Below are 72,089 nucleotides of genomic sequence, written 5' to 3' on the forward strand. Positions count from 1 at the left end.
ACTATTCTAAATCCAGCTGTATCTGAATACTCCCCCCATATCCTACAGTACCAAAACGCTCACTCCACTGCACCCGACAGTAGATAAACACTCACCCCACTGTACCCACCTGTACCTAAACACACACCCCACTGTACCTAACTGTACCTAAACACGCACCCCACTGTACCCAGCTGTACCTAAACACACACCTCAATGTACCCAGCTGTACCTAAACACACAGCCCACTGTACCCAGCTGTGCCTAAACACGCACCCCACTGTACCCACCTGTACATAAACGCGCACCCCACTGTACCCAACTGTACCTAAACACTCACTCCTCTGTACGCAGCTGTACCTCAACTCTCACCCCATTGTACCCTACAGTATGTAATCACTCACGTCACTGTACACAGCTGTACATAAACACTCACCCAACTGTACCCTACAGTAACTAAACACTAACCACACTGTACCCTACAGTACCTAAACCCTCACACTACTGTACGCAGCAGTATCTAAACTCTCAACGCACTCTCCCCTACAGTGACTAAACACTCACCCCACTGCACATTACTGCACCAAAACACTCACCCCGCTGTACCCTGCAGTGACTAAACATTCAACCCATTGTACCCTACAGTACTGAAACACTCACCCCAATGTACTCTATATTACCTAAACACTCACACCATTGTACCCGACAGTACTGAAATACTCACCCACTCTGCCTCACATTACCTAAACGCTCATCTACTGTAACCTACAGTACCTAAACATTCACCCAAATGTCTCCAGCTATACCTAAATACTTACCCCACTGTACCCAGCTGTAGCTAATCGCTCACTCCACTGTCCCCTACAGTACCTAAACACTCACCCCACTGTCCCCTACAGTTCCTCAACCCTCACCCCGTTGTACCCTACTGTACTAAACTCTCACCCCACTGTACCCAACTCTACCTAAACATTCACCACACTGTACCCTACAGTACCTAAACACTCAAACCATTGTCCCCAAGCGTACTGAACACTCACCCCACTGCACTCGACAGTAATTAAACTCTCATCCCACTGTACACTGCAGTACCTAAATAATCACCACACTGTACCCTACAGTACCTAAACACTCACCCAACTGTACCCTACAGCAACTAAACACTAACCGCACTATAACCTACAGTACCTAAAATTTCATGCCACTGTATGCGGCTGTACCTAAACTCTCAATGCACTGACCCCTACAGTACCTAAACACTCACACCACTGTCCCCTAGAGTACCAAAACACTCACCCCACTGTACCTAAGCATTCACCACACTGTACCAAACAGAACTTAAACACTCACACCATTGTACCCACCTGTACCTAAACACTCACCCCACTGTACCCAACTGTACCTAAACATGCAACCCACTGTACCCTACAGTACCTAACCTCTCACTCCTCTGTACGCATCTGTACCTCAACTCTCACCCCATTGTACCTACAGTATGTAATCACTCACGTCACTGTACATAACTGTACATAAACACTCACCCAACTGTACCCTACAGTAACTAAACACTAACCACACTGTACCCTACAGTACCTAAACCCTCACCCCACCGTACACAGCAGTACCTAAACTCTCAACGCACTGTACCCTACAGTGACTAAACTCTCACCCTACTGTACCCAATAGTACCTAAACACTCATCCCACTGCACCTGACAGTACCTAAACCCTCACCCCACTGCACATTACTGCACCAAAACACTCACCCCACTGTACCCTATAGTACCTAAACACTCACACCATTGTACCCAACAGTACTGAAATATTCACCCACTGTGGCCCACATTACCTAAACGCTCATCTACTGTAACCTACAGTATCTAAACATTCACCCAAATGTCCCCAGCTATACCTAAATACTTACCCCACTGTACCCAGCTGTAGCTAAACTCTCACCCCACTGTAGCCTACATTAACTAGACGCAGACACTGCTATACCTTATTGTACCGAAACACTTACCCCAATGTACCCAGTTGTACCTAAACACTCACCCCACTGTCCCCTACAGTGACTAAATACTCAACATACTGTCCTAACACGTCCAAAATACTCACTCCACAGTACCCTACTGTACCTAAACACTGACCCCATTGTTCACAGTCTTACCCCACTATACCCAGCTATATCTAAACATGTATTTGGAAAGGCAAAGACTGTTTAGGGATAGTCAACATGGCTTTGTGCATGGGACATCATGTCTCACAAACTGGATTGAGTTTTTTGAAGAAGTAATGAGGGCAGAGCAGTAGATGTGATCTATATGGACTTCAGTAAAGCATTTGACAAGGTTCCCCATGGGAGACTGATTAGCAAGGTTAGATCTCATGGAATACAGGGAGAACTAGCCATTTGGATACAGAACTGGCTCAAAGGTAGAAGACAGAGGATGGTGGGTGGAGGGTTGTTTTTCAGACTGGAGGCCTGTGACCAGTGGAGTGCCACAAGGATCGGTGCTGGGCCCTCTACTTTTTGTCATTTATATAAATGATTTGGATGCGAGCATAAGAGGTACAGTTAGTAAGTTTGCAGATGACACCAAAATTGGAGGTGTAGTGGACAGCGAAGAGGGTTACCTCAGATTACAACAGAATCTAGACCAGATGGGCCAATGGGCTGAGAAGTGGCAGATGGAGTTTAATTCAGATAAATGCGAGGTGCTGCATTTTGGGAAAACAGGTCTTTGCAGGACTTATATACTTAATGGTAAGGTCCGAGGGAGTGTTGCTGAACAAAGAGACCTTGGAGTGCAGGTTCATAACTCCTTGAAGGTAGATAGGATAGTGAAGAAAGCATTTGGTATATTTTCCTTTATTGGTCAGAGTATTGAGTACAGGAGTTGGGAGGTCATGTTGCGGCCATACAGGACATTGATTAGGCCACTGTTGGAATATTGCATGCAATTCTGGTCTCCTTCCTATTGGAAAGATGTTGTGAAACTTGAAAGGGTTCAGAAAAGATTTACAAGGATGTTGCCAGGGTTGGAGGATTTGAGCTTTAGGGAGGGGCTGAACAGGCTGGGGCTGTTTTCCCTGGAGCATCAGAGGCTGAGGGGTGACCTTATAGAGGTTTACAAAATTATGAGGGTCATGGATAGGATAAATAGACAAAGTCTTTTCCTTGGAGTGGGGGAGTTGAGAACTAGAGGGCATAGGTTTAGGGTGAGAGGGGAAAGATATAAAAGAGAATTCAGGGGCAACTTTTTCACACAGAGGGTGGTACGTGTATGGAATGAGCTGCCAGAGGAAGTGGTGGAGGCTGGTACAATTGCAGCATTTAAAAGGCATTTGGATGGGTATATGAATGGGAAGGGTTTTGAAGGGATATGGGCCGGGTGCTGGCAGGTGGGACTAGATTGGGTTGGAATATCTGGTCTGTATGGACAGGTTGGACCGTAGGGTCTGTTTCCATGCTGAACATCTCTATGACTCTATGACTCTATTCACCCCACTGTACCAAGAAAGGCCTACACACATACCCAACTGTACCCTACAGTACCTCAACACTCACCCCATTGTACCCTACTGTACTAAACTCTCACCTCACTGTACCCAGCTCTACCTAAACATTCACCACACTGTACCCTACAGTACCTAAACACTCAACCACTGTCCCCAAGCTGAGCCTAAATACACACCCCGCTGTACCCAACTGTACCTAAACTCTCACCCCACTGCACCCAGCTCCACCTAAACTCGCACCATTCTGGACCGAGCTGTACCTGAACACTCATCCCAATGTACCCGAGAGTACCGAAACACTCACCCAATTGTATCCTGTATTACCTGAACACTTACCTCCACTGCACCCGACAATACTTAAACACTCACCCCATGATACTCTAGTGTACTTAAATACTTTCCTCACTGTACCCAGCTGTACCTAATTACACACCAAACTGTATGGCTGCACCAAAACATTAACCCCACCCTTCCCAGCTGTACCTAAACACTCACCCCACGGTACCCAAACTCTCACTCCACTGTCGATTAGATTACTTACAGTGTGGAAACAGGCCCTTCGGCCCAACAAGTCCACACCAACCTGCTGAAGCGCAACCCACCCAGACCCCTACATTTACCCCTTCACCTAACACGACGGGCAATTTAGCATGGCCAATTCACCTAACCTGCACATCTTTGGACTGTGGGAGGAAACCGGAGCACCCGGAGGAAACCCACGCAGACACGGGGAGAATGTGCAAACTCCACACAGTCAGTCGCCTGAGGCGGGAAATGAACCCGGGTCTCTGGTGCTGTGAGGCAGCAGTGCTAACCACTGTGCCACCGTGCCACAGTGTACCTGAACATTTACTGCATTGTACCCTATAGTATCTAAACACACATGCCACTGTAGCGTACAGTTTCTAAACTGTCAACCCACTTTACCCTACAGTACCTAAACACTCACCCCACTCTACTCTACAGTACATAAACACTCATCCCACTGTACCCTTCAGTACCTAAACTCTCACTTCTCTGTACGCAGCTGTACCTCAACTCTCACCCCATTGTACCCTACAGTATGTAATTACTCACGTCACTGTACACAGCTGTACATAAACACTCACCCAACTGTACTCTACAGTAACTGAACACTAACCACACTGTACCCTACAGTACCTAAACCCTCACCCCACTGTATGCAGCAGTACCTAAACTCTCAACGCACTGTCCCCTACAGTGACTTAACACTCATCCCACTTTGCCCTACATTACCTAAACACTCACACCATTGTACCTGACAGTACTGAAATACTCACCCACTCTGCCCCACATTACCTAAACGCTCATCTACTGTAACCTACAGTACCTAAACACTTACTCCACTGTACCCAGCTGTACCTAATTGCTCACCCCACTATCCCCTACAGTGACTAAATACTCAACATACTGTCCCAACAGGTCCAAAACACTCATCCCACAGTACCCTACTGTACATAAACACTGAGCCCATTGTACCCAGCTGTACCTAAACTCTCACTATTCCAGATTGAGCTGTACCTGAACACTCATCCCACTGTCCCCTACAGAACCAAAATACTCACCCCACTGTACCCTACAGTAACTAAACACTCACTCCACTGTACCCTACAGTAATTAAACACTCGGCCCACTGTCCCCGATAGTACCAAAACACTCACCCCACTGCATCCTACAGTACCTAAACACACACCTCACTGTACCCAGCTGTACCTAAACTCTCACCCCACTGTACCCAGCTCCACCTAAACTGTCACCATTCTAGGCTGAGCTGTACCTAAACACTGAGCCCACTGTCCCCTACCGTACCTGAACTCTCACCGCACTATACCCTACCGTACCTAAACACTCACCCCACTGTCCCCTACAGTACCTAAACACTCACCCCACTATAACCCTACAGTACCTAAACACTCACCCCACTATAACCCTACAGTACCTAAACACTCACCCCACTATAACCCTACAGTACCTAAACACTCACACCATTGTGCCCTATAGTACCTAAACACTCACCTCACTATACCCTACAGTACCTAACCACTCACCCCACTGTACCCTACAGTACTGAAACACTCACCCCACTGTCCCCTACAGTACCTAACCACTCACCCCACTATAACCCTACAGTACCTAAACACTCACCCCACTGTCCCCTACAGTACCTAACCACTCACCCCACTATAACCCTACAGTACCTAAACACTCACACCATTGTGCCCTATAGTACCTAAACACTCACCTCACTATACCCTACAGTACCTAACCACTCACCTCACTGTACCCTACAGTACCTATATAATCACCCCACTGTACCCACCTGTACTAAAGCACTCACGCTATTGTCCCCTGCTGTTCTAAACTCTCACCCCACTGTGCCCATCTGTACCTAAACACTCTCCCCACTGTGCCCAGTTGTAACTAAACACTCACCCCATTGTACCCAGCTGTACCTAAATACACATACCATTGTACCCTACTGTACCTAAACACTAACCCTATTGTACCCATCGGCACTTAAACTCGCACCCCATTGTACAAAGCTGTCCCTAAACTCTCACCCCACTGTACCCATCTGTACCCAGCACTCACCCCATTATACCCTACAATACCAAAACACTCACCCCACTATATCCTACAGTACTTAAACACTGACCCCACTGCACCCTACAGTACCTAAACTCTCATCCTACTGTATCATACAGTACCTAAACACTGACCCCTCACCCTACAGTACCTAAACTCTCATCCTACTGTACCATACAGTACCTACACTCTCACCTCACTGTGCCCTACAGTACCTAAACACTCACGCCACTGTACACAGCTGTGTCTAAACTCTCAATGGCACTGACCCTTACAGTACCTAAAAACTCACACCACTGTCTCTTAGAGTACCAAAACACTCACACCACTGCACCCTACAGTAACTAAACATTCACCCCACTGCACCCTATAGTACCTAAACACTTATCCCAATGTACCCAGCTGTACCTAAATACTTATCCCACTGTACCCAGCTGTGGCTAAACTCTTACCCCAGCGCACCCTACAGTACCTAAACACTGACCCCGTTGTTACCCAACTGTACCTAAATACACACCCCACTGTACCTGGCCTGACGAAAACTCTCAGGCCACTGTACCCAGCTCCATTGAAACTCCATTGAAGCTCCATTGAAACTCTCAGCATTCTAGATCGAGCTGTACCTGAACAGTCACCCCACTGTACCCTACAGTACTAACTATTCACCCCACCGTACCCTACAGTACTAACTATTCACCACTGTACACTACAATACCTAAACATTCACTCCATTGTAACCTACAATACCTAAACATTCACTCCATTGTAACCTACAGTACCTAAACACCGACCCCACTGTACCTATCAGTTCCTAAACACTCTGTCCCCTAGAGTACCAAAATACTCATCCCACTGCACCCTACAGTACCTAAATACTCAAACCACTGTCCCCAAGAGTACCAAACACTCACCCTCCTGTACTCAACAGTAACTAAACTCTGACCCCACTGCACACTACTGCACGGAAACACTCACCCCACTCTACGCTACACTAACTAAGCCCTCACTCCACTGTACCCTACAGTACCTAAACACTCACCCCTCTGTATTCAGCTGTACCTGAACACTCATCCCACTCTACCCTACAGTACCTAAACATTCACCACAGTGTACTAACTTTTACCTCAACTCTCACACTACTGTAACCATCTGTACCTAAATACACACCCTACTGTATCCAGCTACACTGAAACACTCACCCCACTGTATCCAGCTGTACCTGAACACTCACTCCACTGTACCCTATAGTACCTAAGCTTTCACCCCACTGTACCCCACAGTACCGAAACACTAACCCCACTGTACGCAGCAGTACTAAACACACACCCCACTGTGCCCAGCTGTTGCTAAACTCTCGGCCCACTGTCACCAGCTGAACCTGAACACTCACCAATCTAGACTGAGCTGTACCAAAACACTCACACCACTGCATCCTACAGTACCTAAACACTGACCCCGCTGTATCCTAAAGTACCTAAACACACACCTCACAGATCCCTAAGGTACCTAAACTCTCACCCCACTGTACCCAGCTGTATCTAAACACTGACCCCACTGTACCCTACAGTACCTAAACACTCACCCCACTGATTCCTAAGGTACCTAAACTCTCACCCCACTGTACCTAGTTGTACCTAAATGCTTACCCCACTGTACCCTACAGTACCGAAACACTCACCCCACTGTACCCACCTGTACTTAAATACACACCTCACTGTATCCAGCTGTTGCTAAACTCTCAGCCCACTATCACCAGCTGAACCTGAACACTCACCATTTAAGACCGAGCTGTACCTGAACATTCACCCCACTGTATCCTACAGTACCTAAACTTTCACCCCAATGTACCCAGCTGTTCCTAAACTCTTTCCCCACTGGACCCAGTTGTTTCTAAACTCTCACCCCACTGTATCCAACTGTACCTAAAAACTCACACCGCTGTATCCAGTTGTGCCTAAACCCTCAACCCGCTGTACATAGCTGTACCTAAACTCTCATCCCAGTTTATGCAGCTGTACCTAAACACTCACCCCGCTATACCGAGCTATATCTAAACTCTCACCCCACCGTACCCTAGAGTACTGAAACACTCACCCCACTGTACCCAGCTATATCTAAACTCTCACTCCTCTGTACCCTAGAGTACTGAAACACTCACCCCACTGTACCCAGCTATATCTAAACTCGCACCCCACTGTACCCTAGAGTACTGAAACACTCACCCCACTGTACCCAGCTAAAGCTAAACTCTCACCCCACTGTACCCAGCTATATCTAAACTCGCACCCCACTGTACCCTAGAGTACTGAAACACTCACCCCACTGTACCCAGCTAAAGCTAAACTCTCACCCCACTGTACCCAGCTATATCTAAACTCGCACCCCACTGTACCCTAGAGTACTGAAACACTCACCCCACTGTACCCAGCTATATCTAAACTCTCACTCCACTGTACCCTAGAGTACTGAAACACTCACCCTGCTGTACCCGGCTATATCTAAACTCGCACCCCACTGTACCCTAGAGTACTGAAACACTCACCCCACTGTACCCAGCTATATCTAAACTCTCACCCCACCGTACCCTAGAGTACTGAAACACTCACCCCACTGTACCCTACAGTAACTAATCTCTCACCCCACTGTGCCCTATAATAACTAAACTCTCACCCCACTGTGCCCTATAATAACTAAACTCCCACCCTACTATGCCCACTTGGACCTAAACACACACAGCACTTTCCCTTTGCGAGGATGCACATCAATGTGAGCACCTCTGTTAGAGTGATGAGCCCCAGTTTCCATAGCCTCCCCTGACAACTAAATCTCCTCACCTCTCATTGTGAATCCTTCCTGCCCTCTCTCTCTCCTTGCCCTAAGGTAGGTTTGCTGTATCCTGATGCAAATTTCCAATCATGGTCCCACCAAGTATTTGGATAGGCTTGTTCCTCTACTTGGTTCTGTTTCTTCTGGACAGAAGTGAACTGTACAAGGACTGACCAGACCTGAGAGTTTATCGTTGTGCAACAGATATTAGGTCTGCCAATAATAATGGAAGATAAGTCATGGTTAACATAATTGACTTTTGTTTCTATTCATCAGAGACAATTCAAATTGTCAGTTTTATGGCACTGTGAGGTTCTGCTTAGGTTCCAGTGAGATGATGGGTACTTTAAAAGATTTTGCTGCATCATTTAACCTTCATTAAGTTGCAACTGATGTAGCCAGTCTGAGGGATGTGGCAAGCCACAGGCACCGATTGGTCAAAACTGTCCGCATAGGGACTGCAGTGATTTCAATAATAGCTTTCAATTGGCAACTCAAGACAGGATAAAAGCATTTCTGTCGGACAGCAAAAAACTTGCAGTCAACTGTACGCTGAAAGTTAGCTGGAATCACATCAAGGTAAGGAGAATAAAACTGCTTCTGTGGGAAACAGCATTGATATGATGTGTGTCAATTAAGGGCAATCATATTTCAGGCTGTTTGCAGAAAATTCTGACTGGAAGTTCTTTTTCTATAAGGTCATACTTTGGGAGAATTGGAATAAAGCGACTCCTCAAGTAGATTCAGGCTTGATTCAAAACTAGCCAGAGAGAAATATCAAAAGCTCTGTCTGAGAGGGTGGAGGAAGCAGGTTCAATCATCACCTTTGGAGGAGAATTGGGTGAATATTTGGAAAGGAAAAATTTCCAGGCCTATGGATAGACAGTAGGAGAGTGAGATTTGTTATACTGTTCTTCTATCCTCAGTGTTAGCACACGGTGGGGATGCTGTCTGAAATGGGATCAAGACTTTCTCAGCAGAGATGCTTGGACATCACTGACAAACAAGATCAAAAGAAAAACTGCAAATGCTGACAATCAAGATTACCAACAAACCAAAAAGGATTGGCTGGGATCCTCACCAGATCAGTCTGAATCTGCAGAAACACAAAATAGACCTTTAATTACCACCAGATCCATTTCTCATTTTACAATTTTTGTTTCTTAAACTGTATGTTGCTACCTGTGCTTTTCAAGCTGGGGACTCCAGTCCAACTTGTTGCAAAACGTACAGCTGCAAATCTGAGGGCAAGCCCGGAGAGGGGGTCACAGTATGCAGAACCAAAGTCCTTTCTCCAAACCCTTCAAGTGTTACTGGCTCATGAAAGAAAAGCATTGCTTCTAAGTGCTAAACCCATGAGTTGTTATGAACTGGAATGTGTTACCTGAAAGGGTCATGGAAGCAAATTCAATAATTATTTTGGAAAGGGAAATGAAAATATACTCAAAATGCAGATGGAAACCAAACTAGTGAGATTAGTTAGTTAGCCCTTTCAAAGAGCTAATTCCAACCTGCTGAATCAAACTACCTGCTTATGTTGAAAGATTCCATCTGATTGAGTACAATATATCATTTGTAACGTACATTGAAGACATTGAAGAATAGTAAATGTGTTGGATATAGTCAAGATTAGAGTGGTGCTGGAAAAGCACAGCAGGTCAGGCAGCATCCGAGGAGCAGGAAAATCGACGTTTTGGGCAAAAACTGATTTTGCCCAAAATTCCTGATGAGGGGCTTTTACCCGAAACATCGATTTTCCTGCTCCTCAGATGCTGCCTGACCTGCTGTGCTTTTCCAGCACTATTCTAATCTTGACTCTAATCTCCAGCATCTGCAGTACCCACTTCTGCCTAATGTGTTGGATACAGCAATCTTACCCATTTCTTTTTGCTGATGTGTTCAACTTCTTTGAAAGTATTGAAATGCTTCTCAGTGATGTTGAAATCAGTATTTTTCTTTTATTACTGCCTACCCGAGGTGCTCCCTGCATGCAAATTACCACCAACAAACTTCAGTTTACAGAAAACCATTCTTCATTCCCGAGACAGTCAAAGTAAGATGAACAAGGGCGTGGGTCACTTGGTGCAGTTGCTACTATCAGAGTCTGTACAGCCATCAGCCTTTTAGCGACCATATCACCACCATCTCCAACCTGAGCCTCTCTCTTTCTCCCCCCCAAACCCCCCACTGCCCCTCCCTCCCTGCCTAGCTTTACTGAAGGTTCAGTGAAGACACCAAGCTCACAGACAATTTTGCAAGTGCTGCTTTCAGTCAGGATAAAAGCTCTCACCGGCATGAGATTCTTCAGCACATCATTGCGGCTGGAACTCCAGTTCTACTGAGGGAACTCTGCTGAAGGTGCTGCTGTTCAGATGAGATGTTAACAGAGACTTCATATACCTTCTCAGCTAACTTCAAATAATGTGTGGCATTATTCTGATGTAGGCGGGAAATTGTGTGTGCGCGCGCATGTGTGTGTGCGCGTGTGGTGTGCATGTCCGTGTGTGTGTATGCATGTGCATGTATGTGTATTTGTGTGTGCGTGTATGTGTGTATGTGCATGTGTGTTTGTGCATGTATGTGTGTATGTGTGTGCATGCGCATGTGTGTGCACATTTGTATGTGCGCGTGCGCATATGTGTGAGTTCCTCAGAACAAGGTTGGCTGGTGCGCTGTTGGCAATTAAGAATGTTGGGTGGAGTCTTTTAACATGGGAATACTGGTGTCCTGCAGGCGATGACACAATTCCGGCTGACCAGGACGCTGTCCCACTCCTATTACCTGTTAGAAGCGTATCACAAGGATTTATTGGTTGACTACCAAATTTGACCACATTATTGCGCATCTTTCACAGTCATCATGTCCTCAGTGGAACCTGAACCCAGCAGATCTTCTGGACCCAGTGGTAGGGACATTACCATTGCAACACTCACCCTTCCTTCTTGATGGATATATTTATCCCTGTATCAATATCGTAATAAGTGTCACCAGTCTTTTATTAATTGCTGTTTGTGCGAACATGCTGTGTGAAAATTGGCTGCCACATTTGCTACATTGCAACAGTGCCCACACCTCAAACACTGCTACAGAGGCTGGGAAAGCAGTCGGAGATTGTAAAAGGTGTTATAAAAATGCAAGCTTTTCTTCCAGGGAAAGTGAGTTATGCAGTAGGCCTTGCTGATTAATTTCCTGCTTCTGCTTAACAAAATAAACTTGAATGATAGAGCTGCAGTAATGTCCCTGAGCAACGCACCAAAAACAGTTAACAACATAGCACAGCCATTTCAAGATATTCCCTTAATTCAGTAAATGTCGGTGTTGAAACATGAGTATCCATAGACAACCAGTTGGTTGCCAGTCTCTCACCAATGTGTTAGTTATCAGACTGTAGTGACCAGAAATGTGGATTGTCACTGCATTAAGGCTTTATTTAAAACTGAATAAACCTGCCTTGTTTCCTTCGCATTGGATATTGGATCCTCAGGAATCTTAAAGAAAGATTGACACAAAAACAATCCTGATACAATAGTGCTCTCTGTCATCACATTAGGTCACACTAACAAATGGTCCTACTGTCCAATTTAAATTATTCAATCAAGCAATCCCTGCTGTTGTAACCATGGCAACATTGAATGAACCAGTATTTCCTGCAGCGAACAATTCTGATTTAAATGTGCACAAAAGGTCAATCCACATTAAATCCACTTTGCTTCAGACTGACTGAAAGTTTAAACTGTTATATTTTGGACTTAGTTTTGAGACTGAATATTGCCTAGACTGGGTCATCTCACAAAATCAGATGATAATTATGGCAAAAGAATCCCATTTAATCCCCGCTGCTTCATCCATCCAAAGAAATGTTCATCTCACTTTACTGTAACTTTAGTTACTTTGATTTTCAAGTTTAATGTCTCTGTTCCTCTTTGTCTGAAGAAAAATGTTCTTTTAACCCTGGTTTCTCACAACACATGTGGAATCAGCCTTTTGACTCCACTGCCCTGCCTCCAGTTCACGAAATGTCTTCCTTATTCCTTGACGAGAAGAAACTGGAGGCAGGATTCAAAATGTTGCCCCGCGAAAGCCCGAAGCAGTTCTTGTCTCATTTGTTCTTGAAATGTGTGGGGAGTGCTGGTGTGCTTTGTCTATGTCAGCCCATGTAAAATATAAAATAATGAGTCAGTTTTTAATGAGCCAGATATCTTGAAGTTTATTAACAATGCTAACTATTTACACAGCTACAATATCATGCATAGTCCCTGTTCTGTGCTTACTGATGTTACTGTACATTACACACACATTGTTGATTGACTGAAGACACTACACTGACTCCATAACACTGAGAAAAAGTGACTGTATCTTAAGCGAATACCTTTATAATGAATGTCACATGTCTTAATGTCATGTAAATGTCTCAAAGGGAGAAGCCTGGCTGGTTTGGAGTCTGAAGATAAACGCAACATTTCTCTTTAATTGTCCTTGAGGAGAGATCCAAGATGGTGGCGGACTGAGTGGTCTGCTGTGCTGGGCTCTATGCCCAACCCCCGGGGAAGGTGAACCTTTACCACCCCCTCACTAACTACCCCCAGGAGAAAAAAGTATTAATTTAAAATTACTGACTATTTGGAGCTGCTGAACTCATCTGGGACAGCTTTAAGGCCAGTAAAGGAAAGGGGCATAAAGGAGCACAGCAGACAGGGTACTCCCCTACTGCTCAGTCTCCCGGGACTGCCCCTTTGGATCCAGCAGAACAGCAGCACTTACTCTCGGAGTTTGCTAAACTTCGAGAGTGGATTCAAACAGCAGTTGAGCTACTGTCTGCAATGCTAAAAAAGCATGAGCAGGAAATCCAGCTGCTGGAATGAAGACTGGAGGCAGTGGAGGAGAGGACTGCAGCATCGGAGACGGTAGCAGAGGTCTCGGGAGGAAGGACCTGAACGCTGGAAGACCAGGTTCAGGTCCTTCAGGATCAAGTCCATGACCTAGAGAGAAAATATAGAAGAAAAGACCTACGGTGCATGGGTCTTCCGGAATGCAAGGACCTCATCGGCTTTCTACAGGGATAGCTCCCGAAGTTCCGGGAGTTGGAGTTGGAATCGGGCCTGGTGAACATGGAGCAGGCCTACCGGATCGCAATGCACAGGCCCAGGCTGGACCCACACCCCTGCGTGGTCCTACTGCAGCTCCTGTATTATAGAGAAAAACAGTTCATAGTTGAAACAGCAAGAAGACTGGGAAGGAATTCACAGGCTTTAATGTACAAAGGCTCAAAGATAATGTTTTTTCAGGACTTTCCAGGATCCCTAATAAAAAAGAGAAAGGACATTTGATGGAGTCAAGAAAGAATTAAGGGACCTGAACATTCAATTTTCCTTGAGGTACCCAGCCATGTTGCATTTCGCCCATGGAGGGACGGTATATAAATTTGACTCTGCAGAAAAGGTGAAGGACTTTGTGAATTCTTTGAATTGAAGAACTTGAGTTGGGGTGGAAGGGGAGGGGGCATCATTGCCGACAATGGTACGGGTTTTTTTAAATTGCCCCTTTTTTCACATCTCTCTCCCCCTTTCGTTTCTGTGGTTATTGGCTTTATATGTACAACCTTGTTGTAAAACTAGAATTATTTTATATATCGGTGGATTGCATATTATCTAGGGCCCCTTTCTTTTTACTGCTGTCCTTTTGATTTTGTATTGGGGTGGCTCTAACTGTGGTTAAGATTAGTGGGAAGGGGTGATGGGCATTCGTTGTTAACTCAAAATGTAGATAACAAGTTTTCCTCATTTGTGAATTGCCTGAGGCTAGGACATGGCCTCAGCTAGAGGGAGTTAAGATGGTAGTAAGGAGTGGGAGGGGTGCCCCCTATGGGTAAGGGGGAAGATCTCTAGTGAATTGGGGGTTATTTGGGTGTTTGCATCAGTTAAATGTAGTGATGAGTTTTTTTAGTTGTAGTAGATTTTATAGGAGTAGTTTTTAAACTTTATAAAGTTAATGTCTTTGTAGCTGATCATACCTCAGATAAGTTCCCTCCTCTTGGGAAACCATGGGCTGCCCTGGATAACCACAGCCAGTGATTTGTTCAGGTGGTGCACCTGGAATATAAAAGGGAGCCATTCTCCTATTAAAATAAAGAAGGTGCTGTCAAGCCTTAGGAAGGAAAGGGTGGTCATTGCCCTGCTTCAGGAGAACATCTAACTGATAAGGAACATCTGAAACTGCAGCGGGGGTGGTGGTGGGGGGGTTATGACAGGGTATTTTTCACCTCCTTCAACTCTAAGAGTAGAGGAGTGACTATTCTGGTAAGAAGGAACCTCCCTTTCCAGGTAATGGAGTAGATAAAGGTTTATCATTCTTAAAGCCCTAATACATGGGGATGAGTGTAGCGTCTTGAATGTATAATGTCCCCCGGCGCACCCTTTTAAATTTCTAATTGATGCAGTGGCTAAATTAATGAATCTTGGGGCTTGCCATATGATTACAGGAGGGAATTTTAATCGCCTAATACATCCAGAGATTGGCAGGGTGGCCAAAAGGTCTGGCAGGTAGACCTGCGCAGTCTAAGTAGTTGGTGGGCATGTGTGATGAGTTGGGACTAGTGGATGTCTGGAGGTACCTCCACCCTAATGGAAGAGACTTCATGTTCAACTCCAATCCATGCTAGTGCCATACGCCAATTGACATGTCTTTTTCTGCCAACTAACAGACATTGGCGTGCAAAATTGGGAATATAGGTGTTTCAGATCATGCACCAGCGTATTTAGATGTTAAAATCAAGGGTAGTGGAATGGATGCACGTCACTGGCACATGAACCCATTCCTGTTAAGGATTAGCAAATTTATTGAATATATCAGAAGAGAGTTCAGGGCTTTCTGGGATATCAACTCAGGTACGGCCAGTAATCCAGCAATACTTTGGGAGGCCACAAAGGCATATTTATGAGGTCTGATCATTTCGTATTCTGCGACTAGAAAGAGGAGCAGCAACGGATGTTGGAGGCCCGGCTGAAGGTAGCTGAGGGAGTATATTATAATAGGCCTTCATTGGTCAAGGTGCAGCAGGTCACGGCCCTTTGGGCTGCTCTCAGCTCAATGCACACACAAGTGGCTAAAAAAAGAGGTCTCCTTTGCCAAAGAAAAGACTGTTTGAATTCAGAGATAAGCCTGGTAGATATCTGGCATATTTGGCTAGGAAGAAAAAAAGCTTTCCAATCTATTACATCTGTTAGGGAGAAGGCTGATACGATTACCCGCGAATTGAAAAAGATCAATATTAGGTTTAGGGAATACTTTGCAGAGTTATATCGGTAGGAGGGGGCTGAACACAGTACAATGGGAATACAGTGCTTTTTGAAAATCGGGACCTCCCTAATATACATACAGAACAGGCTTTCCTTTTGAATGTTTCTTTAATGGTACAGGAAGTGCAGGAAGCAATAAGGCATCTCCAGGGTGGCAAAGCACCGGGGCCAGATGGATTCCCAACTGAATTCTATAAGGAATTCATAAACATGTTAGTGGAGCCACTTCTGGGGATGTACAAATATTCTTATAGACAGGATTGTCTGCCGCCTACTCTTAGGGAGACTAATATCTCCCTCATTTTAAAGAAGGGAAGGACCCTGAAGAATGTACTTCATGTAGACCAATTTCACTGTTGAACATAGATTTTAAAATTCTATCCAAGACTCTGGCTCTGGGATTGAGAAGGTCCTGTCCCGTATTATAAAAGAAAACCAGACAGGTTTTGTTAAGGGCCGTAACTCCTCCAACAATATCAGGAGGGTACTGAATATAGTGCAGGTATGCCAGCAAAGATTGATACCAGATTTGGTGGTCTCCCTGGACTCAGAAAAGGCTGTGTCTGTTTGGGGTCCTAGAATGTTTTGGTATGGGGGGATCCTTTGCCAGATGGGTGTCAGTACTGTATAATGATCCTAAAGTGGTAGTCATTACAAATGGTGCTAAGTCAGATAACTTTAACATTGGGAGTGGTATTCGACAGGGGTGTCCTCTCTCACCGATGTTATTCACCTTGGCAATTGAGCCTTTAGCCGAGGCTATCAGGAGGGATCCTGATATAGTGGCGCCAAGGGTGGGAATGGGGGAGCATAAGACCACCCTATATGCTGATGACGTCCTCTTGTTCTTGACCAATCCAGAGAAGTCTGTTCCTCAACTGATTCAAACAATTAATTTATTTGGCGTTTTCTAGGGTTACAGGATCAACTTTACAAATCGGAAGCCATGCCGGTAGGGAGATTAGTGGAGGTGCCTAACCTGGAGTATGGAATGCAGTTCCTGTTTAGATGGTCGCCAAAAAGTTATTTTTTAATTGGGAATTTTTATTACCCCTTCATTCCACCAGCTGTATAAAGCTAACTATGTGCAACTATTGGAGAGGATAAAATAGGATTTGCAGTGGTGGGAGGGATTATCATTATTATGGTTGGCCGAATAACCCTGATTAAAGTGAATGTTCTTCCTTGCGTGTTGTACCCCATGAGAATGCTCCCGTTGTTGTTACCTAGATAAGTATTATGGAGACTAGGGTCCTTTATTTGGTGCCACAAGCATCCTCTAATTAAATACACTAAATTGCAGCTTTCGCAGTGTGAGAGAGGGGTGGATCTTCTGGACTTGAAGAAATGTCAGATATCAGGTCCCCAATGTAACATTAGTATAAGCACTCTTACTATCTGTTCGCATACGTTGGTGACTGGGTACTGGGAATTCTGGAATCGATTTGGCTTAACATTGAAGCCTTGCAGTTGAGATGCCTTCTGGTTCATTTATTATTAATGGATAAGATGAAATCCATGACCAAGCAGTGTAAGAATCCAATCATTTTAAATACGGTGAAAGCCTGGAGGATAACGAAGCAAGTCGAGGGCAATTGGTCTTAGACTTCGTCGTTTATCCCGTTGGTGGGAGCCCAAGGATGTAAACCTGCGACAATGGACTCCAGCTTTAAGGCATGGGAGAATAAGGGAATCTCCTGTCTGGGACTTCGAGGGGTAGGCCTGAAATATGGATTGTCCAATAGGGACCTTTTCCAGTACTTTCAGATAAGGGACTATATACAGAGGAAGACCACGCTCCTGGCTCAGTGTTACAAGCCAGATGTGGAGAAAAGAGTACTCCGGCGTACGGGTGCTCTTTCACTCAGTACTTTATATCGTTTACAGAAAGGTCACGCCCTGGGGGACATGGAAGGACTCCATAGGATGTGGAATCGAGAGCTAGGAGAGGATATTTCATCGGAGGTATGGGAAGATATATTGGGAAATGTGAGGAAAATTTCAGTATGTAATAGAGCGCAGGCCATGCAATTGAAGATCTTACACAGGGCTCATATGGCACCAGAGAGGCTAGCTAAGTTCAAGAGAGGAGTACCATCAGGGTATCCCCAATGTAACATTAGTATAGGCACTTTTACACACTGTTACTGGTCATGTTGTAAGAACCAGAAACACTGGAGTGCTATAGTACAGGAGCTAAAGGACATCCCAGGGATTGAAGTTAATGTGGATCCGATATTTCTTCTTCTGGGGTTGCCAAATTTGCCCTCTCTGAGGGAACACAGGAAGAGATTGTTTAACATTCTTACCCACTGTGCGAGGAAGAACATTCTAGTGGATTGGGCATCGGAAAAGCCACCAGGTCTTATGGGGTGGTGTAGACTGGTGATGGAGCATCTCCCCCAAGACTACCTCACAAATATGGTGCACCACAAAACGGAGCAGTTTTACAAGGTGTGGTGGTCCTTTTTAAATTATATTGACACAGACTTATCAGCAATATCAGCCGTGGGAATTAGTATGGGTGTCTGTAGAGCTCCGGGAGGAGAAGACTGGGAGAAAAAGAATACGGGGACTGTCGATGGTGCTCCCAGGGATCGGAGCCTCAGTGGAGGTGTGATGAGTGAAATAAAGTAGTGAGATATTATTTAAGTTACTTGAATTTAGGTTAAGTTAATATTTATTTAATTTGTTTGTAGTTTAAGTAGATATGTTTGTTCTGGTAGAATAGGTTGTTCATTGCTAATAGTATCGCGTTATGACTTTGTTGTATTGTCTCTACTTTTCTGTTTTTGGTGTTATTCTTATCTTTTTGTATATAGATGTTTTGTAAAAGATTTTAAAATGTCTTTAATAAAAATATTTATTTTTTAAAAATTGTCCTTGAGAAGGTGCTGTTGGTACACCCACAATGCTGTTAGGAAGGGAGTCTGACACAGCGACAGTGAAAGAATGATGATACATTTCCAAGTCAGCATGGTAGTGGCTAGAAAGAAAACTTGCAGTTGATCAGCTTCCCATGTATCTGCTGGCCTTGCCTTACTAGATGATAAGGGTCATGAATTCAGAAGGTTCTGTCAAAGGAGTCTTGGTGAGTTTCCACAGCACATTTTATAGATGATAAACACTGCAGCCACTGTGTATCAGTGACAGAGAGTGAATGTTTACTGGATGGTTGTGGATGGAATGCTAATGACGTGGGCTGCTTTGAATACATGGTGTTGAGCTTCTTGCACGTTGTTGGAGCTGCACTCAACCAGGCAAATGGGGAGTATTCCATCACACTCCTGTACCTTGTAGATGGTGGACAGGCATGGTGGGGGTCAGGAGATGAGACATGCACTACTGAATTCTGTTTGATCAAAGCTTTCTCTCATCCCACCTTTCTCAGTGTGCATTTACTCTGCGATCTACAGACTGGCTGACTGGGTTACTAACTCACTACTTACCAAAAATATGATAAGGTTTAATTGGAGAAATATTTTAGCAATATATTGTAGAGACAATGCAGTAGACAGGTGCAGAATACAATTTGGACAGGCACTATATTCAGTCTTCATTACTAAGTCCACACATTAGGTCATACGTTTCAAGCATGTCTCCTCCAGATGATTTATTTTTGTTGCTTCCCTAATCCTGTCCATCCCATTAGTTCTGACAGCACTAATGTGTGAGGAGGAAACGTTCAATTCTGTATTCTCAGCTGTCTTCCAAATGGCAAGCGATTGGGTTAGGAACAGCAGGACAATACTAAAAGATCAATTGATTACTCATGGTTCTAGGGGACAACTGAGGCAGGTTATGGAGCCAAGGGTTATGTGAAATGGAGGAATTTTAAATAAGGATGAGGGCGTTAATTTCAGTCCAATTAGCTGAGGGATGTGGGGGGAAGAGTGGGAGGTAAAAGACGGAAAGGTGGTGGGGGGGGTGGTGACGTGTGGGGCAATAAGGGGTGGGAATGAGGTGGGGCAAGGAGCAGTGGGAAATGAGGCAGTGAGGGGTAAGGAAGTGAGAGGTAGGGGGTTGGAGGAGTGAAAGGTGAATGTCTGAAAGGCTTTAAACAATCAATGGACTTAAAAGTTTTCACACTAATTATTTACCAGGATATGGAAGGACTGGATTGTTTCAGATTGCATTTCCTCAATATCACACCACACTGAAACAGGTTTCAACTGTAAATGGAATTAAAGTTTAATTATTTATTTTGTTACCTTGTCCTGTGGTCATCCATCAGATGTCCCCTCCGCGATTGAAATAATTAGCTGGAAATCTCACCCAAGACAACGGGGGCAACTACAGAGTAAACTTTGAATCGCACTTTACCATTTAAACTCTAATGTGAAATCTCACCCAATTCCTGAGCCAACTCACATCAATCTGACTGACTTCCAGACTGAACCTGCAAGGGACACCACATCACATATTTCCATGCACCACACATTCAGATCAGTTAACATTCCCCTCACAGACAAACACTGCACAAGATCTCACTAATAGCAATAAAAAAAGACTTGCATTTATATAGCACCTTTCACAACATCAGGCTGTCCTGAATAACAATATAGCAATTGAAGTACATTTTGAAATGCAGTCACTGCAAACAAATTGTACTCAGGAATTTACACAAACCGTAATGTGATAATGACCAGTACATCATCTGATTTTTGTGATGTCGTTGGATGATAAATATACTCTCCTTCTCTTGTTTGAAATAATGTTTGAGGGGCTCCTGCATCCACCTGACAGGACAGTCAGGACCTTACTTTTGCACCTTATCTGAAGGGCAGCCCTCCCACAGGACTGTCCGGAGTGTCCACCCCAACACTTAATGTACAGACATACACATTAGGAGGAGAAGTAAGCTAAGAAATTGTTTCCGTTAGGCGGGGAGACTAGGACCCGTGGGCACAGCCTTAAAATTAGAGGGGGTCAATTCAGAACAGAAATGTGGAGACATTTCTTCAGCCAGAGAGTGGTGGGCCTGTGGAATTCATTGCCGCAGAGTGCAGTGGAGGCCGGGACGCTAAATGTCATCCAGGCAGAGATTGGTAAATTCTTGATGTCACAGGAATTAAGGGCTACGGGGAGAATGAGGGTAAGTGGAGTTGAAATGCCCATCAGCCTTGATTGAAAGGCGGAGTGGACCCAATGGGCCGAATGGCCTTACTTTCACTCCTATGTCTTATGGTCTTACAGCTGTGAGGACCTGCTCGGACATTCGATGCGATTGTGGTTATGTTTTGACATGGCCCATCAATTCCAGATGACCTTGGATTGCAATGTCTAACAGGAATACATCTACCTCCATCTTAAAGATATTCAATGACCCCTCCCCCCACCTCCACTACCTTCTGAGGCAGAGAGTTTCAAAGTTGCACGATCCTCTGAGCTTCTGGATCAAGAAAAGAGACAATAAGAAACGCTTGTTCCGGTTTTATGCCTGGTAATGTGGTAACATCCTTGACAAAATACTCCTGATGAAGAGCTTATGCCGCAGAGTGCAGTGGAGGCCGGGACGCTAAATGTCTTCAAGGCAGAGATTGATAAATTCTTGTGGTGCTTTTCCAGCACCACACTCTCAACTCCAATCTCCAGCATCTGCAGTCCTCACTTTCTACAATCCTCAATACGCTACAACATTCCTCAGAGATTTTCACATGTCAGAATATGAGGATAAATGACACTTTTGCTCAATCTGGTGAATCATTTCTTTGTAACTGATCAGGGACATTGGTTTTGTTTGCTCCTCACTTGATTGGTAATGTTATGGTCTGTTTTCATTGAAAACACTGATGAAGTCAGACATCATTTACCTAAATTTAGATAGCCTTTTGAAAGGTTTCTTTTATTTCAGGGCGTTCTAAAGGAAATTGACTTTAGAAGTTTATGAATCAGGCTATTGTTTAAAGCAGTGTCGCACAGGAGGCTTCTTTTTAGGGTGTAAACAGAAGAGGTTCTGACAAGCCCCAAATCAGTTAATCTACTACATGAAACAGATTGGAATCGAAAACACTTGTTCATGAATTAACCTTTAAGCACATAAATAATTCTTTAAACTTTGAACTCTGTCATGTTCGTTAAAAATCACACAACACCAGGTTATAGTCCAACAGGTTTATTTGGAAGCACTAGCTTCTGGAGCACCACTCCTTCATCAGGTGGCTGTGGAACAGGATCATAAGACACAGAATTCATAGCAAACGATTACAGTGTCATGCAACTGAAATGACATATTGTGCAAACCTGGATTGCTGTTAAGTATTTCATCTTTTAGAATGGGTTGCAGGTTTCCGTTCATTAATATGTAAATTCCAGAACTTCTTTTAAGTCATATTCTCGAAATAACTGAAGGTTTTGTAAAAAAAAGGTGACATCTCAGCTTAGACAATGCATTAAAGGTGTGAGGCTAGGGAAGTGCCTATATCCCAATCTTGAGTCAGACTGCTTCTATTTCCAAAGCAGGTATTAATAAAATGTTATATGGATTGACTGCCTGTAGATTGTATGCTTTTTGTGCAAAATAGAAAGTGTGTGCGCTCATGAGAGAGAGAGAGTATAACTATGTGCATGTGACTGTGTGCATGTGAATGTGAGTGCGCATGAGAGAGTGTGTGTTTGTATGTGTGCATGCTTGATAGAGTGTGTGTGAGTGTGACAGAGTATAAGCCTGTGAGAGGTTGTATGCCTGGATGTGAGTGTAGCGGGTGTATGTGTGTGTGTATGATAGAGTGTGTGTGAGCATGTAAGAATTTGTGTGTATGTGTGCGTGTATGGGTCTATGTGTGTGAGAGAGTGTATAGTGTAGTGGGGTCACCTGCAGTGTGACATGAACCCAAGGTCCCCGTTGAGACCATCCTCATGGGTACCAAACTTGGCTATCAGCCTCTGCTTGGCCACTCTGCGTAGTTGTGTACCCCAAGGTCCGCCTTGCAGGATGGTCACCCGAAGATCCGAGGCCAGGTTTCCCTGCCCACTAAAATGTTCCCCAATTGGGAGGGAACATCACTGTCTGGCAATTGTTGCACAGCGTTGCACATCCATTGTCATAGCGTCGGCTTGGTCTTGCCAATGTACCATGCCTTGGGGCATCCTTGCCTGCAGCAAATGAGATAGACAATTCTGGCTGAGCCACATGAGTAGCTGCCTCGTACATGATGGGTGGTGTCCCCGTGTAATAGTGGTATCCATGTTGATATTCTGACATGTCTTGCAGTGGTTGCCATGACAGGGTTTTACAGTGTTGTAGTTGATGTTGTGACTTTGGAAATAGAATATGTCTGACTCAAGATTGGGATACAGACAGACTCTAACCTCACAACTTTTATGCATTGTCTGAGCTGAGATGTCACTTTTTTTTAACAAAACCTTAAGTTATCTCCAGAATGTGACTTAAAAGAAGTCTTTTAAAAAAAGTGAAAGCTGCTTTGCTCACATCTCCTCTAAACCTCCTGCCCATTACCTTAAATCTTTGCCCCTGGTTATTAAAGGGAAAAGTTTCTTCCTTTCTATACCTCTCATGATATTATGGGTAAAATTGCCAAAGTCCCAAAAGACTGCTCTCTCCTTTGAGAGAAAGAATTGACTGGTGGTGAATGTATTTGGAGCATCACCATACTTCAGGGAAGAGGTGAGATTGAGAAGGCAGGACCTTCATGGTAACTTCAGCCTGCGTCAGGAATTGAACATATGCTGCTAGTATAGCTTTGCATTGTAAAACCAGCTGGCCAGCCAACTGAGCTAACCAACTATGTCATAACTGTGTGCATCTTTAATCTTTATGTGATATCTTGTTGAATGTTTTCTGTATATCCAGATACACCATACTAATGGTTCCCCCTTATCCACACTGCTTGTTACATACCCAAACCTTTTTGAAATTTTGGCTAGGCCTATTTTTGTTATTTGCTGCATAGACATCTCTTTGACAATGTAAGTTATTATGTGAAAGATGAGCATAAGACCAAAATGCAAAGGAGCATAAGTAATCTATTCTACCCTTTAAGTCTATTCTGCCGTTCAATGAGATCTGGCTTGTCTGATAATCCTCAATTCCACTTTCCTGCATTATCCCTTTAACCCTTCATTCCCCTTATTGATTACAAATCAAGCTATCTCACCTTGAATACACTTTGTGACTCAGCGCTCTGCGATAGAGAATTACACAGATGCACTCCCCTCTCGAGAAGGAATACCTCCTCATCATTGTGATTAATACTCTTAGACTCTGCTTTCTGGTCTTAGACTCTCCCACGAGATGAAACAATCTCTCTGTAGCTATGTTGCTAAGCAACTTAAGAATCTTAAATGTTTCAATAAGGTCACCTCTCATTCTTCTAAACTCCAAAGAACACAATTCCAACCTACTCAACCTGTCCTCAGAAAATTATTCTTCCACACGCAGGATCAACCTCCTCTGAACTGTCTCCAATGCCAGTATATCTTTCCTTAGATAATCAGACCAAAATTAATCACAGTATTCCAAGCGTGGTCTGTCTATTGTTTGTATAATTTTAGCAAGACTTCCCTATTATATACCCCATTCCCTTTGGGGTCTTATCAAATAGCATTATGTGCAGTTGCTTAATGAATGCATTTTGCAAATCCAAATATATAATAAATACTGGTTCTTCTTTATCTATCTGGCATGTTACTTGGTCAGATAACTCTAATAATTTTGTCAGGCACAAAATCATGCTGACTCTGCTCTGTTATAATATGCATTTCAAAATGTTCTGTTACTCCATCCTTTATTATAGACTTTACCATTTTCCCAAGTTCAGATGTTAAGCTCACTGAACTGTCATTACCTCTACGTTTGTCTCCCTCCCTTTCTGACGAAGGGTGTTGCACTGGCAGTTATCCAATCCTCTGAAACATTTTTCAAAAAGTAACAATTCTTGGAGGATTACTACAAGTGCATCCATTATTTTGGTAGAAATTCCTTTAAATTTCAAGGATGTAATCCATCACGTCCCAGGGACTTATTAGCCTTTAGACTCATTAGTTTCCCGAGTATTTTCTCTCTAGCAATAGCTATAGTGTTTATTTCCTTCCCACGCCCTGCCTTTTAGCCCCTTCCTTATTTCATATTTTTGACATTCTGTTAGCATCCTACACTGTGAAAAGTCATGCAAAGTATTGGAACAATGTCTCTACCATTTTCTGGCTCCCCAGTTTTATTTCCCAAATCTCTTCTCCTAAGGGGCCAACGTTCACTCTTCCTTTTTATATACTTAAAGAAGCTCTTACTATCCATTTCTACATTGCTTACTAATTCATCGTTTATTTTCATTGTTTATTTTCTCCCTCTTTTTCTCAGTCACCTTATGTTGGCTTTTATAACTTTTCATACCCACTGGTTTACCATGAACGGTTGCCACATTGTATGTTTTTTGTCTTTCAATTTAATTCTATCGTTAACTTCCTGAGTTAACCATGGTCGGTTTATCCCCTTCCTAGAATTGGAGCTTGTGGAGCATTAACACCAGCATGGACCAGTTGGGCCAAATTGCCTGTTTCTGTGCTGTAAGTACTTTGTAACTGTTTCCCACAGATATGACATAGACATGCATTCCCTCAGGAAAGTTGTTAAGGACATTGAACCTCTTCCTCAAATTGCCACCTTATGCCATAGCACTGTTTGCACTCATTGGTCACTCACTTCTTGATCAAAAACTTAACTTCAAAGTGTAGTATTAGAAACATTAAACATGTTACTCCCTCCACAGTACTGCCAAACTTTCTGCAATACTTCGTGTTTATTTCAGTTCTCCAGACTCTGCAGGTCTATTTGAGAACTTACCTCCTTTGATCTTAAACTTATTCAATGATCCTATCTCCATCACCTTTTAAGGTAGAGAGTTACAAAGGCACTCTACCACCAGAGAGGAAAACATTTCTCCCGAGCTTTTTCCTAACAGGAAGATCCCTGATTTTAAAATCTTGCTGCCTAGTTCTAGGTTCACCCACAAGTGGACACGTCACGTTGATCTTGTCAAACCGATTCAGGATCCCATTTGCTTCTATCGAGTCACCAATCAGTTTTCTAAGCTCTAGGGGATTCAAGCTGAACCTGTCCAATTTATCCTCAAACTGCAATCCAAAACTGACTGGTGTCAGGTTCATAAATCTCCTCTGAAACATCCCTGAGGTACTTATATGCTTCCTTAAATAACAAGACCAAAACTGTACACAATATGGATGTTCTGATTTTAGGTTTGCTCACTGAGCTGGAAGGTTCATTTCCAGATGTTTCATCACCCAACTAGGTAACATCTTCAGTGGGGCTCTGGCCGAAACACGGATTATTCCGCATGTGGTCTCACCAACACCCTCTGTAACTGAAACATACATAACATCCTCACCTTCATGTTCAATTCCTCTTGCAATAAATGATAGTATCTCAGTGACCTTCCTGAACATGTATTGTTCCAACCTTTTGGACTTACAGCTCCTAAATCCCTGTGCATGTTGGAATTCTGCAGGTGTTAGATATTGTAAGTAATTCTTTGCTTTTTCATCCATCTCGCCAAAGTAAATAATTTCACTTTCTGGCATTCTACTATATCTGTCAGATTTTTGCCCATTCACTTATTTATATTCACTTGTAACTTCCTTATGTCTTCTTCACAACAAACGTTCCTACCTATCCTGGTGGCATCTGTGCATTTTGTTCCCATGCCTTCATTTCCCTTCTCTAACTCAATGATGTAAATTGTAAAAGGTTCCAGCACAGACCCCTTTCAGTAGTACACTCATCACATCCTGCCAATCAGAGAAGACACATTTATGCAAACTCTCTGTTTTCTGCTGGCCAGCTAGTCTGTCAGTTGCATTGTGTTCCCTTCGACATCGTGAGCTTTTGCTTTCCCATAATAACCTTTGCTATAATACCTTATCAAATGCCTTCTGGAAATCCAAGCAGGTTATGTCTACAAGTTCCCCTTTATCTACAGCTCATGTTACTCCTTCAAAGAACTCCAATGCATTGCTTAAGCATGATTGACCTTTTATGGAGTTATGTTGACTCTTCCCAATTACCTTGAGTTTTCCAAAGTGTGCAGTTATAATCCCTTTCACGACCAAACCCAACACCTTCCCCATGACTGACATCAAGCGAACCAACTTAACATTTCCTGTTTTCATCCTCACTCCCTTTTAGAATGGTAATATTTTCTACTTTTTGGTCTGATGGAATCTTTACTGAATCTAGGAACGTTTGGAACATTAAAACTTACAATGCTACTAGTTCATTAACCACCTCTCTTAAGACCTAGGATGAAGTCTATCTGGACCTGAGATATATCAGGCCACAGCTCCATCACTTTGATAAGTACACCTACCCTGTGACCATGGTTCCACTAAGTTCCAGTCCCTTCTAAGTTCTGATTTACAGCTACTACTGGAATTTTCTTTTTGTATTCTCTGAAGTTGAGACAGAAGCAAAAAATTTGTTCATTTCATCTATCATTTTCTTATTCTCTATAATTAACTTCCCATTCTCACTCTTAAGAGGGCTCTCACTGTACTAATTCTTTTCCCTTTTAAATGTCTGTCGAACAGTAATCCTGCTGTCTCACTGGGGTAGTGCAGTAGAAATTAAGCCTGCTTTGATCACAAGTCATCACAAAAGTTAAAGATTTAATCAAAGTATACAAAATGTCCCCAATTTACCTGTCTTTAACCAGGTTAACTTAAAGTAAATCCAAGGTGACTGTACTAAACAAGAAGTACTATTTGCACTAAAGTACAAATATAAGCACAGCACAGGAACAGGCCCTACAACAATCCAAGCCTGCATCGACTTATAGAACTTGCCCACACAAACAGATACAGACAAAAAAAAATTGGTGTTGAGGGTGGAGAGAAAAACTGGGAAGGCAGTTCAATAGTTGCTACCTGCAGCGTTCACTGAGATGATCCATAACTTACTGCTCCACACCCTCTCATATCCATGTATTCATTGGAAACAAAGAGTGGCTGGTTCACAACTGACCATGCCTCTGACTTATTGGATAAAAGGAACAACTTACAGCAGTGAGTGAGAAGGAAAAAACAGACCTTCTTCGGACTCTAGATATGTTTGACTGCAGCGTGAAAGAGAGCACTTCCCTTTCCAGCAAACATAAGGTTTCTGGCTGTACCGTTCACAATCACAATCTATTCTGCTAGCTAGCAACCAATCACAGATACCAATCATTGTTGGCAGGCAGAAGGCTTTTGTTGTCAACAACTGGTCACAATACCACAGACTGATTGGCTGCTCAATCTCCCTTTGTACACACCCACTTGGTGCCAGTGTAGCTGCAGGAACAAACAGCAGTTTGAACAGTACATAGTGTGGAGTCGCTGACTTTTAAAAGGCGTAGCAATGCCTTCCTCAATCCTTGGGTTAAAAACAGTCCTGTTCCTATTTTGGTCCACAATCAAAGACACAAAATGAAAAAGAAACTGGCTTTACACAGGAGAAATGTTGGGTGTTAAGTTGGCAGCGGATTGATGGCAGAATGTGCTTCCGGATAGTAAGCTTTGAGGGTACCTTTTTAATGTTAACATCTCAGGCACCCTCATTGAAATGCAATTTCACCTTATACTGCACCTTTAGAATTAAGTACACAGCGAACAAGAAACATGTGATTGGTCTGAGTAGGAACTACTTTTCTTGTCTGGGGACATCTCTTGGAACAGGGGAGAGGAGGCATTGATGCATTGAGTTTGGATAGTGGCTGTGAAAAGAGAAGGTGGCAGAACTGACAGAGTAAGGGAGGGAGGGAGCTGTCGGATATACGAAGGCTGGCAAGAGAAAATCAGAGCATAATCAGGGTGTGTGCGGACACAGGACACCGAAATCCATTTGTAAATGGATGACCACATAAAGTTCCAAACTCAGAAGTGCTGAATCCCAAATTCACAAGAGCTGAACTCTTCCATGCTACATATTAATTGTAGATATTGACAAGGACATGAAATTTCCGAGGTGTTAGCAAGTGATTGCTGATGATGAGATATTGGTCAGTTCAGTTAGGAAAGAGTCATAAGAAATCACTACGAGAGTCTACATTTTGGTCTACCCATCAGTCAGGATTTGCACCAACAGTATATGGACAGAATTACAGGAAGCATTCTTGGTATTCCCAATGATATTGCAGTGATGAACAAAATCAATGAAGAGCTTGATTGAAATCATCCTGTCATGTCTGAATCACAAAATCACAGAATTGTTACAGCGCATAAAGAGGCCATTTGGCCCATCGTACCCATTGCATCACATCTCAAAATCAAAGTTATTGGCTAGTGCCACTCTTGCTTTTTCCCCAAATCCTTGGACATCATTTCTATTCAAATAATCATCCTGGGGCCTCGTGAGTGCCTCAACTGAATTGCTTCCACCACACTTCCAGGAAGTGCTTTTCATACCTTAACCACTCACTGAGTGAAAATGGTTTTTAATCACACCAACCTTTGTCCATTTACATATGACTCACATAATGATAAGGCCTGCCACTCATTAATGACGATGGGTTGAAGCCTTTAAGTGGTCATTCATTGGTCGCTTAACAAGCCTTGACAGCTGGAGAGGCGGGAACTCTAATGACAGGGCTGCCCAGCAGACCAAGCTCCAGGGTTTCGAACAGAAATTGTCATGTTGACATTCCAGTGTCAGGGCTGGGGGAGCACTGCACTGTCAGAGTGGGCACTTTCTGGATCAGACTGATTGAACTGACGTCCCGACTGCCTGCACAAGTGGATGTGAAAGAGCTTGTGGCCATACTTCAAAGGGAACAGGGAAGTTATCCCTGGTGTCCTGACCTTTATCCCTCAATCAACAACACGAGACAGATCACTTGGTCATCACCACATTGCTGCTTGTGGGATCTTGCTGTGTGCACACATGACTGGTACATTTCCTGCATTGCAACAGTGACCGTGCTTCAGAAGTGCTTCATTGGCAACAAAACACTGTGAGGTATGGGAGAGGGCCTTTACAAATGCAAGTCTCTCTTTCGTTCGCCACCGCTCTCCGGGAACTTGTGCCCTCATTACCAGGAGCTGTCCTGGTGACTGCTTTGAATGGGAGAGTATCCACCAAGTCTTCTAGCGGTCTTTCCTGTCCTATTCGATAGAGGTGGACTTATCACTGCTATCCTTGTGAGAGCAACTGCACCCATGGCCTCTGCAAGCCGATGAAAATGTTTCTGTTGTCAGTTAGTGCTGACAAATTTAAAGTGATACTGTCACTGCTGACGGTGCAGATGTGAGTTTATCACCAGGCAGTGACTGAATCACGATGGAACCCAGGCTCATTCACTTTTCCCCTCTCAAGAGCATTAATTTTATCCTTTAGACTAGATTCCTTTAGATTACTTACAGTGTGGAAACAGGCCCTTCGGCCCAACAAGTCCACACCGACCCTCCGAAGAGCAACCCACCCAGACCCATTCCCCTAGTTTACCCCTTCACCTCACACTACAGGCAATCTAGCATGGCCAATTCACCTGACCTGCACATTTTGGACTGTGGGAGGAAACTGGAGCACCAGGAGGAAACCCACGCAGACACGGGGAGAATGTGCAAACTCCACACAGACAGTTGCCTGAGGCGGGTCTCTGGCGCTGTGAGGTACCAGTGCTAACCACTGTGCCACTGTGTCACCCACGGATGTTGGCACCCAACCACTGTGAGCCCCAGTTAAGAGTCCAGAACAAATAAAGTGGCACCCTTCACTGACAATAACTTTCCTGATGTACTTTTAGATATTTTCTAACCAATCTGTTCAGAGATTGTCTTCCTCACCTCTGGAGCAGCGAGGACTTAAACTTGGGTCTCCTGCCTTCAAGATAGGGATGTGCCATCAGAGTCTGCTTCTGATGTACTTTTACACTCAGGCATATTTGAGACCATTGAGTTCATCTTCATGCAAGGTATAATTTTAGAAAAAATATTTCATCCCTCAGGAGACAAAGAACTAGAGACTGAACTACATAAGGAGTTTTTCAAAAACTTGCTCAAGGAGGTAAAGTTTAATGAGTGTCTTAAAAGGAGGAGAGAGTGTGGGGGGGGGGGGGGGAGGGAGGGAGAGAGGGAGGTGGTAAGAGTTACGGAAGGATTTTCAAGGCCTAGTGTTCAGGCAGCTGGAAGCATGGCCGCTAATGGTGGAATGATTCAAGTCAGAGAGAGTAGCATTAGAGGAATATAGATATCTCGCAGGGGGTGTGGGGCTGGAGGAGGTTACAGAGGTCTGGGCTGGAGAAAGGGGTGTGGTAATGTGGCCGTGGAGGGATTTGAAAACATGGATGAGAATTTTTAAATCCAACTGCACCAAGAACTAACCTTTTGCTCTCTTTTTGCCCTAATGCAGGGTTATTCCAACAGAATGTCTGACCTGGAGAACGCAATGGTCACAATTATTGAAACTTTTCACAAATATAGCGGGAGAGAAGGGGATAAGCTGAAGTTGAAGAAGGTGGAACTGAAGGAGCTCATTAACAATGAGCTCTCCAACTTCATTGGTGTAAGTACAGTTCATTTTGAGCCACCTAGTGGAGAAAAGGCTCTTGGGTGGGTTCCAGTCTCCGTGCTTCTGATTTTAGCAGGCACCCTTCCAAAACTGGTGTCAGGTCTGAGACTGCAAAATGGTTTTTGTTCTCACAACAAACAGTCTCCATGTGGAGACACCATTTCACACAATCACAGAGATTAATGAGGCAGAAGGAGGACATTCAGCCCATCATGTCTACGCCAGCTCCCGTCAGAACAATTTATTTCATTTTGTCAGCTATATTCATCATAGTGCTGCAACCACCCCGACCCCACCACACAATTTGGTTGATTTGATTGATGGCATGTTTAGGTGTCACAAAATCTAAAGAATGGGCTGTTTCTTAGTTCTTGTTTGTGGTCCTGAGTCTTAGGTTCCTGAAACCAAGAGACCAACATTGCAATGTGATCATGAGGCAACTCTCAAGCAGATCAGAGAAGCAGCTCGGAAATGACTGTCCCTCCCATTCCTCTGCTCCCGACCCACCAAACCTTGTGTGAATACCTGGTCTAAATTACCAACATCCCTGCAAACAACATAGCTGAGTCAGTCATAGAATTTGGGTGGTACAGTTATTGCCCATCCCTAGATCACTTTGAAAAGGTTGTGGGGAATCACTTTCCTGAATACAGCTCAGTGGACTGCTTGGCCATTTCAGAGGACTGTTAAAAGTCAATCACATTGCTGCGGGCCTGGAGTCACATTTAGGCTGGATCAATCAGCAACTGCAGATTTTCTCACCTAAATGCCATTAATGGATCAGATGGTTTTTCACAACAGTCAAACAGTTACGTGGCCATCACTGGTGACCCTAGCCTTTTATTCCAATTCATTTAATCCATTACATTTAGATTTCAGAATTTCCCATGGTGGGATTTGAACTCTGCTCTCTGATTCACTTGCCCAGTAAGGTAACCTAATGAGAGTGAAGGCTAATTCCTAAATGGCAACCCTCCATGATCAGATGAATATAGCAAGGTGAAGTATTTAGCAAGACTTTCATTATTCTAGAGCATCAATTATTCTGTTGTCAGCCTGTTTTTAACTGTTTCAGTTCCTCGCTTGGCAAATAAAGATTGTTAAGAAAGATATAATTTCATAACGGCCGGTATCCCATCACCTAGTCACTCTTTATTTACGTGCTGATAGTCCTTGACACTGATCCAGCTTCCTCAGAGCCAGCTCTCAGAGTGAACAGAACCTCTGACACTCCTGTTTATTGTCTGTCAGCCAGGGCCCCCTGATTAGACCTAATTAACAGCCCCAATCAGGGAACTCACACTGTATGAAGTCCATTTGGTTGACCACATCACAATCACTCCAGTAAAATCCTAAAATGTTCCTTCAAACCAACTTATAATCACAAAAATTAGTGGTATCATCGAAATCATTAATGTGACTAAGTTTCTGAAGGATTTACTGTTCCTTGTTCATTGCTCCTGGTTGAACTTTCAGACATTATAAAACCAGATGTTGATGTTGATGTCAAACCTACAACCTTTTGACTCATATCACAGATTGTTCAGGTGTGCTGACTGATAATGGACACTTAAGGGACAAGACTGCAAGACAATATAAACAGAGAGTGTTGGAAGAAGTCTGCAGGTCTGACAGCATCCATGGAGAGAGAAACAGAGTTAATGTTTCAGGTTGATGCCCTTTCTTCAGAACAGATAATCCGGTTGGACAATTCTTTATCCCAAAATCCAAAACGCTCCAAAACGCTTTTTTCTCATTAACAAGGTTGTTTGGCATGGTAACAGTTAACCCAAGTCGACAACCACACGATGCGTGTCACTCAGATGTGATGTTGGGGGGGGGGGGGGGCATGGCCCAGCAAGGCAGGCCTTGATTCTGTCTCAATGCCCATTTTACTCAGTGAGTGTGTTCCTCTGGTAAGTTTTTTTTTATTCACCATCAAACTGTCACAGCAATACATGGAGAACTAACCATTTGGATGTAGAACTGTCTCAAAGGTAGAAGACAGAGGGTGGTGGTGGAGGGTTGTTTTTCAGACTGGAGGCCTGTGACCAGTGGAGTGCCACAAGGATCAGTGCTGGGTCCTCTACTTTTTGTCATTTATATAAATGATTTGGATGCGAGCATAAGAGGTGCAGTTAGTAAGTTTGCAGATGACACCAAAATTGGAGGTGTAGTGGACAGCGAAGAGGGTTACCTCAGATTACAACAGGATCTAGACCAGATGGGCCAATGGGCTGAGAGGTGGCAGATGGAGTTTAATTTAGATAAATGCAAGGTGCTGTATTTTGGGAAACCAAATCTTAGCAGGACTTATACACTTAATGGTAAGGTCCTAGGGAGTGTTGCTGAACAAAGTGACCTTGGAGTGCAGGTTCATACCTCCTTGAAAGTGGAGTCACAGGTAGATAGGATAGCGAAGAAGGCATTTGGTATGCTTTCTTTTATTGGTCAGAGTGTTGAGTACAGAAGTTGGAAAGTCATGTTGCGGCTATACAGGACATTGGTTAGGCCACTGTTGGAATATTGCATGCAATTCTGGTCTCCTTCCTATCGGAAAGATGTTGTGAAACTTGAAAGAGTTCAGAAAAGATTTACAAGGATGTTGTCAGGGTTGGAGGATTTGAGCTATAGGGAGAGGCTGAACAGGCTGGGGCTGTTTTCCCTGGAGTGTCAGAGGCTGAGGGGTGACCTTATAGAGGTTTAAAAAATTATGAGGTGCATGGATAGGATAAATAGACAAAGTCTCTTCTTTGGCATGGGGAAGTCCAGAACTAGAGGGCATAGGTTTAGAGTGAGAGGGGAAAGATATAAAAGAGACCTGAGGAGCAACTTTTTCACACAGAGGGTGGTGTGTGTATGGAATGAGCTGCCAGAGGAAGTGGTGGAGGTTGGTACAATTGCAACATTTAATAGGCATTTGGATGGGTATATGAGTAGGAAGGGTTTAGAGGGACATGGGCCGGGTGCTGGTAGGTGGGACTAGATTGGGTTGGGATATCTGGTTGGCGTGGATGGGTTGGACGGAAGGGTCTGTTTCCATGCTGTACATCTCTATGACTCTACGGCTTATTTTGAAATTCGAAGAATTCTGAATTCTGAAACCCAGCTGGTCCCGAGCATTTCGGATAAAGGATTGTGCGCCTGTATTGCTTTTTTTAAAATTTCCTCTCTTCCTTCACACTGACAGAGTTCTGTTGTAAGGGCAAAACAGTCCAACAGTCTGAGGTCTTGCGTCGGAAGCAAACCATTTGTGTGTTTGTAATGGTAATGAGTGCACCATCTACGTTTATCCACAAATCAGTACAGGTATAAGGTAGTAGGATCCAATATTCACTTTTATTGAGATCCAGCAGATAGTATTAAAATAATCAGGAATAGCAAAGCTAGTTGAATTTCACAGGCCTAACTCAAAAGTAGACTCTCTTAGAAAACTCAGTGGCTATCAGCCAAATCAGCATAGGTTGAGAATTAAATCTTCCTTGTCTAAGCTACTCAATAAAAAAACTTAGGGAGCAAATTGGGACAGCATGCCATTTCCATTTACTGGTTTATAAATCTATAAATAACACCAACAACAACTTTTGCTTATTTGGTAGCAATAACCTCATAAGACAGCCCAGTGTGTTTCACAACAGTGTCACCCAAATGGGAACTGAACCACATAAGGTGACATGAGGTCAAATAACCAACACCATGGTCAAAGGGGTAGGTCTTAAAGAGTGGCTTAAAGAGGGAAGGTGAGGTAAAGAGTCAGAGAGGATCAAAGAAGGAAATCCCAAGCATGGGCACCAGCAAGTGAAGGCAGGACAATTGAAACCCAAAAACCTAACATTTATCTGCAAAACCTTAGAAATCTTGGCATTTCCTATAATTGTCATAGCTACTTTCTGTACCATTTACCCTATTAGTGTATACATGATTTATTTTCTGATCTGTCATGGCCATTGACTTGTGGAACTTATATCTGAAAATGCAGGAGCCTTGCATACATTGAGGGCATTCCATCGATCAAGTATCCATGAATCTGTCCATGCAATATAAAAAAGAACTGCAGTTACTGGAAATCAGAAACAAAATCAGAAATTGCTGGAGAAACTCAGCAGGATTTTATTAATGCACGTTTTCATCCACTCTCCTCCCAGGTCCAACTCAAGTGGACATATAGTTCATAAGCGAGAGAACTCTTAAACCTTGCCCAGTTAACTGCTTTCTTTTGTGAAATTTAGCCCTGTGTGTTCGCCAGTGTGAATTCAGGGATTCAAATCCAACTTATGCAATATGCAACATCCACACTGCAGAAGTCATTAGACAGGGATCAAAGATGTTGATTTGCTTTCTCCCGTTCAGAACTTAGAAATAATAGAATGAAGAAAAGCACTTGTGAATATGGGCTTCCCAAATGCAGGTATTGTATGAAAAGGCAGAGAAGCCTTTTCTAGAGCTCTGATTAGAATCCCTACAGTGTGGGAAGAGGCCCTTCAGCCCAACAAGTCCACACCAACCCTCTGAAGCATAACCCACCCAGACTCATTCCCCCCATTTTATATTTACTCTTGCCTAATGTACCTAACCTACACATCCCTAAAAACTATGGGCAATTGAGCACAGTTAATTCACCTAACCTGCACAACTTTGGACTGTGGGAGGAAACCAGAGTACCCTGGGAAGCCCACGCAGACACAGGGAGAATGTGCAAACTCCACAGACAGTCACCCAAAGCTGGGATTGAACCCAGATCCTTAGTACTGCTGAAGCTACAGTGTTAACCACTGAGCCATCTAACCCACACGAAGAGTATTCCATTCCATTCTGGTTGCTATACAATAGGAATGATGTGAAGATCCTTGAGAGGGTGCAGGAAGCTTTAGCAGAATGGGGCCAGAGATGAATACATTTTGTTAAAAGGTTACACTGGAGAAGCAGGGACTGTTCTCCTGAGGCGAAACTTGATTGAATTACACAAAATTATGACAGGTTCAGACAAAATAGACAAAGAAAAGTTATTTCCATTAGCTGGGGGATGCAGATTTAAGGTTTTGGGCAAGACCTGCCAAGGGATGTGAGGAAGAACTATTTTTTGTAGTGAGTGGTGGTTATGTAGAACTTACAGTTCACAATGGTAGTGGATCTGGAGATGATCAACGAAATCAAAAGGAAATTGAACAGGCAATTGATGGAAATAAGCTTATCAGTTGCAGGAATAAAGTGGGGGAAATATAAGATTAACTGTAAATTTTAAATACTTTCACAGGATGTGAGCATCACTGGCTAGGCTAGCGTTTATTAACCATTCCAAAATGACTTGAGAAGATGGCGGTGAGGAGCCTTCTCACAGCACTGCTCCCCATGTGGACTAGGTGCATCCATAATGTTGTTCAGGGATTTGAAACAACTGGGATATAGCCCTGAATGAGGATGATGTGCCGCTTGAGCATCAGAATGGGCTTCATTGGCCAAATGTCCTCCTCTGTGCCATGACCTCTCTATCATGTGAACAATAGTCTTTAAACCATCCTCCAAATGTGAAAAGCTAACAGAGTAGGGATCAGAGATGGAGTGTGATCTCTATGTCTCAGCTTCTGGGTGTGCTGCATAATATGCTTGGGAAAGTATTAAGGACCTTAATAGATTAGGGTTTCAGATAGTGATCACAAGTATCTCATGTGATGAGATGCTATGTCAATTCAGATGATTGTTTTACAAGCCACTAGCATAGCCCAGCTCAGCCCAATGAAAATGCATTGATTACATTTTTTGGGGAATTTTTCCCTTCAGTAATTTATTTTATTAACAGTTCTGACCCATTCCAGAATTACTAAATAACAGTGGAGCTGCTCAGAGGTTAAATAAAAAGCACATTGCACTCTGTTCCGCTGAGTTTTAACACATGGCTTGATGTAATTGTCTTGAAGGCAGAAATCAGCAGAAAAAAACACTTCACTGAAACCTGGCGTAGGTTCAATTGTCAACCAAATTTATCAAACCAGAATTATTAAGCCATCGGGGTATTGTAGGGTTGTAAATCTTACACAGCATTTAAGACTATTTCACATAAGTGGGAAAGAACAAGTGATTGCACTGAATTTGACAGTAGTAAATATCCTAATGTTTCTTTTTTCTGAATATCTGTGAAAGTTGTTGATCTGGGCAATGCTTTCTAAGGCTTTAGACAACCTCTATGGATTGGACAGGGCAGGATTAGAAATAAGTTCAAAAGAACAGCTATGATGAAGGAAACTTGAATAAATGTCTGTTTAGAGGGAAGATTCTGGAGGGAGTGCAACAAAGGATTACCAGAGTAATTCCTGAGATGGAGAAAGTGACAACTGCAGATGCTGGAGATCAGAGTCAAAAGGTGTGGTCCTGGAAAAGGACAGCAGGTCAGGCAGCATCCGAGGAGCAAGAGTTAATGTTTCAAGCATGAACTCTTCATCATTCCTGAATAAGAGCTTATGCTCGAAATATCAACTCTCCTGCTCCTCAGGTGCTGCTTGGGTGGCTGTGCTTTTCCAGCACCACACTTTTTGACTAATTCCTGGAATGGTGGGACTAGTGTGAAGAGAGACTGGATTGATTAGGACTATATTCACTGGAGTTTAGAGGAATGAGGGGGGTAGTCTCATGAAAAACATAAACAGTTCTAACAGAACCAAATAGGATAAATGCAAGAAGGATATTCCCCTTGAACAGGGAGTCCAGAATCAAGGGGCCCAGTCTAAGGATTACAGGGATAGCCAATCAGGACTGAAATGAGGAGACAATATTTCACCCAGAGAGTGGTGAGCCAGTGGAAATCTCTGCCACAGATCATGAGTAAGACCAAAGCATGAAATATTTTGAAGATGCCATTAGATATAGTTATTAGCTCTAAAGGGATCAAAGACTATGTGGAGAAAGCAGGAACAATGTAGTGAATTGGTCTGAAGAAACAAACAGCCTACTCCTGTCTCTATTTGCTATATTTCTAAGCCTAGGAAATGTTAGTATTTGACTTAAAAACCTTGACTTTTCTTTCAATCAACTGGCTAAAAGGACATTAAAGGTACATTTTGCAAGTGAATTATTTTTTAACAGCTTATGTCTCATTAAAACAATTGGAAGAAGTGGATGCCAAATTCTGCAAGGGAATCAAATGTTGCAATCTGATACTTAGAGTTTGGACTGCTTCACTTTAAATGACCATGCACATATATTTTAAAGGGAAAAGTGTTAGATTAAGGTAAACATACACAGAACACTGTATCATAAATATCTGTTTTGCTGTTTGAAGTTTGAGTTCTGTTTTTATTTTGAAAAAATCTCTTAGGACATTAAAGACCAAGAGACCCTGGACAAGTTGATGGAAAGCCTGGATAGTGACGGTGATGCTGAGTGTGATTTCCAGGAGTTTGTTGCTTTCGTTGCTATGACCACCGCAGCTTGTCATGAGTTTTTTTTCCCAGAGGATGAGTAAATGGACTATACGGCTGCACAATGGACTATACGGCTGCACAATGTAAGATATTGCTTAATTGATCATATTCTATTTGTAATGGCCTGTGAGGAGCCAGTGATGGGGCTATCAAATTTAACTTGTAAAGTTGCAAATAAGAGTCATTAATGAGTATCATCTGCCAAAATTATTGACGCTCAGCCTGATCTACAGAAATCCAGGGATCCATGGTTAAGCCACGTTTGAGCTCAGACTGAAACGCAGTATTTTATCTATTAAAGTTTGCACTGCTGTAGTTAGAGATGGCTTTTCAAAGATAGATGTAGGGTAACATGTAATGGAACAACATTGAGAAATCTTCCTTTTGCTTCTAAAAGCAACTAGGCATGAGTAGAGAACATAAAAAATAACAGCTGGAATATCGTATACTCCCAACAAGCTTGATCCACCTAAGAACATGATGGTGGCTGATTTTGACCTTCAACTCCAATTTCCTGCCTATTCCATCAATTCCCTGGCAGACCAAAATCTGTCTATTTCAGCCTGAAATGTATTCAATAATGGTGCACAGCTATCTGTTGTGGAGAATTCCAAGGACTCACATCTTTGAGTTTAGGAATTTCTCCTAACCTCAGTCTGAAATGAGCAACCCCTTCTCCTGAAATGATGCTCTGTATTATAGATTCCCCAACAAGAAAACATTGCACCTTCATTATCTTGAATGTTTTAATGAGATCTTTTCTCATTCTTCTAAAAAGACCTACTTTACATAATGGGATGATCTCCCAAGATAGGGACAAGTTAACGAACCTTTGCTGTACTGCCTTCAATATAAGTTTATTCTTCCTTAAATATGGGGACCAAAACTGCACTTTGTAATCTTGTGATCTCACCAAAGTCCCATATATGTATAGCATGACTTCTTTATTCGTGTACTCCTAATATTTTTACAATAAAGGCCAATATGCCATTGCTATCCTGATTGCTTGCTTTACCAAACTTTTTGATCCTTATGTAACTGCACATGCATTTCTCTGAACATCAAGATCCACAAGTTTTACTCCTATTTTAAAAAGATTCTGCTTCTCTACTCCAGATGGGATACCTCAGACTTCATGTTATACTCCATCTGCCACCATGTTGCCCTCTTACTTCACCTGCAGAGTAACCCGTCATAATCTTGCCAAATGGTGGAGCTTGATCAAGTGTTGGAATGCCTACTCTGGTCCCATTTCCTTTTTGTTCTTCGAAGCCTCTTTTTATCATCCATCTCAGCCAAATGTTCCGCCTGGCTTTGTATCATCACCAGAATAAGATGCATTTCTCCCTGTTTCTTTGTCTACGTCACAAAGGTAGATTGTAAATCGTTGAGGATACAACACTGATTGTTGCAGCACTCTGCCAATCACAATCTGTCAGCTTGACAATGCCCTATTTATCCCGACACTCTACCTGTAAGAATTGACATATTATGCAAAGAAAGGTTAATTCTACATCACAGTTTTGCTACAAGTGAGGTTGGGCTTTTCGATGAGCAGCTTTTAATCTTGATTTGGGGTTTAACCTTATACCGTACCAGGTCTGGAAGCATTGGGTGTCAGTTAGCTCAGTTGGCTGGACAAGTGACTTATGATACAGGGTACCATCATAGTATGACTTCAATTCCCCACGCCAGTTGAAGCTGTTATGAAGGATTCTCTTTCTCAGCTTTTCACCTGAGGCATAGCTGCCCTCAGGTTAAGCCAGCACCAGTCATCTCTCCCTCTCAATAATGAGAGAGTTGCCCTGTGGTCTGGTAAGACTATGGTGACCTTAGCTTTATTTGCACCAAATTTGGGAGTTCATGTCATGGGGTGAAAAGAAAGAACTCTAACTTATAATTTTGCAAAACCACCTTAAAATGTTGCATGTCATTTGAATCATTAATGAGTGCAAATCCACAAGTTATCTTGTCACATGTAAACAATGATGAACTGAAGAACTAATTAACCTGCTCCTGTTAATGTGGACTAGAGATAAAACTTTAGCCAAGCCAACTTTTTTTCAAACAGTGTCAGAGATCCTCAATGTTCATCCAGCCATTCTACTTGAAGTGTGGTGTATTCAGCACTGAAACAGTCCTCTCACTCTGAACAGGATTGTCTGCCTAGATTAAGCTCTGAAGTCATTGATGGGGATTTGAATAGTGAGGGGAGAGTGCTACCACTGACCCAAACCAACATTATCGAATGCTGAACCAAGATTTAAATTCCCAACATTGGTATTCTTCATCCTTTTTAACAATATTAACCAAATGATTAATATTAATACTACTGTCAGCCTGCTTAGTGCCTCTACCTGCTTGCTTGGCTATATTTGTTAAAAGAAAGACCCGATTGGAGTGGCTTCAGTATTTTGTGAAAATCTGTAACTCCTTAGTAGTTGAAGCACTCTCTGAATGGTTGTGAGGTGACTGGAATTTATGATATCAAGTACACAGCCTTCTGCTTCCACAGTGATTCACAGATCCTATTGTTCCAATTCAGTCTTTACTGTTTGCCAGTCATCGCCTCTAATGCATTTTTATTTATTATGGTTAAGGAATTGGAAAGAATTGGAGAATGATTTGAAATGGTAGACAAAGGGACTAACCTTGGTATGAGATCATTCTGTCAACTCTTTTCTGCATCACTGAGCAGGCCAGATTGAAGCCTGAGTCACATTGCCAAGTTGGTGCCAATTTAGGCCTGGTTGTGGGCACTATTATTCTGTGGGTCTGCAGCTATAGCTCGATAATATGTAGTTTCTCACAACTGGCAAAGGCAGGAGACAGCTTAATCCCATCATTCTGCTTTAGATTCATCATTGGAATGCAGAGGTGAAAGCTTAAAGTAACAACCAACAGCACAAAATTAACTTGTTATAGCACCGACTCTCCTTATTCATAATGTCTCTCAAGGGCCTTGTACTAGAGTCACATATTTCTTTATTGTTGTAATCCAGACTTGAAGTGAATCCCTCGACTCTACCTGTATGAAATTGACATATTATGCAAAGAAAAGCTAATTCTGCATCACATCTTTGCTGTAAGTGAGGTTGGGCTATTCAATTAGCAGCTTTTGATCTTGATTTGGTGTTAAACCGTGTGCCGTACCAAGGCAGGGAGTCCATCGGCATTGGCGCATGGTGTAGCCAGCATGTACTTCTCTATACTACAAAACATGTATTCATTAACAAATGAGACAGACAGCTAGCAGAGGAAGTGGGCTTGTCTCGTGAGCAATCTACAGTGACTTTAGTCAAGTTTCTGGTAATTTGTTTGATCAAACTCCAAGACAAAATGTCTCATCATACCTGACAAAGCACAACCAACCAAATCAATACAAACTCCCTTCTAAGCCCTGAGCATCACATCAGATCACTGCTATTCAGTACATTAGATTTTGATGTTAACTTGTGATGGAGTTACATTCTGTACACATATCTATTGACATCTATTTCACCATTTCGACTGATACGAGACTAGACTGATGCAGTACAGAGGAACAGGTGCTGGCTATGCCAGTAGAACTTCCCTACTTGATTTCTAGTCTGGATTACCATGAATAAGAAATATCTGAAATAAGGACAAGTGCCTTGAAAGAAAATATGGATAGACAGAGTTGTCATCATAGCAAGTTAATTTTTCTTTGCTGTTCATCGTGCAACAGAACACTCAATGCTTATTGATTGTACGTGGTGAATAAAACACTGAACTAAACTGTCATGTCAAAAATATTTTACTTGTGATAAACCTTTATTTGGCAGAGCTACAGTGCACTATGGAAAAAGGAAGATGACTTTGCACAATGGCGCAGTAATACATCCTAGATTAGTAACTCTACCCCTTTACAATCATGGTCGGGACTGAATTTCTCAGTTGGATTCTTTATGTAAATTCTTTGGGGGTGAATTTATATGGCTTTGACTGGAATTAATGGGACAGTAACAGCTTTGAATGGAGGGGATGGCATGGCTGACCAGTTAAAGGTGGGGGTGTGGCAGGGCATGTTGTGAAAGGGGATGAGTAGCAGCTCTTATCTTGGGAATCGAGATCCTGATTAGCGGAGCTATCAAGTGCTTGACAGGACTAGAAGGAAAATCCAAAGCGGATCAGCCTGGAAGATAAAGACATGATAATGGGTAAAGGATATTCTTCAGACAGAAAGCTTTTTCTAAGGTTGATGTAGTGGAATTCCTCATGGGTCAATACTGAGACCCTTACGGATCTTGGTGTGGAAGGGACAATTTTAAAGTTTGCAGATAATACAAAACCCTAATAGAATTGTAAACTGTGAGGAAGGCAGCATGAAAAGAATATTCACAAGTTGGTGGAGAGCTAAGTAGTTGATGAAGTTCAATTCAGAGACATGTGAGGTGATACATTTTGGTACAAATAAGTTGAGAGACAATTCCAAAGTGTGTGCAGAAACAGATAGACCTAGCTGTTTATGTGCATAAGTCATAAAAGGGGCAGGACAGGTAACGAGAGCTGTTTAGGCTTCATTAATAGAGGCGTGGAGTACAAGAATAGCAAGGCTACGCAGGAGCTGTATAAGATACTGGTTAGATATCAGCTGAAGTACTGCGTTACAGTTCTGGGTGCCATACTTTCGGAAAGATGTGAAACCATTGGAGAGAATGTAGAAGAGACAAACAAGAATGGTTCCAGGAATGAAAAGCTTCAGTTGCGAAAATAGACTAGAGAAGTTCGAACTGTTTTCTCTTGGACAAGAGAAGGCTGAGGGGTCATTTGAATGAAGCTTTCAAAATTAAGAGGAATCTGGATATGATGGATAGGGGGCATCTAGTCTTCCATGAAAGAATAGTGGACCAAAGAGCACGGTTTTAAAGGGTATTGCAAAAGAAGCAAATGCAAAGTGAGGAAGAAACCTTTCACAGAGTGAGTTGCCTGGGTGTGGAGTGCAGTGCCTGTAAGAATGGTGATGGCAGGTTCAGTTGAAGCATTTGGGAGCACATTTGATGACTGTTGAAATAGAAACGTGCAGGGTGGGGTTAAGAGGCAGGAAGGAATTTGGCATGAATTTGGCACCAGAGAGCAGGGTGCAGACATAATCTGGGGAGTTAATAACTAACAAACCAAACTCGGGAAAAATATAAAAATGGACCAACCTGCAACAATAAAAGAAGCAAACAAAGAGAAAGAGAGCAATAGGAAGAAGGCCGAGGAGATAAGGACAGCAATAACATGCATCTCAAAGATTACTGATAATGTGGAGGAGGCTGGGGAGATGATGGAGGTGAAAGACAAAGGGGAGACACAAAACTTGTTTCTAAAAGCCCAAGCCACATCAACAGCAAGAGCAAATTACTGCAGAGGCTGGAATCTGTACTGAAAACAAAAAAAATGCTGGAGATCACAACAGGTCAGGCAGCATCCAGGGAGAGACAACAAGCTAATGTTTCAAATCTAGATGACTCTTCATCAGAGCTGACATGAAATGTGGAGGGGGCAGCATTTATGCAATCATTGGTAGGGGGTGGGGGGGGGGGGGGGGTGACATGGGGGCACGGTGCTGGAGAGAAAAGATATTGATAGTTCAGATTAAGTCATTGGAATGTGCGAACGGCAGAACAGTGATGTGTCTAACTGCCAGACTTGAAAGAACAGGCATCGCGTTGGAGTGGCAAGAAGAGAGAGAGGACATGGTGACAGAAAACGTAACAAGCTAAAAGAAAAGGAAGGAAGGGGGTTCACAATCTGAAGGTGCTTTAAGTCCAATTTATGTCCAGAAAGTTGTAAAGTGCCTAGTCTAAAGATGAGATGTTGTTCCTCCAGTTTGCAGTGTGATTCACTGGAGCATTGCAGCAACGCTGAGGACAGGCAATAACAGTCTAGGAGTCAGACTGAGAAGAACAAGCTATAAGACTTGAATATAAAGTAAGCAAGATTCAGAAAGGATACTCGCACACAATAAAACAGTGACTATGAGAAATGAGGATCCAGGTAGATCACTAAATCAAGTAAAATTATTTGATAAAGAACTGTGAATAGCTGGAATGGGAGTTACAAGGATAAAGGTGGTGGAATACTGTATAGTTATTGAATGCCTGAAGCTATGTAAACATCATGCTCAGAAAAGAACCAAGTCAAAGATGTAAAATGTATGAGAGAAGATCTGATTTAGTAAAATTCTTTTTCTGTGTACTTTAGAGTGCAGGGATCAGGGATATCTTACAAAATGTAGAAAACCTGACAAGAGTTCAGCTTGTCTCAGTTTATAGCACCCTTGTCTCTGAGTGAAAAGGTAGTAGATATAAAGCTCCCCTGATAGTTAGAGCAGCTCACCATGGCTCACACCACAGGTCCCATCAATAACCATCAAAAGTGGTGTTTCTAGAGAATCCTGCAACTATGGAAGTGGGTGGTCATGCCTGTTTTAAATTCCATTTTTGTAAATAAACAACGACCTCCAACAAGTCTTCTGTCACATAAGTGATTGCCTGTATATGTTAGGAAATGCTTTTGTTTCAACTGCAGAGCAGTGAATCATTAGGTTCCCAGACAAAGGTCCTTCAAAATGCATATCAGCAGATTTGTTTTTGGTTAAAATGTACTAAACATTATTTCAATTCATTCACTGTCTTTTCCTTCACAGGGCACTGGAAGCAAATCTCAGAGCAGGGTACTGCCTATGTAGACACTGCAGAAGTAATAAGCAGTTCCAGGCAAAACACCGTTTTGCAAACTAACCTTCACCTCTGTGTAGTTGTGAAGAAGCCCATTATGCTGCATAATGCACAGGGTTTCAGCTCCAGGTACTGATGAACAGCACTAATTTGGAAAGCAATGTAACACAAGCGAGGCTGACGAAGATTGTGTAATGCCAAAAGTTGTTTAATCATGTAAAGAATTAACAATACCTCTTAGTGTAGGTGATAGACTGAATCAGTGAACAGTTAAACATGCTTGTAATGGATCTCTAAATAAAATGAGTCACTTTGGACAATGGCAGAATTTTGTCTGGCTGTTTTAATTCCAATACTCTCCCAAAATACTGAACCTGCTGAGCACTAGTTCCATGAGCACTGGCTGATCTCTAATTCTTGTGTGAGCTTCAGCACTGAGTGTTTGAAGGCCATTTTCAGTGCCTTACATTGGTTACCTATAGTCACTGAATAGAGAGAGTGGAATCTCTGCCTGTCTTTTGCCCTGCCCATTTCCCAAACCCAGGATGTTGAGGCCATTTCTACCATCTACCAATAACAAACACAATATGTTCATATATCCCCTTCAACATAGCAAAATTAGATTACAGTGTGGAAACAGGCCCTTTGGCCCAACAAGTCCACAAATACCCCTAACCTAACACTACGGGCAATTTAGCATGGCCAATTCACCTGACCTGCACATCTTTGGACTGTGGGAAGAAACCAGAGCACCTGGAGGAAACCCACATAGACACAGGGAGAACATGCAAACTCTACACAGTCAGTCACCTGAGGCAGGAATTGAACCTGGGTCTCAGGTGCTGTGAGGCAGCAGTGCTAACCACTGTGCCACCCCCACATCCCTTAACTCAGCTGAGAACACTGAGTATTGCAGACTGCTGACGGAGCTGAATTTGATGTGTGTGTATGCACGTGTGCATGTGAGAGAGAGTGTGTGTTGTGGGTACACAAGTGAGAGAGTGAGTGTGTATACACATGAGATTAAATGTGAGAGAGTGAGGCTGTATGCAAATGAGAGTAAATGTGAGAGAGTGAGTGCGTGTCCATGTTAGAGAGTAAATGTGAGAGTGAGTGTGTGGACATGACAAAGTGTAAGAGATTGAGTATGAGTGTGTATCAGTGAGAGAAAGATTCTGAAACAGTACGTGTATGTAGTGCATATACCCTGAGACGAGGGAGTGAGCTGAACACACACACACATCCAAGGATTCATGTATATTCTACCCAGGCCAGCTCAGAATAAATGTGACCAGATGTAAACATAAGGGTGGAGTTAATTAAAAGCAACTGCTTAACTCATCCTCAGCCCACTTCACATCGTATCCCTGATGATTTGGGTCTTAGCTGTTTCTATCTAGCTCCGCTCATAACACAAAATGCAATAAAAATAGTAACACTACTGTTTGCCAGATACTCAGCTCAGATATGCACACACACTCAAGTGCACACACTCACTCTCCTGTGTGCAATTATTCCCTGTCTCGTGCACTCAGTCAACCCTCTCCCGGCTGGGCCTCTAGCAGGAGCAAGGAGCTGTTCACTGTTGCCTGTGACATTTGGTAAATGCATGGTGAGAGACTAGTTGGAGGTGCCAGTGGGAGGGGAAGGCTGGGTGGGGAGCAGTTGCAGCATGTGGGTTGTCGATCATAGTGGAAAAGCCAGTGCCAGGTTGCACTGCGGAGAGACTGGGACCTCCTGTTGTGGGCAGGGTATGCCAGTGGCCACGTGCTGTGACCTGTGACCTGGTATGAAATGTCACTGCAAGGAGTGGTGCCAGTGAACCACACAGTCTCACCCCAGAGTTCAAAGTGAAGGCACTTACCCCCTGAATCCTCATCTTCATGACGCTTAGGAAACCAAGCCAACACCTGTTTAAAACCAGAATGGTCACATGGCCTGCATTATTTAAATCTCCAATCCACCTTCCTGAATGGGGTTTCCAAACCATTTTTCCAGCCTCCATTGGAGTTGGTATTGATCAGGATGGAGGTGTATGGAATCATAGAATCCCTACAGTGAGGAAGCAGGTCATTCTGCCCCTCGAGTCCATACTGACCCACCGAAAATCATCCCACCCAGATCTAACCCCTCCCCTCCCCTCCCCTTGAAACCTCACATTTCCCCACATGGCCAATCCACCTACCTGAACATCTTTGGACTGTGGGACAAAACCGGAGCATCCAGAGGAAACCCATACAGACACAGGGCGAATGTGCAAACTCCACACAAACAGTCACCCAAGGTGGAATCAAACCCAGGTCCCTGGCGCCATGAGGCAGCTGTGCAAACTACTTAGTCACCATGCTGCATATCAGGGTGGCAGAAGACAGACATTTCTGACTCTTAACCCCATCCAACCCAAAATCATCCCATTCCTTTACAAATAAAATTTCTCCCCATGTCTTTGGTGTCCGCAATGTTGACAAGGGGATTGGTTTTGCTCAGCTGATGTTAGGATCACGGACATGCCATCTGATTGTACACATGTCAGTGTACATGTCCCAGGTCTGTAGATAATGGAGCCAAGGAACAAAATGAATTAGGGAGGAGGAGGATGCCAAGGATGGATATAGGGGGAACACCAGAGATAAGAGATCCGATGAGGGCAGGAGCAGAAACCAAAATATGAGATGTTCTGACCATTTGAAAACCAACAAGCAAAACAGGCAAGGCCAGTCTAAGACAGAGCATCACAGAACATAGAAGATAGAACATAGAACAATACAGCACAGAACAAGCCCTTCGGCCCACGATGTTGTGCCGAACATTTGTCCTAGCTTAAGCACCTATCTATGTACCTATCCAATTGTCGCTTAAAGGTCACCAATGATTCTGACTCTACCACTCCCACGGGCAGTGCATTCCATGCCCCCACCACTCTCTGGGTAAAGAACCTAGCCCTGACATCCCCCCTATACCTTCCACCCTTCACCTTAAATTTATGTCCCCTTGTAACACTCTGTTGTATCTGGGGAAAAAGTCTCTGACTGTCTACTCTATCTATTCCCCTGATCATCTTATAAACCTCTATCAAGTCACCCCTCATCCTTCGCCGTTCCAATGAGAAAAGGCCCAGCACTCTCAACCTATCCTCGTACGACCTATTCTCCATTCCAGGCAACATCTTGGTAAATCTCCTTTGCACCCTCTCCAAAGCTTCCACATCTTTCCTAAAATGAGGCAACCAGAGCTGCACACAGTACTCCAAATATGGCCTTACCAAGGTCCTATACAAGTGCAACATCACCTCACGACTCTTGAATTCAATCCCTCTGCTAATGAACGCTAATACACCATAGGCCTTCTTACAAGCTCTATCCACCTGAGTGGCAACTTTCAAAGATCTATGAACATCGACCCCAAGATCCCTCTGCTCCTCCACCTTACTAAGAACCCTACCATTAACCCTGTATTCCGCATTCTTATTTGTCCTTCCAAAATGGACAACCTCACACTTGACAGGGTTGAACTCCATCTGCCACTCCTCAGCCCAGCTCTGCATCATATCCAGGTCCCTTTGCAGCCGACAACAGCCCTCTTCACTATCCACAACCCCACCAATCTTCGTAAAAAAAGGACTGGAGGAGGATTGTGCATCCATTTGAAAGATTCAGTGATGTTAAATATAAAGAGGGTTAATTTGCAACGGACAGTGTGTGATATCTGAAGTAAGACAATAGGAAGTGTGCCAGTATCTATTTGTTTTGCAGCATAATACACAGATTTTGCTTCAATTAGTGAAGACGAGTCATGGGACTAACTACCAAAGATAAAAGCCAGAAAGACAACCATTTCCACAGATTAAAAACTTAACTCAGCAAAAGATTTGTGTCATCAAACTCAACTCAATCTCTCTCTCTCCTCTCTCTTTCTCTCCCCCTCTCTCCCCATTTAGCTGAAGCTAGACCAAGAAAAAAGCAACATGAATTAGCATTCAGCTGCTGCTCCTGCTAACTCACTGGTATTTCAACAGTTTTTGTCACAGACGGTCTGTCAAGCACAACATGATGGTGAATATCGGAGAGTGCTGGTTCATGAAATTCATTATGGAAGTGACAAATTAGAAAGGTTACAGATGTTCTAAAAATGACCTCAACTCCGCATCGGTGAGTCAGACAAACATAGTCTGTTGTCACCTCTTGTCAAAGCCATAGGGTTTCGAAGTTCCTGATGAAAGATACATCATTTTCATGGCACCACAAGAACACCTCGTTAGGAGTAAATGGAAAATCACAGGAGAGAATCAACACAGAGAGCCAGGAGAAAAGAAGCAGCTAAACGGTCAAATACACAGACGGTTACATGTCAACATACAACTAGGAGCAGGAGATCCCTCACCTTTATCTACCTATCACATTCCCAGCTACCTTTTCCCCCAGCCCCACCCTCCTCCCATTTATCTCTCAGTCCTCACGGCCCACAAGTCTCATTCCTGATGAAGGGCTTATGCCCGAAACGTCATTTCTCCTGCTCCTCAGATGCTGTCTGACCTGTTGTGCCCTTCCAGCACCATACTCTCGACTCTGATCTCTAACATCTGCAGTCCTCACATTCAACTAGGAGCAGGGATAAGGCAAACTGTACAGTTGCCCCATCGTTCAATATGACCATGTCTGGTCTTGAGTTTCAACTCCACTTTCCCAATCCAGCCCTCGATTGCCTGACAGTATTTGAAGACTAATCTCAACTGTACCATTAATTGACCACTTAAGGATCCCAATTGTCAGTGCTGTGGGATAATTGAGCTTGCATCTTCCTGTCCAACACTTAATTGAGGTGGAGGCAGAAAGGTTTTGGGATGTTGCCATACCAACTAATTACATTGGTAAAAATAATGACTGCAGATGCTGGAAACCAGATTCTGGATTAGTGGTACTGGAAGAGCACAGCTGTTCAGGCAGCATCCGAGTAGCTTCGAAATCGATGTTTCAGGCAAAAGCCCTTCATCAGGCCTGCCTACCTCCAGGCCAGCCACCTCTCTGACCCCCTGAAGATTCTGACCAACGCCTTTGGAATTTTATGCAGTTTGTTTTTCCCTTTTGAAACAATGAATAAACCAAACAGAATAGAGTTGGAAGTCAGCAGAAGTGCCTGCAGATGTGGACAACATTGTGTAAAGACTGGCTCTCATCTCACGGATCTGAGCTAACTTTAGATGATTGAGTCTCTCCATAAGCAATAAAGTTGCAGAACAAACAGCTTCAAGCAACGTCTTCGATATTGATGATCAAATATATTCCTTTCACAATGAGATTGGTAGAGAGCCTGATGCAATGCTGCTCAGCATTATGGTAGCTCCCAATCCCTTAGTTAAAATACAGGTAACAGTAATATTATTCCTAAGCAAAGAAACCACTCTCCAAATCAAAGAAAGATGATCGGACATATTTCATTGACAGTCCTTATTCAAGTCTGCTGCTAATACAAGAACTCACAGCAGTCCCTATGCAGGCACTGCTATCACTGGGGTGAGTTTGTTAGGTGCAGTACGGAGCCTGAAGGTATTGTTGGGAAACCACCAAAATCTATCTTGAAACCATTAAACAAATCCAATTTCTCATGTACAGTAGTGTCTGTTGCAATCATTAGGCATAATAATCAAAATACCACATCCATTAATTCAAAGACACCGATATTGTCCTTGCTACACAACTAATTTAATTCATGAGGGGAAGGTGAGGACTGCTCCTCGGATGCTGCCTGACCTGCTGTGCTTTTCCAGCACCACACGCTCGACTAATTTAATCCATTCACAGGATGTGGGCATTGCTCACTCTGCCAGCATTTACTGCCCAGGTCTAATTGCCCTGAAGGATGTGGTGATGAACTGCTTTCTTGAACCACTGAAGACTTTGGGATGCAGGATGCTTCGAAATGCTAATAGGAAGGGATTTGACCCATAGTGAAGGACATAGTGAAGGACCGCTGACATAGTTTCACATCAGGATAGTGTATTGCTTGCAGAGGAACTTACATATGGTGGTGTTCCCATGCAGCTGAGACACTTATGCTTCTAGAATTCATACAGAATTCACATGGCAACATGAGACTGCTGCAAGCAAGGAGATGATTTTCAGTTAATAGTACACTCATTATATCTAAAATTTTCCTCAGTATATCATGAGTCTGTTTTTTTTTGTCAATGGTACTTAAGTGAATTTGAAATGTGTGTTATTTCCTACAACCTCACTGGTCAACAAAAATCATATGATGATCTCAGACTTAGTTTTGAGGGCAGTGATAGGCTTTTGGAAACAATGGGGCTGAATCTTAAATCATTTTGGTACATTGCATCAGATATTTTGGAAGGATTCTCACTGTGCAGTCCAGCAATATTTCTCTCTGCAACTTCCCAAACTCACCCCTCGGTAACTATCTACCCCATCCTTGTGGTGGTCTCTCATCTACGATTCCACCTCACCCCACATGGTATGTGGAACAACTCACCACTTACTGGCTATCTGCCGAAAGACTGGCATCTCTTGCTTCCATGCCATCACTGAGAGGCTACAGTGCATCTGGACAAGGGTTAGCAATCTGGCATTGCCTCTCACTGGCAACGTAATAGCATAACAACCACAAAGCCACACTGTGCATGGTACATAGCTGGCATAGCTGTACCAACTTGGTGAAGTGGTCAACAGCAAAATGGCCAACCAATTATATCAAAAGAGAATGCTGCTGTGCTCCAATCCCAGACCCTCCTCGATCCATTGTATCCAGTAGAGTCCATCAGCATATTTACATGATTTCTGTTGCAGCAATGTCCCCTTATCCTGCAGCACTCTTGCAGTTTCCATAAAAGATGGGCCACTTTAGGACAAAATTCGCTTCTTTTCAAGTTTTTGCTGCCAACTCTGGCTTCACTGAGATGACAATGTTTGGTTAACTCACACCAATGGCCTGGAACAATCTGCCATTGTTCAATAATTGACTCATCATCACACTCACTCATGGAAACACAAAATATAGAAGCTGGAGTAGGTCATGGAGCCCTTCCAGCCTGGTCCACTATTTATTATAATCATGACTGATCATCCAACTTAATAGGAGACAGTGGGGTCTGCTGATGTTGGAGATCAGAGTGGAGAGTGTGGTGCTGGAAAAGCACAGCAGGTCAGGCAGCATCCGAGGAGCAGGAAAATCCAGTTGGCCATCTCACATCCAAACTTAATACCATGTTCCCACTTTCCCCCATGTCCTTTCATTCCTTTAGCCCCAAGAGCTACATCCAACTCTTTCTTGACATCACACGGTGTTCTGGCCTTGACTGCCTTGTGTAATAATGAATTCCACCCGCTCACCACTCTCTGGGTGAAGACATTTCTCCCTATCTCAGTCCTAAATGGCCTGCCCTGTTTCCCTAGACTGTGATCCCTGGTTCTGGACTCACTACCATTGGGAACATCCCTCCTGCATTCACCCTGTCTAATCCTGTTAGAATGTTGGACGCTTTAATGAGATTTTACCCCCCACCCTGAATTCTTCTGACCTCCAGTGAATATAATTTCAACTGGGTCAACCCCTTCTCTTACATCACTGCTGCCATCAGTCGAGTAAATCTTCGTAGCACTCCCTCTCCAGGAAGGATGCCCTTGCTCAGATTAAAAGAGCACATAATACTCTAAGTGTGGTCTCCCCAAAGCCCTGTACAATTGTAGCAAGACATCACTGCTCCTGTATTCAAAGCCTCTCACCATGAAAACTAAGATACCATTTCCCATTCTTTACCACCTGCTGCATGGGCAGGGTTACCTTCAGTGGTTTGTGTACAAGCACACCCTCGCTTTACCCTCACTCAAGTTAAATGCCATTTAGTTAGTTAGCTAGCTGCCTTCCAGTTTTTGCTACCAAAGTGGATAACCTTATATTTATCCACATTATACAGCTTCAGCCCACTCAGTCCAAATCACAGTGAAGCATCTCTGCATCCTCTCCCCAGCTCATCCTCCTACACGGTACAAATTGCATATGTCCAAAGAAAAGACTGAAACAAAATGCACCTGGAGTTTGCAAACCCATGTTTCATGTATTTGTCCCTCCTTAATATCCAGCGGTCTTGGATCCTCTTTTCATCCATCCAACCAGCATTCCCTGAGCCATTTTCCTGTTGTAATTCACATCTAGAGAATGGCAAGGGATGGCAGGGAAAGCATCGCGCGGTGGGCACTGTTAGGTCCGGATCACCAGGTTAACCCAACCCACTCTAACCCCTTCACCGAGCATCCATGTCCTCTTTTACCTCGCACTACCCCAGCAGCCGTTTCCACCATCTCCTGAATTGGAGAACTCCCATATTGAACTTTGCCTCCAAGTGTCCTTTCCATTCCCCAACCCCCCCTCTCCCCCCGCCCCCGGATCCTGGTGGTACATCTTAATGATGTCCAACATGCTCTTCTGAATTCTTCCTGTGGAGGCCATTGCCAATAATTCACCTCCCCAAAGCCCTTTCCACACCCTAATAGCCTACAATGCCCTCCAATGTGGTTCTGCATACCCCTTACGCCTTGAGTATCATCCCACCATTACCCATTTTCCCTCTCCACTGGTGCCTCTGCATCCCCCACCCATCATACAGACTTGACACCCCTTCCCCACTCCTTTTGGCAGTGAATCTTTTGTTGACCCTGCAGGCACCTCTTGCACTCCCCTTACCCCTGACCACTGTGTTAACAGCTCCCTGATTGGCAATACGTGATTTCCCTTGGTTACTGGTGCGAATGGTACAGAATGGACCACTTTGTACTCCCTGGACAGTAGTCAGACATGTCCCCTGACCATTCCTAGTCCAGTAAATGACAGACTGTGGCCTAGTCCCCGACTGTGTGTGGGCCTGGTGCCCCTAATTGACCATACCAGGACCCCGACTGACAGTGCTACCCCACCCAGATTCCAACATTCGGTTGAATGAAGGTTCAGTGTGTTTGCCCCACAGGAATTTGGTGCATGGTGTTAGATTGGTGTCCCGAGATGTTGTGTGGCACTGAGCAACACTGGTCACAGTCAGTGGTGAGCTGAAGTTGTCAGGTACCCATTCTCAACACCTCGTTTTCCTGCTTCGTTTAGTAATAGTAAGGTAAACGTCAGTGAGGAGGGTTGTGCTGTTAATAAGGGGTTGACAAGCTGAAATCCCCCTTAATTGACAACTTACTACTGCCTGGTGCAAAATCCACCTCACTATTTGGCAAAAGCATAAAAGATACAATGAGATGCCGAACAAAGAGACCTTAAGATGCACAGTTCATAGTTCGTAGAAATTGGTGTCGCAGGTAGACAGGGTGATGAAGAAGACATTCGGCACACTTGTCTTTATTGGTCAATGCATTGAGTACAGGAGTTGGGAGGTCACATTGAGGCTGTACAGGACTTTGGTTAGGGCACGTTTGGAATACTGCATTCAGTTCTGGTCTCCCTGCTATAGGAAAGCTGTTGCTAACTTGAATCAGTTCAGAAAAGATTTACAAGGATGTTGTCAGGGTTTAAGCAATAGGGAGAGGCCGAATAGGCTGAAGCTGTTTTCCCTGGAGCGTCAGAGGCTGAGAGGGTTTATGAAATCATGAGGGACATGGATAGAGTAAATAGACAAGGTCTTTTCCCCCATGTGGGGAGAGTCCAGAACTAGAAGGTACAGATTTAGGGTGAGAGGGGAAGATTTAAAAGGGATTAAGGAGCAATATTTTCACGCAGAAGATGGTGTGAGGATGGAATGAGCTGCCAGAGGAAGTGGTGGTGGAGGCTGGTACAATGACAACATTTAAAAGGCATCAGGATGGGTATGTGAATAGGAAGGGTTTAGAGGGATATGGGCTGAATGCTGGCTATTGGGACAAAGATTAATTTAGGATATCTGTTGACATGGACCAGTTGGACCAAAGGGTCTTTTTTCTGTGCTGTACATCTCAATGGCTCTACAACTCTCTAGGCCTAATCAGATTTCGTATCCAATTCTGATGGAAACCTAACCCTCACCCAGATGTGATTCTGCACAAGGAAAGCCAACTTGGAAACAATAATTCATACAGGGTGACAAACAGTGTGATGACTGCTTGGACTAAGGGTGCCATGAAGATGCAGCAGAATCTATTAACTGCCTTAGTCAACTTTAAACTCAAACCAAGTTCATTGGCTTTCATCGGTCAGTGTGTTGCCATTGGGATGCAGTAGGAATTGGCAATGTCCATAGCCCTTTCCTCATGGAACCCCAGTCACCCCAAAGAAATCAAATGCGACAAAAGAGATTCCTGAAACACAAACTCTGGGTTGTGTCTGTGTTTTAATTTGTGTTTCTAACCTCTGATGAGGGCTGACTCCACACTGGAGTGATGGATATTAGTGTAGGGAGGGGAAGGTTTTGTTTTCTGTTCTTCATAACTGACATCATTGTCACGCACTCCCAGGTCAGGTACACCTCAGCCATGAAGCACAGGGAAGTTTCCTAGGCTCTGCTCCACCAACGTGTTTTAGTTCTATCCTCAAAATTCATTCTTGTTGGCAACAGTGTCATTTCACTGCATTTTCTCACATGTGCCTTCATTAGTGATGTTAGAAACTGAATGCTAGTTTGTGCCAAATTGTGACAAGTGGGGTGTTCCTATAATATGAGTGAGGGATGTCACTTTAACTTGCTCTGCACTGAGTTTAATTCCAGATCCCAGAAGTAAAATGCAATATGCTCATCATCGTGCCACCTGATCCCACCTTAATGAAGCAAGAATGCACTGTATTTTCCATGCTTTTGTAAACAAAACAAATGCAAATCAAGCAGTGGAGCGGGAAATGATCTCCACTTGCCTGGATGACTGCTGCTCCAGCACCATTCAAGAAACTTGACACCATCCAGGACAAAGCAACCCACTGGACTGGCACATCCAATATTCACACCCTCTATCACAAATGCACCGAGGTAACAGTGTACACTCTCTGCAACTACAACACAGCAAAGCAACTCCTTCCAAATCCATTGCTTCTACCACTTGGAAGGACAGGGCCAGGTACATGGGAAAATTATCTCCTGCAAATTCCCCTCCAAGCCACACTCTATCCAGACTCAGAACTATATCTCTGTACCCTCCCTGTCAATGAATGAAAACTCTGAAATTCCCTCCCAAACAGTTCATCTGTGACACAGGGATTGCAAAAATCCAAGAAGCAGCTCACCATCACCTTTCCAAGAAACATCAGGAATGGGCAATAAATGCCTGCCTAGCCAGTAATATCTATAATCCAATAACTAACTAAAATAAAAATTAAAGCCCTTAGACAGAGTTTTTATGCAATATTATTTCAGCTGGTATGCATCACCTAAAATGGTAACGCAAACTAAATTTGAAAATAAAATCAAATGTAGGGGATAAACCCTAATTGTTGAGGATTCATGTTGTGGCGTATAGGCATTGTTTCCTGTGTTTACCCTTTGAAATAAAGCTATGCTGGTGACAAAATCGGAGTTGATATGCACTGATACAAGGTGTTAAATCTTCACCTTTCTCAACCACATTGTGAGGTTTACCTGAACTTCTGACTTAAGTCAACCTTAAGTCCAACTTTTGCTTAACACAACATCTCAGTTCTATATTTGTTGAAATCAAAGGGAATTGAGTGGCAAACTGCAGTAGAAGATCAAGACCAACTATGAACATGGAGTTGGAGGAGAGTGGAGGCAGGTAATGTGTGTGACATCTGTGTGACTGTGAGGATGAAGAGATTTGCAGTGTAGATATAGTGTTCTCTTGCTTCTAATTCTTGTGTTGTTGTATCTCTTGCATTGAGAAATGCAATCAAGGTCGCACTTAGGTTGCTGAAATGATGTACAATAACAATAATATTAAACGGCGGAGCAGCTCATCAAAAGCTTCCCAAACAATAGCAGTGCAGATTTACGTACTGAACAATCACCATTTGAATAAAGGTAGCAAAGAGTCTGCTATATAGAGAGAGGGAAGGAAGGAGAGAGGGCCCCAGAATTCATAACCAATTTGGATAATGGGATAACAATTGTTTGACATCAACTTTAAGAAGCAGCCCCAACACAACAAAACTATCATGATTGCTTACTTAACTCAAAGTAACATAACTAGAGATAAAGTTAAAAATTACACAACACCAGGTTATAGTCCAACAGGTTTATTTGGAAGCACTAGCTTTCAGAGCGCTGCTCCTTCATCAGCTGGTTGTGGAGTACACAACGATAAGACACAGAATTTATAGCAGAATTTTCCTATAAATTCTGCGTCTTACAATTGTGTACTCCACAACCATCTGATGAAAGAGCAGCGCTCCGAAAGCTAGTGCTTCCAAATAAACCTGTTGGACTATAACCTGGTGCTGTGTGGTTTTTAACTTTGTACACCCTAGTCCAACACCGGCATCTCCAAATCATAACTAGAGATACAAAGCCAAAATAATGACACTGTTCATCAGCTCGACAAGATTTTGCCTTGGCAGATTTGATGGACCATGTCCAGTTTTGGGTATATATTTGTCACAAAGAACATCAAAGGCTATAGTTGGCTCAGAGGAAGGCCACAACGATGCTACCTAGTCTTAGGACTCTCAATCCTAAGGGTTAGGTCAACAGTTGCAGATGCTTTAATAAAGTGCAGACAAGGGTTGTTTTAAACGATGAGCTGATCAGTTTCAATCCATTTAGATAAGTTACTTATGATAGATATCAAAGAGTTAGGTTTCAGATTCTTTTCACAGTTGTTTCTCTCTGGAACAGATTACTGAAGAATGCAGTGAGTATGGATTCTCTACAGTCTAACAAAAGCAGCTGAACAAATTGTTGAAATAGGCTATTTCCATTTATAGAGAAGAAACTACAATCAGAACCATTTATGTGACACCATGGTACCCCTCAGAGCTTTACTTGCTTTCTTTAAGGAGCCAGAGAGGAATTTCTTAATACTTTTCCGGAATTTTTATTTTTGCCTCACCCAGCCATTGTGACATGGGAATCTAGGCCCAGAAATGGGGGCTCAAGCAGCATTGGTGAGTTTAATGGATCAAATAATCTAATAATCTTTCCCATCCCTTGTTTTCACATGTTCAACTTCCTGGCTGGTTAAGGCACCAATTAAGTGCTTTTCAAGAGACCAGTTTTGTTATCAGTGAGATTCATAACTCTTAAGAACAGAGGAAGCTAAGAGGAAATTTGATTGCACTGTTTAAAATGATGAAAGGTTTAGACTGGGTCCTTAAAGAGAAACTGCTTTCACTGGCTCAAGGGTTAACAACTGGAAGGCACCAATTCAAAGTGATTGACAACCAGGGGCAGCATGCCAAATCCAACTGTACACATCAAATAGTTAAGACTTGTTTGCACTGCCTGACAGAATGATGGAAAAAAGATTCAATCATTGCCTTAAAAAAAACTGGATAAATACTTGCAGGAGAAAAACACACTGCAGGGATGTGGGAAAATAGTGAGGGGAAGATGGGACAAACTGGATTGCTCTTCAATGGGCTGAATGACTCCTGCGGCATTTTGCCATTCTATTAGTTCATAATTCCAGCTTTTACTTCATAGAGAAAATTTAACACATTATTACCAATGTTACTAATGATACTGCTGCAAAGTGTTTAATTGCCAACTTGAATTTCTTTTTTCTTTGGAATTTAGATTTTCATTATAGCTGTCCAAACAAGAACTAGGACTAAATGTATTCAGGGAGATGTCAGTTAAGGTAAGGGATGAAGCACCTGTCCCAAAGTCTCTTCTACAGGTAAATGCTCAAAGTTGAAATTCTGGCTTGTGCTGAACAAACTGATCTCTTCTCAGGAACAACTCAAGTATAGTATTGCCCTCAATATACCAGGGTTGTAGATGAGGGACAAACATCAGTGAAAGCTTCTGTTATTTGCAGCATTACATTTACCGCCACCTGGAGAGGTGATAATAGTTGGTGGTGGATGAGAGGAAAATTGCACGGAAGGGGTTGGGTGCGGACTTTGATATTCAATCTCTTGGTTGAAGGATAAAGAAGGACCACTATACAAGGTGAATGAGTCACTGCTGTAAAGCCTGTAGGATTGAATTTTTGTGATAGGAGCGGTGCTGAAGAGAAAGGTTTGTTGATTGTTTGTGTAACTGCCTTTCATTCTGCTTTCAAGCTTAAAAATACGTTGGCTGAGTTTAAAAAGAATCGCCAAATCCGACTACAGAATCTCATAATCCTACTTCCCGCTTTGGACAGTAAAATTCAGCCCTCAATACAAGAGAAGTAACTACATATTTCCCTTGTCCAGTAAGAGAAGAGATGATACTGGGAACCTTGTGAGACTTAAGAAGTGAATGAAGAAGATAAGAAAAGGAAACGTTAAGGGAAGAAAAGCACTATAAATTGATGTCACATCGATGAACAAAGAGCCCGCCTTGGCTCAGTTATAGCATTGAAAGATTATGGATTTATGTGGCATCCCAAAGGCGTGGCCAGGTAACACAGGCTAGGGTTCAACCGCAGGGTTGAGGAGGTGCTGCACTGTCCTTCAGATCAGCCAAGCTTTCTCATGGCAGTACTCAGAGGAGAGGGGGGGAGTTCTCTTCAGTACCCTAGCCTGTAGTTAACATTCACTCTGTGTCACGATAAAGAGAATGCTCACCATTTATCTCATTGATCCTGTGTTGCATCATAATAGATGCAATTTGCATCTCGCATTTCCTCCATCTCTGCAAAATTAACAGGAGATGATACAACAATAGCACACCTGAATTCCTAAAAAACTCCCCACGCAGCGCCCCCCCACCACCCCCCCCCCCCCCCCCCACCCCCATGCCTATTCCTGGTTGACTCAGTTCAGTACAAGATTCATCAGCTCAAATTCCCTCCTAAAGATGTAGTGTTTGCCAGAAGTCATTGCCATGCTAAAACCTGGACATGATCATATTGGCAGCCAGCTATCAGTATTTGTGATTTCTGATCATTGAGTATCCTACCTTCCAGAGCACATCTTTAGACACAGAGACCATCGTTAAAGTCAGTAATGCAGGTTTCTGTAGGTGGGGGATGGGGAGGGCAGCTCATGTGATTAGACTTTGGCACTCATCGGCTACATCAAAAATGCCTTCCAAAAAAAACTCAAAATGCTACTGGACCTCACAACTGCCTCCATTACATTGTGAAACACCAGATAGGATCAGGACAGTTGCTGTAGGTCACCAGATGGTTTTATAGATTGTTCAATCCTTTTTTACAATTGGACATTAATTCCATCACATTGCCAATTTGTTTTTGCACAATTCCTAATCCAAGACCACTTCCATTTCCAATGTATCATACAATGGAGTAAATAAGAATACTCTGACATACCATTACACCTTCAATTCCTGATGGGAGTGCCAACCTAGAGGATATTTTAAGGTCCTGGGGTGTGGCTTGATCCCATGCTCTGTAAGTTCAAGATCAATGTGTGCTAGCAATTGCATCAAGCTGTCACCCATAAGGCAGTAATGAAATATAAGAAATGCAATGGAAGGAGATAGGATGGAACAGGAAAGGAATTAGTGGGAGAGCAGGGGAAAGAACAGAAATGGAATGGATCAGGGTGGAACAGGACAGGATGGAATGGGATATGTTGGAGTGGATGGGTGTGGAATGGAGTTCCGGCTGAAGGTTGGAGTAGGACTGGATAGAGTTGAACAGTTGCAAGACAGGTTCTTGGAAACACTAAAGTTCAGAACAACAACAATCACAATCTCACTTAACCATCACTTGTCATAACATTGGTTGACAATCCAGCCGTATTTTGCTCATGAGATGTTACTCTGGCAATTCTGTGGGAATTCGTGCAGTTTGCAATGATGGGGTCGAAGCTACTTGGATGCTGCCTGAACTGCTGTGCTCTTCCAGCACCACTAATCCAGAATCTGGTTTCCAGCATCTGCAGTCATTATTTTTACCTTGTCAAATCAATAGAATTAACATTTTCAATCTGTTTAACACTTTATGACTGATTTCGGTCCCAGAGTTCACCATTCGGATAATTATCCCTTCTCTGGTCGTGTGATATGTTCTATGACTGCCCATGTGTGGTAACAGGCTAGTAGAGGTTCAGGTAGTTCACTGCCACTAATTCTCCATTGTCTATACTGTTTCGAGCACCTGCCTTACTATCAACAGTGTGGTCCACTGATGAGCCTAAATAGAAGAGGCACTTGACTTAGTTACCAAGCTGGTTTATTGAATGATAGCAATATGTACAACTTGCATAATTATTCATAAATAATTACTGAGGACTCTCAGGAGCTATGGAGAATGCATCTGCTCCTTCTGAGCACCAGTGTAGAACTCCTCTCTCCACCCAAAGACCGGGAGACATCATCAACTTGCCTAGAGTGAATGCAACTTGAAAATTAATTCATTCAGAAACATGACCTTATACAACAGTGCCCGATTCCCACAATGGGATGGAAAAGGGAATCTTACAAGAAAGTAATACTTAGTCAACTATTAAGTGGGAACAGAAAACATGGTGACCTCTGCACCACACAACTAATTGAAATCATTAGTTGAATTTATTGATATGAAAGTTTGGACTGGGCATCTGAGTTTGATTTGAGTTTCCACCTCTGGATCTGCTTGGAGTCCAGTCAGGAAGATGGGCCATGTTGCTGACTGTAAAAATCCTGTGGGATATGATTTTGAGCAGCTTTAACCCAATTCATGGTTGTCAGTGCCACAGTAAAGCCCTAACATGGAAAGAAGGGTAAAACAGAGCTGCACGAACAAGTCTGATCCCATGAGTTCGAATCCCACAATAGCAAGTAAGTGAATTAATTTTATCTAGCAAATGTCAACAGATAATACAAAGATGAGACATTTCATCTTGTACTCATCAGGATGCCTACAAGAATGCCAGATTTGAAAGGGACAAACAATTTACATTATATAACAGGCAGCGAGGATGGGTGTGGTGGGGGGAGCTTCTGCCTGGGTGACTGATTGCACCCTATACTCACAAAGTTTTCATTGCTTTTAAATCCCTCTGAGGCTGGGCATTCTTGCATTGCTCTCCATGAGCACAAAACACTTTGACTGAATGTCTCTTTGTTTAGCAAGATATCTAGTAACGTGCTTGCTGGCACGAGGAGGGGATAGTGGTGAAAGGATTGAAACTGTCCTTTAAAAAGCCCAACTTCATCCTGATATTATCCTGTCACCCTGTCCTAGTTTCACCTCTCTGTAGCCCTCGTTGCATCATAATACTGTTAAAGATCATCCTCCTCTCTCCTCTGGTTTAAGTGTGAGACAATCAGTCGTGCAGCATACAGCACATACCTTGTTGACACACAGCACTGTGATCAGCCAAACTGCATACACAAAAAGCAGCTTTTCTATTTCTACATCTTTCTGAAAGCCAGACTCCTTCATGTATCATATCTTTCCTTGGCCAAAGGAACAATGCTATAGATAAAATCTCATGGCATATCTATGTCTGAATCTTCTCAAACAGTAAACAGTTGTCATGATTTGGAGATGGACTGGGGTGTACAAAGTTAAAAATCATACAACACCAGGTTATAGTCCAACAGGTTTAATTGGAAGCACTAACTGATGAAGGAGTGACACTCCGAAAGCTAGTGCTTCCAATTAAACCTGTTGGACTATAACATGGTATATGATTTTTAACTCAGTAAACAGTTGGAGTTGTTTACACCAGAGCTGATTCCCTCAAAGAACCCCTTCCTGATCTAACTATTGTTAACTTCTTTAAGAACAAAGGTTATCAGCCATTATCTTTCTGTACAATGGTTCATGAATTATTTTATCTGCACTTATTGGTTTCACCCCTAAACTTACGCTTCAAATACCAATGGCTGGCATCATTACTATTTCTTATTGCTCTCCACACAAGCATTTTCCCCTGCCCTGTTTACTTTGGAAAGTCTGTTAATAGAGAATACAAAGGACGTTTGATGATTAACCCTTACTTCCAAAAGATATCCAACACAGATCTCTCCAGGATGTCCAAGAAATGTTCACTGAACATAAACTTTATGTGAGCAAGTGTGCAGGCTGCAAATCTTTCAACAAAATATAACCAAGTGGAGGCTGAGAGGTTGCCTTCGATTTATACAGCCCAGAAACAGACCGTTCAGTCCAACTGGTCCATGCTGACCAGGTTTCCCAACTAATTTAGTCCCAATTGGATGCGTCTGGCCCATATCCCTTTCCTATTCATGTCCCTGTCCAAACGTCTTCTAAATGTTCTAAGTGGTGTACCTGCATCTATCACTTCCTCTGGAAGTTCATTCCATACATGTATCACCCTCTGTATGAAAAAGTTACTCCTCAGGTCCCTTCTGAATCTTTCCCCTCTCACCTTAAACCTAGACCGTCTAGTTTTGAACTCCCCCACCCTGGGAAAAGACTTCTGGTATTCACCTATGCCCCTCATGATTTAAAAAAAACCTCTATCAGGTCATCCCCTCAACCTCCTACGCTCCAAGAAAATAAGTCCCAGTCGATCCATCCTCTCCTTACAACTCAAGCCCTCCAGTCCCGTTCATGTCCTCGTAAATCTTTTCCGCACCTTTTCCAATTTAATAATATCCTTCCTGCAGCAGGTGAAGATTTGGGATAAGGCTTTGGTGGCAGTGCTAGGGGAGGAATCAGAGCCAGAAACAAACAAAGTGATGCACTTGGTGAGGGAATAGTTGTTGAAAGTGGTTCCATCCCCTCCAGGGGGTGGGGGGCAGAAGAAATGACCTTGAGCAGTGCAACACCTTCCCAAAAATGACTAAACTGAATGGCAAGAGAGAGCATCAGATAGGAAAAGTCAAATAAAAGGGAGATGTGAGACATAGTGGCGATTTTTAATCAACCTGTTCGGATATGTTATGACACAGAGGCAGGTGGGACATGAATCCAGGCTTCCTGGTACACTGCAACATGACATCTCCTTTTAAAATGTGTAAGATGTGTGCAGTTTAACTGAGTGATACAACAAATGCCATGGAAATTTGCAGGCAAGCAGTTTACCACAATAGATAGCAGGAGGTCAAAATAAAGCAATGCAAGGTTCTAAATGAATCAGTAATTTCAGCAACTTAATTTTATAGAATACCTTAGCAGCAAAACACCTTACATTGTCACTTGCTGGATACAATGGGAGTGTTTGAATGCTGACTTATAGGCCTGGACTGATCATTGTATTATTATTAATGGACTCTCTGACAAACCATAGATTGAAAGAACACAGAAGAAAGCTATTTGGCCTGTTTCTATGAGAAGGCTACTTCAATGTGTAACAGGCAACCAAGGGGAGGTGGCAGGAGGGTGGTTTGGAAGAAGCGTGACATCTCAAGCTCAGTTCAGGTACACCCTGCACCAAACACACTGCCACCCAATTTTGCCAGGCACTGACCTGCCCTACCAGTGATCATGACAGGGACTGCTCAAGAAAGGGCCTCCCAATCTCTCTCAGGGGACTGTCCTCATGGGTTGTTCCTCCTGTTTCAACTGAAACTCTGTGAGATGCTGTTATAATCCTTTGAGATTCTATATGTCAACCCCAAAAATTGCTAACCCACCACGAACCCCTGCCTTCACCCACCCATCTCCACATGATCTGACTGAATTCTTGCCAACTCAAACTTAAAATGGGGTACCAGCAACTCATGGCTGGCATCCAAATGAAACTTCATTTGCTTTAGGTTGGCTCTGTGCCGACCTGGTGCCCATTTTCAACTGGAGCCTTGCATCAGTTCTCTTCATGAGCTGTTCCTCACATACACTCGTACATTTTGAGAGGACTAGTGTACAAGAGCAGGGATGTACTGCTGAGCCCACCTAAGGCTCTGGACAATCCACATTTGAAATATTGAGAGTAGTTTTGGGCCCTGTATCGAAGGAAAGATATGCTGATGTTGGAGGATTTCTTAAAGAGTTTTACATAATGATTCCAGGGATGAAGGGCTTGAGATATGAAGAGCTGTCGAGGGCTATGGGTCTGTACTCAATGGAGTTTAAAAGGTTGAGGAGGAACTTGATTGAAACTTATAGAACACTGAGAAGTGTGGACAGAGTGGACGTATAGAAGATGTTTCCACTGCTAAGAGAGACTAGGACCTGAGGGCACCGCTTCAGAGTGAAGGGATGACCCTTTAGAACTGAGATGAGAAGGAACTTCTTCAGCCAGTGGCTAATTTGTGGAACTCGTTGCCACAGAAGCTTATGGAGGCCAAGTTATTGAGTGTGAGATCAATAAGGTCTTGAGTAGTTAGGGGATCAAGTGTTATTAGCAAAGGCAAGAGATTGGAGTTGAGAAACATATCAGCCATGATGGAACAGACTCAATGAGCTGAATGGCCCACTACTGCTCCTATACCTTATGGTTAAATGATAAATCTGTTAACAACTGGGACTGCAGTAATCCACCATATATAATCGCTGGCTCTTTTTGTGGAAGTCATGTCCCCATGCTGACAGTTCACAGAGTGAGATCAGGGACATCTAATAGAAAGCAAAACATTATTTTATCCCTGTGTATTGTTACCCTTTTCTCCAAAAGACACGGATCGATTTTTTTTTCTACTCAAGTCACAAGCTCTACCTGATGGTGATTGCCAGGAACTGAAAAGAATTAACATGACACTGTTCCTCTCCAACCTTTGTGCCCCTACACACACACTTCCTACACCCCATGACAGCCAAGAGAAGCTGGAATACCACAAACACAACATCTAGTACCGCTCCCAGGGTTACCCTGTAAAACAATCTCACAATATGATCCTGCAATTGGAAATTATTCGTATTATTCCACACAACTAGGTTTTCCAAAGGAGGATCTCAGTGAAGAGCATGAGTGAGAATCCCAGCTAATTCCCCAGCCTGGAAGCACTCAGACTAAAGTTTAGTTGCCCTTTCACCACCGTCACCAAGCAGATGGACTAAATCTAGCATCTTTCTAGAGGATGTGACTGAGCACTACCCCGAATTGTGAATGTATTCTCCAACCTGAGTCCTAAACTTCAGTAAAAATAATATTCTGAAGACGATTTGAAAACAAAAATCTGATTGTGACTTCCCCAAATTCCCAGTCAAAGGCCAATCAACTAGAGTCTCGGCATTTCTCAACTCAGAAACATGTACAGGTTGTATGAGGGTCTCCTTGGCCCCTTGTTATTGGTATTCTTAGCTGTCTTAGATACAGATTGCATGCTCTTTAACCTTTAGCTTCCTTGGGAGCAATAAGAAATTGATACAACTAAATGCAGAATATAATGACTGAGAACCTCACACAAGTCTGGTGCAAACTGGGAAGCATTAGGACAGCAATGGGCTACAGCTTCCTGACTTAGAAAATAATCAGGGATTTGATCTATTTCTGCCTTGCAATCTCATTGAGCATCTGCCATCCACATAGCAATGCAACATTCCTTTGACAATTATCCAAAAACCCTTAAATCAAATGTTCTAATCAATTGAGGAACAAAACCATAAGAGGTTACTCAAACAAGAAAATACCTAATTTTAAAGGAAATTTAAAACTGACATTAAAATAGCATTCAGTGGGGGGAGATAATGCACTCCAGCCCCTGGAGGAAGTTGTGACTTTATGAAAAGATGGCCCAGTAGAGAATCTCATCACTGGCTAACTCCGAGAGGGGTGCAGTGTTGGGGGAGGTAGGAGAGGTTGAGAGCACTTCAGAATGGAGGCCCGCTCTGATGGCTGTGGAAGCCAATGGCTGTAAGGGGCATCAGAATAGTTGTGGTTATTGTTGTTCAGTTGCTGACGAGTTGAGTGAATGCTCTTATCTGACTTGCCAGTAGGTAGGTGCTCAGCTACAACAACCTGCAGCATGGATAATGACCCTCAGTTGAGGGCTATCATTGAATCAGTTGGGTAGCACCACCCCCACGCCCCCCCCCCCCCCCCCCCCCCAATGCCCGGGCCATTAACTGACAGATATGGGTGACACGGTGGCACAGTGGTTAGCACTGCTGCCTCACAGCACCAGAGACCCGGGTTCAATTCCCAACTCAGGCGACTGACTGTGTGGAGTTTGCACATTGTCCCCATGTCTGTGCTCCGGGTGCTCCGGTTTCCTCCCACAGTCCAAAGATGTGCAGGTCAGGTGAATTGGCCATGCTAAATTGCCCATAGTGTTAGGTAAAAGGGGTAAGTGTAGGGGAATGGGTGGGTTGCGCTTTGGCAGGTCGGTGTGGACTTGTTGGGCCGAAGGGCCTGTTTCCCCACTGTAAGTAATCTAATCTAATCTAAAATATCTATCCAGAGGTGGGACCAGGTAGATACCACTAAATTGTAACCCTTAGGTCATTCAAAGTGAACTCACCTTAATCAGAGAGTGTCCCATTCTCAGAAACGCTCCTAAATTATTGCTTTTTTTTAATTAAGAAAAAACCAAATCTAATTTCTGACGCAAGTTCTAAGTGCATTAAGCTTTGCATCTCCCTTTACCATCAACAGAACTACCAGCATTGTCTTTTACCAACTTACAAAATGTAACTGTAAACATGTTTTACACTGCTTTTGTGCCAGATCAGGGTTCCTACGGAGCTGATGGTCATTTCTGTCTATAATGGGGCAGACCTCAATTTCCTACCCCGAGCCTGCCTCTTCCGAAGACAGCACTGACAAAACAGTCGCCCAACATGTCACCCCTGTATAAGCATGGACAGTGAGAGTTGGGACTATGGAACAGCTGAATCCAAGCCTGTCCCCAGACAACATCCATACAAATCCATTTGCACAATACACCACGAGCCAAGTTGATTTATCTGCTTGCATCTTCTGGGGACATCAAAGTCAACTGCAGCACATCCAGTTTGAACTCAGTCCAGAGAGTGGATTGCACCTTCCTAGCTAAGTGCTACACCATGAGGTTCATCTACCCTGAGACCCACTGATATGTGCGACCTAACGTTACCCTTGTCCGCTTAATAACATACATTAATCTTGAGAATCAAAGTCTTCACTTTCTTCGCTCCAGTGTTTCCCTGTTCGTTTCTTCCTATTCCTTTCAGCCATTACAATAGCAGCGACAACAGTGATGAAGACTGTCACCGTTATAACCAGCACCGTGACGGTCTCTGCTATGCACAATTGAGTGTCAACAGATGCCAACGGCAAGTCCCTCAGGGCGGGAGGCTCCAAGCAGATCACGTTGTCATAGTCATCCACCAGCAGGCGTTGAACATTATGCAGTTTACCAAAAACCCTCTGCAGCTCACAATCACAGGTCCAATTATTCTTGGCCAGCAAAATGTGGGTGCCCCAAGTCTGGATACCCAAGAAAGTCTTGAACTTAATTCGCTCCAAGCCATTTCGGGACAGGTTCAAGAGCGTCAGACTCGTCAACGATGTGAAAACGCCAGTGTCGACATCTTTGATCAGATTGCCCTGAAGATTTAACACCTCCAGGTTCTGCAGCATGAAGAAGACACCATTGCTCAGGTTAGCCAGCCGGTTATTCTGAAGGTGGAGCTGCCGTAACCTGGTCATACTTCGGAAGGCCCCACTGGAGAGTTGGGAAATCTGGTTATTATTCAGGTAGAGTTTCTGCACATTGTCCAGGTACTGGAACATGAGTGAATTCAACTTCTCCAAGTAGTTGTCTGACAGGATCAACTCATTGAGGAAGGACAGGCCAATGGAAAAGCCCTCACCCAGGTCCCTGATGTTGTTTCGCCGGAGATCCAGTCGCCAGAGGTTCTCCAGAGAGGCAAAAGCTCCATCGTGGACTCTCTGAACACGGCTGGAGCCAATGACGAGGATATTGATTCTCCAGAGCGATTGGAAGATGCCAGCTGGGAGAATGGTCAGGTTATTCTTAGAAAGATCCAGCTGCTCTGTATCTGTCGGGAAGCTGGGGGGGACTTGTTGCAGTGAAGCAGCTGAGCAGTTGACATACTTGAGGCCCTCTCTGCACTCACAGCCTCGGGGACACAGGGACCAGGTCTCTGAGGTACAACGTGCAACACTGAACCGAGATACCAGCAGCAGCGCCACCGGGAGAATCATCCTTGAATCTCTTCTTCAAACTAAATTGGGGAAGGCCCAAGTGTAATGCTCGGAAACACCCAGTCTCTGGCTCCCTGCGATCCACTGGATCTGTTTCTATTCCTGCGTGCCTGCCTGGAGGATTTAAGCAGAACAAAATGAATTCAGTCATCAAGTGATCAGCATCTATTTGCTTTCACTGGCACCTCCAACCACAGTCCAGTCAGTTGTCACCAGTTATTATTACTCACTGTATTCAGTCCTAATATCGGACAGAGAGACTCCAATAAGCAAAACTCAATCGAGAGCCGCCATGGGAAACAAAAATACTGCTTGTCTCCCCAAGGATGCACTTTAACCTTGTGACACAGAATAATACATCAGTTTACCGTGACACATGCACTTTCAGGGGCTTAGATAGGTTTAGCTATCTAAGTTAAGCACAAGGATATTTGATAACTGAACATCACTTAGCAGGTCTATTAATGTGAGCAGCACTTTCCAAAACGCATTCAGAGAATATATATGGAGCGGTTAATATTTAATCTCCAGATATTGATCGCGTTTTGACTGGAATTAAAGCGCAGGAAAGCAACCGAGCAGCAAGTCTGCGAAACCCTTTTGCGTTTGCAATCCAGCTGCCCCATTACCTGTGAGGGATGCTCTCTCCTGGAGTCGGTCTGCTGCTGTATGGGATAGACCATGCATCGACAGTATCAGGCCGTCAGAGTGGGAGACACTCCAAACTGGAACCGGGTGAGCAGGGGAACTGGAAGCCAAGAGAGGTTGCAGCCTCACTAGGGATTTTGCAAGGGATGGTGTGTGTTTTTGGAGATGTGAAGTGGGCGGGTGTGAGATCAGACGCTGCTGGTACACAGTGGGTTGGCTTTTCGAGGTGTCGGCAGGAGCAGGGGACAGGTATCCTTTGCTGTAACGCGAGTCATCTCTGTAAATAATACAGCAGCGTGTGACAGAGGCACTCAAGAGGACGAGAGAATGAGACTAACAACTTACAGCAAGAGGAGCAGAGGACACAATCGATTAACGTTCAGTCGTCCCAGTGTCCATTCAGGGGAAGCATTAAAAAGCTCCACAATGCGGCGTTTTCGATAGTCAGGGGACGAATGCATCCAACTATATTTATCAAGCTGCCAAAAAAAAAAGAATTAGGAGAGTCTTGCAGCACTTACTGTATGTAAATGAATGCAATATCCCTCTTTTAAGATTCTACTTGAAACAATTTTGCAATGAGACGTGGCCTTGCACATAAAATCAGAGCGGCGTTAAATCCGAGCTACATCTGGAGTCCACCAGACTGATTAACATTGCGGTCAACACCGCTTTTGACTTGATTGTATGAACTGATAAAGAAAAAAAAGCGTGACTGCGAGATTAAAGACTAACGTCAAGTTGCATTTATTTAGCGCCTTTAATGCAATAAAACTTCCCAGTGTGCTTTTATGAAGAAATGTTTGACACGAGGACAGATGGGCAAAAGCTTGATCCCGGATGTCAGTGTAGCCTCTTAGAAGAGGAGAGTGGAAAGGATTCGGAAGGGAAATCCAGAGTTTAGGGCCCAAACGGCAAAAAAAATGGAATCAAAATTGGGGACTGCTTTAAAGAAGCCGGAATGAAAAAAAAAGAGGCAGATATGGAGCAGAGAGGAATGGAAGCAATTACAGAGGGAAAGAGGGGAAACAGTCACAGTCATACAGTACTGAACAGACCCCACCGCCCACCCAGTCCATGCAGACCATAGTCCCAAGCTCATCTAGTCCCACCTACCTGCTCCTGGTCAATATCCCTCCAAACCTTTCCTGTTTATATTATTAGCTCAATGTCTTTTAAACACTGTAATTGTGCCCACATGCACCACTTCCTCAGGAAGTTCACTCCACATGTGAACCACCCTCTGTGTAAAAAAATTGTCCCTCTTAAGTTTTTTTAAAGTCTCTCTCCTCTCACCCTAAAAATGTGCCCGTTAGTCTTGAAATCCCCCATCCTAGGGAAAAGATAACTCCCATTAACTCTTATCTATACCTCTCATTATTTTATATCCTTCAATCATATCGCCTCTCAACCTCCTATGTTCCAATGAAAAAAGTCCCAGCCCATCCAGCCTTTCTTTATAACTCAAACCTTCTATACCCGGCAACATCCTAGAAATCTCTTCTGAATGCCCTCCAGATTAATAATATCCTTCCTATAACTGGGTGACCAGAACTGGACACAGTATT

General features: G+C 43.4%; 2 protein-coding genes across 4 annotated transcripts; one reads left to right on the forward strand and one right to left on the reverse strand.

Moving 5' to 3' along the window:
- The first annotated feature begins 9,380 nt into the window (after positions 1-9,380).
- s100b (S100 calcium binding protein, beta (neural)) lies at positions 9,381-46,174 on the forward strand. 2 transcript variants are annotated; one of them, XM_072578365.1, is made up of 5 exons: positions 9,449-9,509; positions 25,685-25,750; positions 31,584-31,736; positions 39,052-39,240; positions 45,816-46,174. In XM_072578365.1, exons 2-4 carry the CDS (start codon positions 25,715-25,717, stop codon positions 39,196-39,198), a joined length of 336 nt encoding a protein of 111 aa, XP_072434466.1. In that variant the 5' UTR covers positions 9,449-9,509; positions 25,685-25,714; the 3' UTR covers positions 39,199-39,240; positions 45,816-46,174. The 2 variants fall into 2 exon arrangements, with proteins under 2 accessions (XP_072434467.1, XP_072434466.1); XM_072578366.1 differs by lacking the exon at positions 25,685-25,750 and having other exon boundaries at positions 9,381-9,509.
- A 21,961-nt stretch (positions 46,175-68,135) lies between these two features.
- Positions 68,136-70,890, reverse strand: LOC140481764 (uncharacterized). Of its 2 annotated transcripts, none has more exons than XM_072578296.1 (2): positions 70,867-70,890; positions 68,136-69,987 (listed from the first exon to the last, which is right to left on the reverse strand). In XM_072578296.1, exon 2 carries the CDS (start codon positions 69,871-69,873, stop codon positions 68,803-68,805), a length of 1,071 nt encoding a protein of 356 aa, XP_072434397.1. In that variant the 5' UTR covers positions 69,874-69,987; positions 70,867-70,890; the 3' UTR covers positions 68,136-68,802. The 2 variants fall into 2 exon arrangements, with proteins under 2 accessions (XP_072434397.1, XP_072434396.1); XM_072578295.1 differs by lacking the exon at positions 70,867-70,890 and adding an exon at positions 70,503-70,809.
- Positions 70,891-72,089: the final 1,199 nt, after the last annotated feature.

This window comes from Chiloscyllium punctatum, chromosome 10 (genome assembly GCF_047496795.1).
Source record: "Chiloscyllium punctatum isolate Juve2018m chromosome 10, sChiPun1.3, whole genome shotgun sequence".
Classification (NCBI taxonomy): domain Eukaryota; kingdom Metazoa; phylum Chordata; class Chondrichthyes; order Orectolobiformes; family Hemiscylliidae; genus Chiloscyllium; species Chiloscyllium punctatum.

Coding starts and splice junctions, on each gene's coding strand:
- s100b (XM_072578365.1), top strand. CDS start 25,715: ATGGACCAGTTGGGCCAAATTGCCTGTTTCTGTGCT. Junction 25,751..31,583: donor AAATTGCCTGTTTCTGTGCT/GTAAGTACTTTG, acceptor GCCCTAATGCAG/GGTTATTCCAACAGAATGTC. Junction 31,737..39,051: donor AGCTCTCCAACTTCATTGGT/GTAAGTACAGTT, acceptor AAAATCTCTTAG/GACATTAAAGACCAAGAGAC.
- LOC140481764 (XM_072578296.1), bottom strand. CDS start 69,873: ATGATTCTCCCGGTGGCGCTGCTGCTGGTATCTCGGTTCAGTGTTGCA.